The sequence below is a fragment of the Hakea prostrata genome, chromosome 7 (assembly GCF_041222555.1).
Source record: "Hakea prostrata isolate BN-2017 chromosome 7, UWA_Hpros_2, whole genome shotgun sequence".
NCBI lineage: Eukaryota > Viridiplantae > Streptophyta > Magnoliopsida > Proteales > Proteaceae > Hakea > Hakea prostrata.
In genome coordinates this window covers 56,730,957-56,803,045 of record NC_142606.1, presented here as the reverse complement: position 1 = coordinate 56,803,045, position 72,089 = coordinate 56,730,957, and the positions used below count along the sequence as shown (strand labels likewise).

At 39.7% G+C, this 72,089-nt stretch overlaps 2 protein-coding genes and 1 pseudogene across 5 annotated transcripts; 2 read left to right on the top strand and 1 right to left on the bottom strand.

Moving 5' to 3' along the window:
• Positions 1–37,456: 37,456 nt before the first annotated feature.
• Positions 37,457–45,413, top strand: LOC149011450 (inactive leucine-rich repeat receptor-like serine/threonine-protein kinase At5g24100 pseudogene; annotated as a pseudogene). Its single transcript, XR_016174656.1, has 3 exons — positions 37,457–39,021; positions 40,795–43,247; positions 44,636–45,413. The product of XR_016174656.1 is annotated as an inactive leucine-rich repeat receptor-like serine/threonine-protein kinase At5g24100 pseudogene (transcript).
• A 1,545-nt stretch (positions 45,414–46,958) lies between these two features.
• Positions 46,959–51,357, bottom strand: LOC149011449 (uncharacterized). Of its 3 annotated transcripts, XR_016174802.1 has the most exons (6): positions 49,810–50,000; positions 48,247–48,291; positions 48,021–48,135; positions 47,668–47,888; positions 47,453–47,519; positions 47,331–47,348 (listed from the first exon to the last, which is right to left on the bottom strand). XR_016174802.1 is itself a non-coding variant. In XM_089164424.1 (5 exons), exons 1-5 carry the CDS (start codon positions 49,909–49,911, stop codon positions 47,336–47,338), a joined length of 711 nt encoding a protein of 236 aa, XP_089020550.1. In that variant the 5' UTR covers positions 49,912–50,000; the 3' UTR covers positions 46,959–47,335. The 3 variants fall into 3 exon arrangements, 1 of the variants encoding a protein (XP_089020550.1); XM_089164424.1 differs by having other exon boundaries at positions 46,959–47,348; positions 47,453–47,888; XR_016174801.1 differs by lacking the exons at positions 47,331–47,348; positions 47,453–47,519; positions 47,668–47,888 and having other exon boundaries at positions 48,060–48,291; positions 49,810–51,357.
• A 3,973-nt stretch (positions 51,358–55,330) lies between these two features.
• LOC149011448 (copper transport protein ATX1-like) lies at positions 55,331–61,737 on the top strand. The gene is made up of 3 exons (XM_089162821.1): positions 55,331–55,433; positions 60,571–60,646; positions 61,313–61,737. The coding sequence occupies exons 1-3, from the start codon at positions 55,425–55,427 to the stop codon at positions 61,483–61,485; spliced, it is 258 nt and encodes an 85-aa protein (XP_089018947.1). The 5' UTR covers positions 55,331–55,424; the 3' UTR covers positions 61,486–61,737.
• The last annotated feature ends 10,352 nt before the right edge of the window (positions 61,738–72,089 follow it).

Sequence of the window (72,089 nt, the reverse complement as noted above, 5' to 3'; positions counted from 1 at the left end):
TTTTTTTTGTAAAGATTGATCCTCCTCATTAATGAATAGATACTTCTTCCATGTTTGCCTTAATATTTCCTCGTCTCCTATCGAAAGCATGTCTTGAAAATCAAAATATAAATGATAAAACTTATCACTTAACTTCGTATACCTTGACGAATGATAATCTTGTAAAGATATCATGAAGAGATGTTTTGGAAAGATGCCTTAGCCTTTATTCTTCCTTACTCCTTCATTTATTGAAAAGTCCACATGTTTCCCTTCATTTGCTGTGAAGTCCAAACGTTTTCCTGCCTTGGTACACCATTCACTATTTTCAATGAATTGGTAATACAACCATTATTTAAATGGTGGTGCGACGGTTGAAGGTATTCTCGTATCAGGTGCCTATTTCCACGTGGCCTTCTTTTGACCGTTGATCTTGCTTGTTGGGGATTTCGAAGCGTTTTTTCGTTCTAGGCCATTGGTTGCCTTTGGCTCTCAACCGTCGTCTTAATACCTGAGGCTATTTAAATCCTTCGAGGGTACTCTCCATCTATCCTGCTATCTGCAAGTTAGATTTGCAAAAACGACATTTCGTCCTCTGCATCCATATTCCTCGTACTCCAACAATAGTTCCTATCAGCCTCTGAACAGCTGAGCTTTTTGCTATCACCAATCTCTTCTCCTTCCCCCTGAGTAAACTCCACAGTAGTAGTACTTGGGGTTTACTTAATGGGTATTCTGAGTAGTTCATATCTGACAGAGAACTAGGGTTTTCCTTTGTTTCTTGTGTTGTTGGTTTTTTGTACTGATACGGCTTTTTCTGTGTACACAGCGGCTCCCAGAATCGATCCGAACTTTATTAGGGTGAAATCCTGTAAGAAAATCGTTCCAGTATCGGCGGCGGTTGGGGCCAGCGAGGTGGTTTCATCTGGTGAATCCTCTAAGTGTAAGGCGACTGCTGTTGGTGAATCTTCAAGTCAGATTCCCACAGTTTCTATTGATGCCACTCCTACGCTTCCTATGCCTGAAGAGATCGCTCGTTCTTCCCAGGAAGATCTTGATCACTCCATTGTTGATGGCGCTGCTGATGCCCCTGCCGAAGAGATTATTCGGGGATCGCCGAAGGAGAATCTTCGGACATCAGAGGCAACTATGTTGGCATCTAAAGGAGGTGTAGCTCTAGCAGGTGCTGCTTCTATTTCCAACTCTAGAGCTTGTTTGGCATCCTCTACCTCTCCTTCTTTGGAGCCGTAGGATTTTGCCACTAAGAAGCGTCGTCGGTTGGTGGAGGATGCAACTCACCCTTCTCTTGATGTAGCTCATCCTTCTCATCCTTCGAGGAGGTCTGAATTAGTGTCAAACAAGTTTGACAAAGCATTGGAGTGGTGTACTGCTGCTCAAATGTCTAGCCAGAGCAGAGTTCTTTCCAAACTTCCAGACGATGACTTTATGAAGTCACAGGTGATGTAAGTTTTTCTTCAGTTTTCTTTTGATGATGAAAATTATTCTTTTGCTCCCGACTAACTCGAAAGTTGTGTGCAGGAGTCTTACTGGGAACTTCCACCACCAAGTGGAAGCAGCCTCTAGACTCAGTAAGCTGAGTAATGAAGTTTCCAGGCTTCGGGAAGACTCCGAAGCCAAAGATGCTGAGATTGCTCGTCTTAGGAAATTGGCTTGGGAGGTTGCAGGAGAAAAGAATTCGGTGATCGAGCGTCTTCGTTTAGACTTGGATGATGCCAGGGAGAAGATCCGGCAACTGAAGCGAGAAGTTGGAAAGTCAGGAGCCAAAGGATCTGAAGCGTTACCTCAAAGGTAAGCTGTCATTCCTTTGCCCGAATCCCTTCCAACTAACGTTCGCAGAGCCTGCATCTTCAAGTATTTACACAGTAAGCCCTTTGTTGACATGCTGAATGCTTATAACTTGCAGGCATACCGGGATGGTGAGAACGAAGTATGGGAATCAATACTAAGGAAAAATCCTCATTTTGATACGACTCCCTACAGCGCTGTTTGCCATCCTGAAGTGTTTACCAACCTGGGTCTTCCTTCTCCTGACTGGACCAAAAATAAGACTGATCCTCCGCCTTCTGATCCGGATATTATGCATTATCTTGAGGATTCTCCTGTTTATTCTCCCCTGGAAGGATTCAATTATGAAGAGCTCGCCTTGAATGCAAGTTTGGTCGAGGACCATACTTCTTCTGGACAAGCTGGACAAAGAGTATGAAATTGAAAAGGATTTTGTACATACTGAAATGCCTTTGTAATCCCCGTTTCTCCTCTTCTTTTTATTGAATCCATGCTGCTGCTTGACTCTTGTGTTTGTTCTGGCAAAGCTGTGCTGATCTTGTATGATTTCTTAATGATCACCGGTGATGACTTTCTTTTTTGACCGAAGATTGTATCCCAACTCTTGTAATCTCATGTGTATGTTTGATATAAAGGTTGGCCTCTTTCGGTCTTTTGAAGAAATAAGAAATTAACTTCATCTTGAATTTTGCTAGTCACAATGCCTTTACTTAAAGATTTCCGGAGAAATACAATAAGTCTGAGAAGAAACTCACTTGGGTTTTAAACCGATGCCTTTACTTAAGGATTTCCGGAGAAATACAATAAGTCTGAGAAGGAACTCACTCGGGTTTTAAACCGATGCCTTTTGTGAAACCTAGCCCTAACCCTGACCCGGAAACCCTGTTGTTTGTAGGTCCAGCAACTCGAAGTAAGGCAAGAAGTCAACTTTGGGCCATTTCAGTTGAAGACTTGATGGCTGGAGTGGAATCCTTGAGTGTGGATGTCAGTGTCCCTTCTATGGAAACTGCACCCTGATGAAGATTGGATTAGTTGATGGACTTGGAGTGCTCTCTGTATTGGTTCGAAGGCATTTCTACCTACTAGGTATGTCCATTTAGGTGTGTGCAAAACCCCTTGATGTTTGGACTTGATCTGAGCCTTCAATTCCTTATTTTGAAGTTGTTGTTCTGATTGGTCGACTGGATCAGTCGACCAATCAATCAACCAATTGATTCTGTTTTTTAAATTTAAATCGTGGCTACTCTATTTAAGTCTAATCTCGGGAACACTCCGCCTCATCTGCCTCCTAAGCCTCTAGAACAAGTTAGAACCCTATTCTAATCATTTCCCTTGCATCCTTGGTTGATATCTCGCAAGAAATCTTCATCCTCCTGCATCAAAGGTATGTGTATGATCTCTTTCCTCTCTACCTCTCAATTTCTTTTCTTGAATCTGTTCTTGATTGAGATCAGGAAGATGATGCTGCGTTCTTGCAACCATCTACTCCATGATCTCATCATGTTCCTTGAGATCTATGATCATCATCATGATCTCAACCCTTGCCAGTTGAATCCTGAAACCCTAACCCTTGAAACCCTAACCTTGTGTGGTCATCAGGAGAACCTTTTGATAAAACCCCCCATGTGAGGGAAACCTCATGGGTAATGTGGAGGTTGATCTAAATTCAATATTCTTTAATTCTTCTTGTTGTAATTGGCCTATCATCAATTCCCTCCCTCCTATGATCTCAACCTTTCCATGGGAGCCAAAAAGGGTGAAACCCTAATTTCTTGGGTAAAATCAAGAACCCCTATTTTGATCATGTTAGATGACTCTCACTTTATTTTCTTTACTAGAATTGTAACTTATTAATCTTTAATTCCTTACCCTTGATCATATTATATTTTTCCTTCATAATCTATGTTTAACCTAATTAGGTTAACTTTCTAGTTCTTGAGTTGTGACCTGGAAACTTGATTTGATTAATGGTTTGTTGTCCTCTATAGACTTAGATATTTCCATTAAAGTTTCCCCCTTATTTTGTACCCTTTTGAACCACCAAATTCGGATTCATATTCTAAAAATTCTGATTTTTGAAGGCTACTGTCTCTGTTGGTCGACTCATTGGTCGACTGGGGCAGTAGACCAATCAGTCAACCAATGGGTACAGCAACCCCATTCTTGGTCTGTTTTGATTGAATTGTGATATTTCCTTCTATGTATCTTTCCTAACTCATAGTATACACTTGTTTAAGACTCTTTTCTCAGGTTTAGTCAAGGTCTTACTTGATTCTCTAAGTTCCTTTACGAATTAGAAGGTAAGGACAGTTATCTCCTTAACTACATAGATTGCGTAATCTCTGGTTTCTACTTTACGAAACTATGAGTTGTTTACTGTTTGTACGCTTTATATTCTGATGTACTACTGTGAGAACAATAGCTCTTTATCATGTTTCTTTTATTACTTAGACTTATGTGAGATTGCTTATTTCTATATTGTTTTATGATTTGATCATGACTTTACATTCTCTTTTATATAATGAGTTGCTGATTGTATATGTCATGACTGATCTGAGACTGTGTTTGATTAAGTTTGGTTTGGGATTGGGAGGTGTCCTTTTGACACTTCTGTACTAGGACATTATCGGAAATAGTATGGGATGTTTCCGGGGTTGCCCATCAACACTTTCCTGAATCATTGGTTGTCATACCTAGGGCTGTCTAGCAGTGTTTGGTTAGGTTGTACCCCTGTTATATCAGACCCGATTCGAAAGGGTATTGAGACCGAACGACCCGTGGTAGCAATGGGGATTCGTGGGCGCTCAAGACCGGTAACCAATCCGTGAGAGGACATGGATCACATTGTGGATACTCGAAAGAGGCCATTTATCGGTAGGGTTGCATATGGTTAGACTTCGGCTCACGGGCGCTCAAGACCGGTAACCAACCCGTGAGAGGATGTGAGAGCTTCTCGTTTACCATATGTGGATGACCTATAGGGTTGATGAATCCGTAGACAGGGACTACTAGGACTCTAGTGGAAAGGATACTAGAAAGGATCGCCAGGGGCGAGGAATGGAAGTATCTGGACCTGAGTTGATGTAACTGAGTAGATGACTTGCATTGGGCTAGGGTTTTCCCTGACATGCGCCGGTACTTATGCCAAATGGTTGTGAGAGAGTGTGTTGACTTAACCCCTGCCATGGTTTGTCCTAAGGGATGCCGGACCCACTACCAAATGGCGTTGTGTGATTGACCTACCCAAAGAAGTACGGTGCTATGACTTAATGCATGTCTGCCATAGAGACCAGCATACATAGAGTTTAGATGCATACATACATTACTTGTTCATATTGCATTGCATCTTGTTATGGTTTGCTTCCATGTTATTTATGTTGTTATAGATTAACTACCTTACTGAGTTTCTTCAAAACTCATCCTTTTGTACATTGTTTTGTTAGACTATTCTACAGGTATTGATTACTATGGCGAACAGTACGATGAAGCGCAAGCCGATGAAGCGTACTACACGCAAGGTGTTGGCAACAATCAAGATTACTCTGATGATCCCTCAGTTGATCAAGCTGTGTACTACGATTAAAGACAACGTATACGTGGAACGTCTCAAATGGATTGATGAAGTCCACTTATAGAATAGAAAACCTTGATGTTAGATATTTCTCTTAGTTCCTTTGATTTAGTTGTTATTTCTTTTAGACTTACATTCTCGTTCTGCTGTATTTTGTGGAGTGAGTTTTCGCCTCACTCTACTTCTTTTGATGTGATTACATCTGGTATCATTTTTGCACTCTGATTATATTGATTATTCATTTCTTGACTTTAATCTTTTGTTTATAATATTTTAAACCTTGATTATTTCCTGTTTATGATTATGTTATTGTATATGTGGGAGGATGATTTCCTCAATACTTGATCTTCGGGGCTGTGGATCACACTCTCGGGTATGCCAGTTAGGGTACCGGCTGGGAGGATGTGACACCTTTGCTTAAGGATTTCTGGAGAAATACAATAAATCTGAGAAGGAACTCACTCGGGTTTTAAACCGATGCCTTTACTTAAGGATTTCTGGAGAAATACAATAAGTCTGAGAAGGAACTCACTTGGGTTTTCATCCGATGCCTTATAGTTGGATCTTGTTCTTGAATGTGGTGTATGATGCCCCCCAATCAAAAGATAATTTGTTGAAAACCAATAATTGCATTGATTGAGTTGAAATCGGTTACATCACGAACAAATTGAAATCATCATCAAGGATAAAAAATTTTGAGATGCCTAGCATTCCATGAACGATCCAACTCTTTCTAGGTGTTGACGTTCTTCAACTTGTAAGCTCCTGAACTGACTTGTTTTACAACCATATAAGGTCCTTCCCAGGAAGGGTCCAGTTTTCTTTGGTGGCGTGGATCTGAAGCTAAGGTATTTCTCAACACCAAATCTCCTGCTAAGTACCGACGATTCTTTACTCGGGTATTATAATGTGACGCTATCCTTCTTTGATAATGTTGAGTTCGTGCTATTGCCTTTGCCCAAACTTCGTCCAACAAATCAAGACTATCAAGCAGTCCTTGCTCGTTCTCTTTTTCTTCGAACTCTCTGTCCCGTAATGTTCCCGCCATTATCTCCACAGGTGCCAAAGCGATATATGATTGACTCAAGCACAAATTTCTCCACTTTTTTCTCAGTGATTGTTGCCAGGGCACTGGCTTCAACCCATTTCGTGAAGTAATCAACTGCTACTATCAGATATTCTCGTCCGCCTAATGCCTTGGTGAATTTGCCCATGATATCAATTCCCCACATTGCGAAGGGGATGGGATCTAGAATCGAGATCATGGTTTCCGCTGGGCGCTTTGATACTGTAGCATGAATTTGACAATTGCTACATCGACGAACATACTCCATAGCGGCCTCTTGGATCTTAGGCCAATATAACCCAAGTCTTAGAATCTTGTGTGCCAGGGCTTGTCCACCCATGTGAGCTCCACAAGTTCCTTCATGGACCTCGGCCAAGGTCGAGTCCACTCCTTCGGGACCTAGACATCTCATAAGGGGTCCAGAATAAGATCTTTTGTATAACCTTCCATTCAGCATGATAAATCTCGCTGATCGTATCTTGATCAGTCTTGCCTCTTTCGGATCTTCTGGTAGTTTATCATCTCTTAGATATTCAACTATTGGATCCATACAGCAACGCTCTGATTCAATATAAGAAATTTCTCTCATGATAACTTGAAATGTTATCTCTTCAATGTAGACCGAAGGGTCTAGATTTCTTTCTTTGGCATTGGCTAATCGGGATAGCTCATCTGCCACTGTGTTTTCTGTCCTCAGAATTTGACATACCTTCAAACTCCTGAATTCTTTTTGAAATGCCTGCACAATCTCTTGATACTTCTGCAAGCGAGGCTCTTTAATACCATACTCCCCCTCGACTTGGTTGACAATAAGTTGAGAGTCACTATAAATAGTAACATCTGCAATTGCCAATGTCTTTGACAACCTAAGTCCAGCTATCAGGGCTTCATATTCTGCCTCGTTATTACTAGCTTCGAATGCAAATCTCAATGCTTATCGAATGATAAATCGTACTGGACTTTTCAATAGAATTCCAGCTCCTGCTCCATCCTTATTACTCGAGCCATCCACATATACTTCCCAAATGGTTGGTATAATGGGATCTTCAATAGTGGTCTCCACTAGTGCAGTAGTTTCTACTACAAAATCAGCTAACGCCTGAGCTTTGATTGTCGTTCTGGGCTTAAAGCTCACTTGGAACTCACTGAGTTCGACCGACCATGTAATATCCAGCCCTATTCTAACCTTGACCCTGACCCGGATCCACTGTTGTATTCAGGTCCGAAGACCCGAAGTGGTGGAAGAAGAGATTTATGGACCATTCTGATTGATGATCATGATTCGGAGACTAAGCCCATGGACATTGACAATGGTACCCCTTGCTTAAATGCATTGTCAGTGTTTAAGGAAAGTCTGCGCATCGGAGAAGATTAATATAGTTGATGTACCAAATGACCTCCTGTGCACAATCTGAAGGTATTCCCCGAAACTAGACTTCTTGATTGAATTGTGGAAGAAAACCTCACTCAATTTGACCTTGTATAGCCTTTCAAATCCCTACTTGAAGTTGCTGTTCTAAACCTTAGTTTTCTGCTGGAAATATTTTGGTCGATCCTTTTGGTCGATACCATCGACCAAGGACCATCGACCCAAATATCCCAGTCTGCCAACTTAATGATTCCATGGAATATTCCTTTTCTATTTATTATAACCTTGAGCCTTGAGCCCTATTGCAATCATTTTCTCACCTGGAAACGTGGGGAGAGCTTCCCAAAGCAACTCCTTGGCTAGTGTGAAGGGCACCTCATCAAAAACTCTTTGTTTATCATTGATTCTTGTCTTCATCTTCCACACTAAGGTATGAATCATCATTCCACTCTCTACCCTACCATTTTCTACTCTTTTCTATTGCCACCTTGCTGATGAGACATTGGGAATGGTGCTGCAACCTTGCAACCACCACTCCAAGTGTCTACTCATGTTCAATCTATGATTTCCTTAACTATTCATTGATGCTATGCTTCTATCTCATGCCTAGCATATGTATTCTATGATTTATCTATTAGCATCATGCCATTTGGTACCAAACTGAGTTATAGGATGTATTATGTTCATGTTTAACATTGTCATATGATTCCAATCGAATTTCTATTAGCTCCTCTAACTATTACATGCCATTCCTCATCAATGCAATCAATTCCAACTCATGCCATGATGTTTATCACTTTAACTTGATAGCTCAAATTGGGGCTTTTTGTTTAGACCATTGGATTGGGTAAATTTCTTGATTTATAGTGTCCTACTACTATTGTTAAGTATGCCTCCAAGTTTCAGATTGATCCGAACACCGGAAAACTCATTTCGGATGAAAACCCCCAAAATCCACATTTCTGTCTCGAAGGAAATTTTGGTCGATCCTTTTGGTCGATACTATCGACCAAAGACCATCGACCAAAATGTTGGCAGACAGCAACCTTGGCCAATTTTGATCCAATTAACATCCAATCATCTCGACTTCTTTTCTAACTTATTATTGATGTTTGTTTAGGGCCTTAACAATTCTATTTGGACTATTCTTGGTATTCTCAATTCATCATCAATTCATCCAAGGTAAGGATGGTTATCTCCATAAACATATAAGTCATCAAATATTGAATTGTGTTTTATTTAAAGAATGAAATCTCTTGATTTTCTTTCAATCATTATAAGACTGTTACATATGTGTTAGAATAGTAGCATTTAAATCTTTATACTCTTGTTGTGTTACTTTATCATTTTGATTTGCTTATGTTTATAATGATTCGTTTCAATATCATGATTTGATTACTATTATGGATATGCATTGGATGCATGAGAAATGATGAGATTGGATATGTGATTGCTTACGTATGACTTGGGATTGGGGGGTGTCCCATCGACACTTGCGTCCTTGGTCATCAGAGGGAATAGTATGGGATGTTCTCTGATGGTGCCTATCGACACTCTCCCGGGTTATTGGATGGCATACATAGGACTGTCTAGTTGGGTGGCTAGGTTTATCCTTGTCGTGTCAGACCCGAATCGAAAGGGCATTGAGACCGAACAATCCGTGGTAGTGTATGGTTGGATGGGCGCTCTAGGCTGGTAACCAATCCGATAGGGGACATAAACCATGCTACGGATACCTGAAAGGGGCCATTTATTGGTAGAGTTGCATATGGATAGACTTGGGCTCACGGGCGCTCAAGATCGGTAACCAATCCGTGAGAGGACGTGAGAGCTTCCCGTTTACTATATGTGGATGACCAATAGGGTTGATGAGTCCGAAATCCGGGATTTCGTTGACTCTAGTGTGAAGGATACCGGAAAGGATCGCCGGGGGCGAGGAATGGACGTATCTGAATCTGACTTGACCGACTGAGTAAATGACTTGCATTGGCGTAGGCTTTACTGTGACATGCGCCAGTACTTGACCAAATGGTGATGTGAGAGAGCGGTGACCGATCCCCTTACCACGGTTTTTTTGATGACTTTACCGATCTTCCCCGGGCATTCCCAAGATATGGAAATGGGAGAGTGACTGACGACCCAGAGAAGTACGGTGCTATGACTTAAAGCATGTCTACCCTAGAGATTAGCATTCATAGAGTTAGACTCATATTTGCATCATATGTTCCATATCGCATTACATTATAATATGTTCTGAATGTGTATGATTTCTAATTATGGAATAACTTCCTTGCTGAGTTCTTCGAACTCATTCCTTTTTGTGCAAATGTTTTAAATTATATTCCAGGTACCGAAGACTACGATGGCACCTCCTTTGAGGCGGACTATGATTCCACATACTACCCTCCGGGTAGTGGCGTCGGTGAGGATCCGTATATTGGAGCCGAGGAGGATTACTATCCGCACCAGGGTTAGCCCCACAGTTGTGCGGGAGCGGCAACGTTGGGTTTACTTCATCCGTACTGTTGAGGAGACTACCATTAGTATAGAAGAAACCCTAGCTTAGTGCCCCATTCCCGTGGTGTATTTATGGAACCTTTGGTCTTGTAACTAACTTATCTTTGGGATTATCTTTTGACACTTGGACATGTAATTAACGTTATCACACTTCTTTTCCGCTGCTCTGAGAGAGTGGTTATCATACTTCTCTCACCCTTATGATTATGCTTATACTTTACTGTTATTGTCTTCCGCACTTTGATTTATTTATCTTATCTTATTCATGATACTTAGTATTAATTGTTTTTACCATTGATTATTATTGTTCATGATTATGTTACCGTGTATGTGGGAGGCATGGACCTCAGATCATTGATCCTTAGACTGTGGATCACATCCCAGGTATTCCAAATGGGGTACCGGCTAGGTGGATGTGACAGACCAGGCCACCATCCTTCCAGACAAATCAGGTTTATTAAGAACTTTACTAAGAGGGAAAGTCGTAAATACCTATATTGGATGAGCCTGAAAGTATGGCCGTAGCTTCCTGGCTGCTGTCATGAGAGCTAAAGCTTGCTTCTCGATCTGCGAATATCGTGTCTCCGCATCAAGTAACACGTGACTCACATAATAAATTGGCCACTGTTTCTTATCTTTCTCACGAACAAGTACTGCACTGACCGCTGAAAGGGACGCCGCTAGATATAGCTGTAAGATTTCCCCCTTCTCTGGTCGGGACAAAAGTGGTGGATGTCCCAGTGTTTCCTTCAATTCCTCAAAAGCCTTCTAACACTCTTCAGTCCACTTCGCTTCCTTGCTGCCCCTCAGATCTTTAAGTGCCTTGAAAAATGGTAGACACTTTTCTCCAAATTTTGAGATGAAACGATTCAAAGCAGCAACTCTCCCCATTAAGCATTGTACATCTCGAACAGTTTTTGGAGCTTCCATGTCAATTAGAGCCTGTATTTTGGTTGGATTAGCCTCAATACCCCTTTGTGACACCATGAAGCCCAAAAATTTGCTTGACGAGACTCTGAAGGCATATTTCTCCGGATTCAGCTTCATTTGGTATTTTCGTAATATTGAAAATACCTCAGTTAAATCTGCAATGTGATTTGCTCTTGTAAAGCTCTTTACTAGCATGTCGTCAACATAAGCTTCAACATTCTTCCCGATTAAATCCTTGAAAATCTTGTTGACGGCCCTCTGATATGTAGCTCCTGCATTTTTCAGGCCAAATGGCATGACTTTGTAATAAAAGCTTTCACAATCAATCATGAAAGCCGTAAACTTTTCATCATCCTTATTCATAAGGATCTGATTATACCCTGAGTAGGCATCCATGAAACTCAAAGTTTCATATCCTGCAATCACATCTATCAAGAGATCAATCCTGGGCAACGGATAGCAATCTTTAGGGCAAGCCTTGTTGAGGTCTGTGTAGTCTGTACACATCCTCCACTTCCCATTCGCCTTCTTGAACATTACCAGGTTGGCTAACCAAGTTGGGCATTCAATTGGTTCTATGAAACCAAAATTCTTCAGTTTTTCGACTTCGCCCCGAACGGCCTCGTATTTTTCAATGGAGAAATTTCTCCTTTTCTGGATAACTGGTTTCACCTTTGAATCTATCCAGAGTTTATGCTCTGCGATAGTCCGATCAATTCCTGGCATGTCTTCGGCAGACCATGCGAATACATCACTATTTTGTTGAAGAAAAAACTTCAACTCCTCCTTGAACTCCTCCAGCTGCTCAGACCCGATATAAGTAATCTTTTTCTCATCCTCGGTATCAGGCTGGATTTGCTCCAGCTTTTCTACTGGCTTGGGCCTTTGCATTTCTGCTTCTTCCCGATCATCTCGAACTTCTATAGGTAGGGCCGTCACCTTCTTCGGGCCCTCCTTGTCCTTTAAGTAGGCAACATAACATTGCCGAGAGATCCTCTGATCAGAGGAAACTTGACCAATTCCCATGTTAATCGGGAATTTTATCTTCAGGTGTTTCGTCGAAACAATAGCACCTATCTTGGACAAAGATGGCCGTCCGAGGATAACATTATAAGCTGGAAGTTCCCGAACCACCAAAAAATTGATTCGGACGATAGTCTCCTTAGGAAAACTTCCAATAGATAAATCCAATTGGACAGATCCTTCCGCTATTGTAGAAGATCCTGCAAAGCCATATAAATGCGTGGATGACGGTTCCATCAAATCCTCATCCACCTTCAGCTTTTGATACACTTCATAAGAAATTAGGTCAGCTACAGACCCTGTATCAATTAAAACTCTATGTACCTCTCGACGCGCAATCTCTACCTTGATGACTATGGCATCATCATGAGGTAGACAAACGCCTCTTTTATCCTCCTCGCCAAAGGTGATGGAATCTTCACCATTTGGCCTCTTCTGCTTCTGCGTCTCTCCAGTTCCAACAAATTTAGATTTTGTCTTTAACCTCCGGAGTGATTTGGGTTCTGGGCCTCCGAAAGTTGTAAGGATCAGTGATCGAGTAGCATCAATCACCTCCTTACATTTTTTAGACTTTAGAGCCTCCTTCGGTCGTTCTGAACTAACCGAACGATCCCTTTTAGGGGCAGCCTCACGTGACTCCTCCCTTCTTTTGCTAACAAAATTGGACAAATGTCCCTGAGATATTAATCTCTCAATATCTGCCTTTAAATGTCGACAGTTATTAATATAATGACCATAATCCTTGTGGAAACGACAATATTTTTCTCGATCCTGCTGCTCTCCAGGCTTTAAAGGAATTTTGGGTGGCCACTTCAAAATATTCTGCTTCTTAACGATATTCAAAATATCAGCCCGAGGAGCATTCAATGGAGTATACTCACTTTTACCGGGAGATCTCTGCCGCCAAGCCTGAGGCTTTCCAACCCGATCTCGAACATTCTACTTTGGCTTCTGCTTTTGCTCAGGAGCCTTCAGTTCTTTAGTGGAGGCTTTGTTGTCTCCTTGGCAAGCATCTAAGATCTCCATGACTTCAGCCTGCTTTTGGCATCTCTATACCAACTCAGCATAAGTTGTAGGCATATCCTGTAGTAATAGCTCCAGGAGTCTTCGGTTAGTGAGTCCAGTGAATAGAGCAGTTTTAGCTACTTGCTCATCCAAATTCTCTATCTCCATTGTTACTCTATTGAATCTTTTCAGATACTCTCTGATCGATTCGCTCTTTCCTTGTCTGATGGTAAACAAGGTTTCTTCTGTCTTCTTGACTTGGATTCCACTCTGGAATTGCCCTATGAATTTGCGTGCCAACTCATCAAAGTTTACAATCCTTCCAGATGGGAGGTTCGAAAACCACTTTTGTGTTGCTCCGGTTAAAGATGAACCAAAAACCCTGCAGAGAATTTCATCAGAATTACCTGCAACTGCCATAGTCTGCTGATAATAGCCGATGTGGGCCATGGGATCTCCAGAGCCATCGAATGTAGAAAAGGTAGGCAAACGGAAGTTGTGGGGAAACTGATATCCCGCAATTGGCTCGGCAAAGGGGTTTTCCGAATAACTGAATAAATATCCTCAGTTATCCTTCCTCTAGCCAATTGTCCTAGTTCTTGATTGATATTGGCCAATTCCTGACAAATATGAGTCGAGTGATCTTCTGCATTACAATCACGACCTCGAACAACACGATCATCACGAGCTATTCGATCATCACGAACGGCCCGTCCGTCACAAACATTCCGCTCATTGCGAACTGCTCGATCATCACGAATGGTTCGTCTAACAGTCGGTGAGTGAGTCCTCACTCCTGTATCCAACCTTGTATTTGAATCTGTCGTACTTTCATGTGGTTTGTCAAACTGATCGTCCCGCCTAGGTTGATCGTCGATTCTCCTAGGCCCTCAGTCACCTTCGCGAAAGTTCTAACCAATATTCCGATCTTCAGTCAATCTTTGATCGCGTGGCAATACACGCCTCCCTGAATCGTGATGATCAGCTTCTTGTGATAATACCACTTGTCTGGTTAGCAAGCGGTGTCACATCCACCCAGCCGGTATCCTATCTGGCATTCCAGAGATGTGATTCACAGCTCGAAGATCCAGATCGAGCCACCATGCCTCCCACATACGCGATAACATAATCATGAACAATATAATCAATGTATAACACAAGCCATAAATAGATCAATTGAATAAGAGAAGATAATAAATCAGAGTGCGGAAATATATTAAGTATCAAATTCTAAATAACAGAGTCTCAAAGAGAAAGAGTGATCAGAAGTCCCTCTTTCACCAACAGCGGAACAGTGATAAATCAAGTTAAGTTACACCCAGTGTTATGAACAAATCCATAGGAACTAGAGAGAGAATATCCAAATGATTACAGTCATCCAAAGAAATGGGGCCTACACATAGGTTTCCTCTATCCTAATGATGTCCTCTTCAAAAGTATGGATAAAGTAACCCAACGTGGCCGCTCCCTCACTAATGTGGGGCTAACCCTGGTACGCACTATAATCCTCCTCGGTATAGCAATCTTGACTCTCCGTGTAGCCATCACCCGAAGGGTAGTATGCGGGATCATAGCTCGAGTCATAGGACGTGCCATCAAGGTCTTCTCTACCTGCAGTGTAATCTAACAAGTTGCACAAAGGAATGAGTTCAAAAAGAACTCAGCAAGGCAAGTCATTTCATAATCCACAATTCAATCAACACAAGTCAAAATAGGATGCAATATGATATGAGACAATGATGAATGATGATTCTAAACTTAAGTATGCTAGTCTCTAGGGTAGACATGCTTTAAGTCATGGCACCATACTTCTTTGGGTCGTCAGTCACTCCCCCTCAATCATAAGATATCTTGGGTCTGCCTGGGGAAGTTCGGTAAAGTCATCTCAAAACCATGGTTGGGGATTTAGTCACCACTCTCTCACATCACCGTTTGGCATAAGTACTAGCGCATGTCACAGTAAAGCCTAGCCCAATGCAAGTCATCTACTTAGTCATATCATGTCAGATCCAGATACGTCCACTCCTGCCCCCCGGCGATCCTTTCCGGTATCCTTCACACTAGAGTCAGCATAATCCTAGATTACGGACTCATCAACCCTATTGGTCATCCACATATAGTAAACGGGAAGCTCTAACATCCTCTCACGGGTTGGTTACTGGTCTTGAGCGCCCATGAGCCCAAGTCTATCCATATGCAACCCTACCAATAAATGGCCCCTTTCGGGTATCCGCAATATAGTTCAAGTCCTCTCACGGAGTGGGTACCGGTCTTGAGCGCCCTTCAACCATATTCTACCACGGGTCGTTCGGTCTCAATACCCTTCCGATTCGGGTTTGATACAACAAGGGAAATCCTAACCATACACCTAGACAATCCTATACATGTCATCCAATAACCCGGGAAAGCGTCGATGGACACCTTCGGGGAATATCCCATACTACTCCCTCCAATGTCCAAGGACAGAAGTGTCGAAAGGACACCTCTCAATCCCAAGTCATACGTAGTCAATCACACTCTCAGTCTCATCATATTATAGTAAATCAATGATTCGTCATATAAACAAATACATATCATAACATGATTGATCATACATGAATCATAAAGTAAGACTGAACATGATATTCTAAATGATATATACATTCTATTACTGATAAGGAAATACACAACAATCATGTATAGTAAAGGATTTCTCATATGATCATAACCAATAAGTTCCCATAATGTAAGCATGTTGATATAATTAACATACTTAAGTTAACGACTGTCCTTACCTTAATCAAGTTGTAAATAGATTCAATGATTACCAAGTATGGTTCCAAAATCAGTGTTGATACCCTAGATAATCATACAATTAATGTCAGAGAAGAAAACAATTGAATTGGGGTTCAAACGGATCAAATTGGCTAAGTACAGGGCTTTAACAACTCTTGGTTGACTGGCTTGGTCGACTGTCAGTCGACCAAGACTTGTTATCTTCAGGACAGCAATGGAAACTTGATCCGAAACTGCCCTTCCGGTGCTCCGATCGTCATGAAATTTGGAGGGCATGTTTATAACAGTAAGAGGATATTACACACTAATTTTCATGATGATCCAACGGTTCAATTAAAAATACCCAAATCGAATTTTAGGTTCTATATGATGCTTAGCAAGAAATAAATAGGAACTTATAGAAATTGAAAGGGATGATAAGAATCAATCAAATGAGTGCTAAGAATCAAGCTAGGAACTAAATTTCATTACAGCTTAAGCTTATCATGCATCTACATATCAGATTAGAATCAAATAGGTTAGATTGAATAAAATCAAAGTGATGGAGTGCAATTAATCTCATTTGAATCATAACATAGCAAGAGTGGGGGAGGATTAAGGAATTGAAGGGGGGAAACCAATGGTTAAGTGTTTGCAAGGTTGCAGCACTTCAGCCATGGTTTCAAAGACCATTAATTGGTAGAAACATGAATAGATTAGGAGAGGAATAGAAGAAATCATACCTTGAGTTGATGATCAGTGTATACAATAAAGAATGGAGTCAAAGATCTTCCCAAACTTCAAGGAATAGCCCAAGAGAGTGTCCAACCTCGAGCTCTGGAGTGCAAATGATTAGTTTAGGTCCTCATTCACGAGTTCCAAAAAGGTAGGGGCAAAATGGGAAGAGATCTAGTGCAAACTCGGATTTCATTACTCTTGGTCGACTGTCAGTCGACCAAGCACTCGACCAAGCTATGACAGCAACTTCAGGAGTGGATTTGGAAGGCTATACAGGGTCAAATTGAGCGGGGTTTTCTCCTACAAGTCAATCAACAACTCTAGTTTCAGAAAATACCTTCGGGTTGATCACGGAGTTCCGGGAAGTGATTCAACTAATTCGATCTTCATCGATGCGCAGATTTTTACTCAACACTGACAAGGTGCACAAGTGAGGGGCATCATTGTCAATGTCCATAGGCTCAGTATCAAGCATCGAATCATCCACTAAGAGGGCCCACAGGTCTCTTCTACCACCACTTCGGGTCTTCGGACCTGCAACAATATAGAATCCGGGCCGGGTCAGGGTAAGGATAAGGCTGGATTTTACACGCGGAGTGCTTGACTCACCTCTAAAAGTTGAATCTTTACCTGATTCAATTGATCTTGGAATGTCCCCGGAGGATCATGTCCTCCTTGACCACCATCTACCTCAAGAGGTGGTAGACTTCCCTGGGGAATATCTGGATTATTCTCTCCAGGAATTTGAACACCAGTATCACGTTGTGCAGCGGCTACTGCCGATCTAGTCACCATAGCTTTATAAGTCTTTCCCACAGACAGCGCCAAATGATGCGTCCAAAATCTGCTCAGCCCTTAGATCTCCTTGTGATGACTTGCAAAATGAAAGCGTCAGATGTGGCCCGACCGCTGGGGTCGGGAGTCCACCTCCGAAGGCTAAGTCAGTTGATGAACTTAATCACAAACGGCTCTGTTAAACGCACAGAGCTAAGGAATGAAAAACTGGGAAAGTGATCTAGATCGTAAGCCTCTGATAGTTTACGTCTACCAGTGTCTATATGGATCTGAGTCCTTCTCACCTCGTAGGTAAGTAAGGTTTATATAGAGTGTACCTTCGAATCTTCTTCATTGGATGCATTTGAGCCTTCTTCGTTGGATGCATTTGAGCCTTCTTCGGATAGTCGTTGGATCCTAACAGTTAGATCCGTTGAGCGATAGACTTCTACTAGTTTGAACTAGTAGAGAACTCCTGAGATAACCTCACGGTTATTCAATGATTATCCCTTCAATAATGATAAGTGACAGCCGCCAAGTTGTGTCTGCCATCATTAGGGTAATTAACCTAATCCATAAGTCGGATTAGGGCGTGCCTGTTGCCGATTTAGTTTTCTTCCTCAGCAAGCTATCTTCTGGACCCGGCTCGCTCAAAAGCGAGTCGATTCCCTCCGTCTCGACCGGGGTCGAGGGTCAAACCAAGTACGAACCAGGTTCGATTATATTTCCTTCGTATCACATACCTACCTACGGCTTAAGTTCTTGACTTTGAAGATAAAATTTTCATTTATCAGATTCCTTTTGAATTCTGAATCTCTGATGTTTCTAAGTTTACAAAAAGAGTTTCTGTGACATTCTCTATAGTTGACTTGACTTTCAAATATGTCTAAATTGAATTACAATTCTTCTCTCTATTTTTTTTATTTTATATATTTTTTTTTTTATAAAAAAAAAACACAAAAAAAAAAACAAAAAAAAAAAGAGAGAGGGAGAGGGAGAGAGAGAGAGAGACAGGGAGAGAAAAAAAAGATATTTTGAAATGTTGTTTGATCCTTGTTTTTAGCCCCCCCCCCCCCCCCCCCCCCCCCCCCCCCTTTTTTTTTGTGCCCCCCCCCCCCCCAAAAAAGTAAAGCCGCCTTTGGCCCCCCCCCGAGAGGACTTGGTGTCTGGCTTTGAATCCATGAAGGTTGATGATGAGGTTCTATTTATGGAAACAGAATCCTGATGAAGATCTAATTAGTTGATGGACTTGGAGTGCTCTCTATCTTGGTTTGAAGGCATTTCTACCTACTAGGTAAGTCACTTGACTTGTGTACAAAACCCCTTTAGGTTTGGATTTGATCTGGGCCTTCAATTCCCTGTTTTGGCCTTCTTGATCTGCATTGGTCGACTGATTGGTCGGCTGGGCCAGTCGACCAATCCACTCGACCAATGGGTCTTGTCTTTGGCAATTAGGTTGATTCTTGCTCTATTTAAGTCTAACCTCGAGTCCACTTCGTATTTGCTGCCTCCAAACCCTCGCGAGCAGACCAAAGACCTCTGCAAGTCATCTCTCTTGCATCCTTGGAGTTTTCTTGGCGGATCTTCGTCGGAACTCTTCTTTTTGCATCAAAAGGTATGTCTACTCTCTCTTCTTCTCCTACATCTTTGTTTTTCTTTCCTTTTTGAGTTGAGACAGTAGAAAAGATGCTGCATCCTCTGTTGCAAACATCTCTGAACATGTTCTCATGATCATCCTAAGGATTTAAGGCTAGAACAATGATCTTAACCATGATCATTGCAAGCTTTTGAAGGATTCATGATCAAACCATGATTTAATCTCTGTTAATTTCCTAATCTGAATTCTGATCTCTTTGGATCTTCTTTCATTGATCATGTTAGTGGTTAATGGTTGTGTTTTCTTTCTATGATCCATAATCCATAGAATTCTAGTTGTTCTCTTCTACCTTACTATGTGTTCTTCATGATGCATGATAGTACATATATGGTAGGTTTTATTTCCTTATTTAGATTTATGCTTCTAAGCTTTATTCCATGAAGACCTATGCATGTTTTCATGTTTTCATTACCAAAAGCAATGATCCATCCTCCTATAGTTCTTGTCTTTGTTTTCTATTTCAAAATTCATCAAGATCCATGTTTGATTTATTTATGGTAACTTTTTGTTTCCTAATTTGGATCTTGATACCTTGATTTGATTAGTGTTTTGAGGTCCCCTATATGTTAGAATACTACTGATGTAGTCTACCCCTTGATTAGTACCCTTTTGAACCACCAAATTCGGATTTCATATCTCAAAACTCGATTTTCTAAGCTCTTTATCTCGCATTGGTCGACTGATTGGTCGTCTGGACCACTCGACCAATCCACTCGACCAATGAGTACAGCAACTCCAGAATTGGTCTGTTTCGGATGTTTTGGTATCTTTTCTGTTAGGGATCTTTCCTAATATGTTGTATATACTTGTTTAGGACCTTCTTCTCAAGTTTGCCAAGATCTTACTTGATTTCTTTGGATTCTTTGCGAGTTATAAAAGGTAAGGATGGTTAATTCCTTAATTACATAGATAGCATGAATCTAGTTTCTATATTTGAATATCATTAATATGTTTCCTAAATTAGATTCTTACAATGATATTCTACTTGTTGCATAACTTTGATTACGGTAGCATTACTTATTCATATTGAATTGATTCATGTATGATTTACTTACCAATGTTATACAAGTGATTGTTATACTTGATTTCTTTCCATATATGGAGTTACCATATATGTGATGATATGAATTGATGCATGTGTATGCTTACGTATGGTTTGGAAAGGAGAGGTGTCCTTTTGACACTTCTGTCCTTGGACTACTACGGGAATATTATGGGATATTTCCGGAGATGCCCTCTGGACACCTTCCTAAACTGTTGGATGACATATATAGGATTGTCTAGTAGTGTTTGGCTAGGATGTCCTGTTATGTCAGACCCTAATCGGAGGGGTATTGAGACCGAACGACCCGTGGTAGCAATGGGGATTCGTGGGCGCTCAAGACCGGTAACCAACCCGTGAGAGGACAGGAATCACATTGTGGGGGCCATTTGTTGGTAGGGTTGCATATGGTTAGACTTGGGCTCACGGGCGCTTAAGACCGGTAACCAACCCGTGAGAGGACGTGAGAGCTTCCCGTTTACCATATGTGGATAACCAATAGGGTTGATGAGTCCGTAGTCCGAGTTGGTCGGTGCCATAGGATACGCCGACTCTAGTGTGAAGGATACCGGAAAGGATCGTCGAGGGACGAGGAATGGAAGTATCTCGGATCCGACTTGATGTAACCAAGTAGAAGACTTGCATTTGGCTAGGTATTACCCCGACATGCGCCAAGATTTATACCAAATGGTTGTGAGAGAGTGTGTTGACTTAACCCCCTGCCAAGGTTTGTCCCGAGGGATGAAGGACCCATTACCAATCGGCTGCTCAAGACCGGTGAAATGATCCGTGAGAGAATCCAAGATATCTTAAATGGTTGAGGATGTGAGTGGACTTTCCTAAAGAAGTACGGTGCTATGACTTAAAGCATGTCTGCCAATAGAGACCAGCATACTTAGAGTTAGATTCATTCATTCATTGTTTGTCTCATATCATATTGCATTTATGATTGTTCGGAATCCTACCATTTATGTTATTATGGATTTTAATCGCTTTACCGAGTTTCTTTGAAACTCATTCCTTTATTGTACAATGTTGTTAGACTATCCTGCAGGTACGGAATACTATGACGGTCCCTATGAGGAAGCGCAAGGCGAAGAGACATATCTCCAGGAAGGTGATTGCGGTTACCACAATTACTCTGAAGATCCCACGGGTGGTTATGCTCCGTACGATGCTTAGTCCGACCATTGAGTGGAAGCGTCCTTGTGCTATCTATGAGATCTACACCTACAAGGATGTCGTCTACAAAGTGGAGAATAATTTAGTTACCCAATGTACTTGCTACTGGGATTAGCTTTTATCTAGTTTATTCTTTAGAGCTACTTTTCCGCTGGATGTAAAGTGGGATTTTTGCTTCACTTTACTTATCTGTTTGACACTCTGATTATATCTATTATTCCGTTTCGTTTATGATTCATTCTTTCATTATTGGATCTATGATTTATCTTCCGCACTCTTGTTATGGTTGTTCATGATTATGTTATTGTTTATGTGGGAGGTTGATCACTCGATACCTGATCTTCGGGCTGTGGATCACACTCTCGGGTATGCCAGATAGGGTACCGGCTGGGAGGGCGTGACAGTCTTAGAAGTTAGAAATTAATTGAGAATTGAGATAAATATTTTTCTTTTTCCCTTCGAGCTTACATATAATAACCATAATTTTCATCGACTAGCAAATTAAAAAACCCTAGAAATTTGGATTTCTCTATTTCTCTAAAATCTAAATGGGATTAAATAGTTAGGTTTAAATAGTTAAATACATATTGAATATAAGTTGTGGATTATTTGTTGACATCTTTACTATTTTATTTTCCAGATCTGAGTTTGGAATTTAAGAATTTAATTACTTTAATATGTATTTTAATTACTACCTGTCTTACATTTGATATTTACGACCAAAGATATGGCCAATTAAAGCTAGGGACAAGGCCAATTAGGGCCTGGGCCAATCAGGGCCAGGGACAGGGCCAATCAGGGTCAGGGCTAAGGACGGGCCAATTAGGGTCAGGGACAGGGCCAATCAGGGTCAAGGCCAAGGCCAATTAGGGCCAGGGACTGGGCCAATCAGGGACAGGGACAATCAGGGCTAATCAGGGCCAATTAGGGCGGGAATGGGCTTGGCTTGGCCCTGTAGAGCTTAGGGCCAAGGACAATAATCATTGGCCCTGAAATAGGGCCAGGGCGGGAATGGGCTCAAATAATACCATATAGGGCTATGCTTGGGATTGCAAAAGCCCGGCCTAGCCCGGCCCAGTTGCAGCCCTAGTGTAGATTGCATATGATTTCCTTAGATAATTTTGTCTTTTGAATGTGGGTTCTATTAGTTAGTTCAATTTCAGTTGTTGCTATTCTAGTTAGGTTTCTATTTTTGGTACAAAGCTTATTGTCTATATATTGTGTAACCGCATGAGGATTCTCAAAGTTCGATTATGAAATTGAATATTGCAGTTTAGGAGAGAAATCCAGCTTAAGTGTGTACGTGATTATCCCCTTCTCCTTCTCCCTCCTGTTCTCCTAGCTCTCTCTCTCTCTCAGAGCAGCCCAACGCAGCAGACCTTCTCAGGCTCTGCATTAGTAAGTACGTGTGACTATATAGATTGGGTTGGTTAATTGGAAAATTGGGTTAGAGAAGTAACTGACAACAGAAAGACTTCAATTCAAATGTCTATCCCAAAACCTATGAACATTTTTTTCGTGTGGTTCATAATCAGTAATCCTATTCCAATTTCTAAGTAGTCGTAATTATTCTGGCTAGTTTCGTTCTTTGACGTATAGTCTAGCCCATTAAAGGCCTTTTGTTAGAGTTAGAAAAGTTGTAGAATATCTACAATTGACTTAGAGAACATGATAAATCATTTCAAGTGCCTTTGCTCATCTGAATCGGCTCTATTGTATGAGTTCAGCTAGGAATCACTTCATATTAGGATTGATAACAGGTTATAGCAGAACATCAACATAGAACCAAAACTCAGAATCAGTAACTTGTCCATGACATCCATCAGCCAACAGAGCAAGTGAACAACTGGGCTAGTGCACTTGGTAGCTTGTCATAGGTAAAAGACCCATCACTACCAGGTATTCGGTTGAAACCTCCTGGTTCACACATTCCCTTTCCTTTGAAATAGGACGGATTAGGACCTATTCCTCCATCCACAAGCCTACCCTCTGCAGCAACAGGAAGTCAGGAACAACGAAAGAGAGGGGAAAAAAGAAAAGTCAACCAACTGGCAGAGTTAGGATTAAGTGAAGACTGAAGAGGATTGGGATTTGTGCTCAAAATTATGGGCTATTACGATGGCCAATTGCAGAATTATTGAAGTAAAGTGCCGCAAAATTTGGACAGGAAACTTGGTTCACGGGTTTGTAGTAGCTTTCCTGTTGATAGTGTGCTGCAACAGCAGGCTTGGGTGTTTATTGAGGTTCTATCAGGCCTCCAGAATGTAGTGTTGCAAAGTTTGGTTTTAGCTTCACAGCAACAGCAGCAGTGGAGGGTTTTATTTTTTAATTTTATTTCAAAATTTATCAAAGAGTAGCAGTGGAGGTTGAGCGAAGGAAAGAAGATAGAAAGATAGATAAAGGGATAGGAGCCACCTAAGTCTCTCATCAGGACATTCAATTGTACAAAAGCAAGTTTTCATTCATCAATAATTGTCGGGGGAGACCTCTATGGACATTACAGTAGAGTCAGATAGTTTGCTGCCAGATAAGCTTTAAAAAAAAAAAAAAACCTTCTAAAAATTAGCGGCCACAAAAAAAAAAAAAAAACCCCCCATAAAAAAAAAAAAAAAAAAAAAAAAAAAGGGAGAAAACACCAGATTTTTTTTTTTTAAATAAAATTTACTTCCTAAAACAGAAAAAAAATACTAGACTATGGTAGCATTATGGTAGGATCTTCCTCCATAATAAAATTTACAAGTGTTGTAACTAATATATCCATTGCCGGTTTGTACCGGTCAAACCAATCTCAATCGGGTTCAATTGAGATATAAAGCTAAGATGATCGAAGGCGTCCAAAGAGGAGCAATGATCTGATGGCCATGATTTAAAGAGTATTATAAGCGGGAAAGCCAGTATAAAAGCGAGGGAAGATCCGTGAGAAGGTAAGTCTCTGGAATCAACCAAAACTCTAAACTCACTCTGATTGAACTCCATTACTAGCATTCCAAAAGCTCCAGAGAGAGCTCTGTGAACACCATTGACTCTATACTGACTAGATCGTCGGAGACGAGACGCCGATCAAGACGATCGGCTCCGTTTCTTACTGTGATTCTGTTTTCTTTCAGGAGTGAGAGGTTGATTGATCAAGGAGCAAACCAGATCGAATCAGATCTGAGGAGTTCAGTGCGAGAAACTTCGGTTCAAGGCGATCGACAAAAGTAGCACTAACATTTGGCGCCGTCTGTGGGAATTCAAGTCAGAACAGAAGCTATGGCTCAATCACCTGAGCGAGAGGGGGAATTACCGATAGAAATGGCGGAAACAAGCCAGAGGGAGCCAAGGAGAGTAAATCCAAAAAGAAGAGCGAGAGAAGTGGTTCCGATGCCGCAAATTCCAGTGATGCAAACTCGGCAAAGGCAGAGAATGCTGGAAGATCATTCTCCATCTCGTCCAACTGATCAGTTTGAAAGGCAAGAGAAACAATTAGCAGATACATTGGCGACATCTCGTCCAGAGTTAGATCCAAATCTAATTGCTGAGCGGTTTGAGAGCATACAAAGATCAAATACTGGAGACACAAAATCTAATGAGAACCTTCATCAAGCAGATCGGAGTACATCCTGAGGAGAGAGTTCCGGTTTTGTCAGTTGGAAGATCTCGAACTCTTTCCCGAGCAAAAGCGACTTCTGTCCCAAACTCTCAGGTTCAAAAATCAGGAGGAAGTCGAAGGAGATCATTTCTGAAGGAAGGATCAGGAGAAAGTGCAGATCCAAACTATATTCCACTAGAGACTGAAGATCGAGAATCGTCCAGAGATGATCAATTGAGTCATATCTGGAGCAAAAAAAGCAGGAGCGTTGGGAATTGGAGAGATAAGAGAGAAGCAGGAAGATCAGGAGATTGCAGATCTGAAGTTTATGGATCGGAAATCAGCAAAAGATTTCGCGTCCTCGATGATCAGATCCAACGATTGGTGAATAAAGATGGCGGAGAAAATACTGAGGAAATAATGAACCAGAATCTATTTGCTAAAGATATTATGTCAGCACCATTACCGCGCAATTTTAAACTTCCGACATTCACGATGTACGATGGAAGTACAGATCCAATGGAGCACCTGGCTCAGTTCAACTCTGTTATGATGCTAGCAGGTAACTCTGATATTTTAAAGTGTCGCTCATTTCCATCTTCCCTGAAAGGATCTGCAACAACCTGGTTCTTCAGCTTATTGCCAGACTCCATTAAGGATTTTAAGGATTTGACGAAAGTATTCTTGTCAAGATTCCAAAGTAGCATGAAAAGCAGCAAAACTGTTGATAACTTGGCTGCAATCCGCCAAAAATCGGGAGAATCAGTTCGAAATTATATGAAGAGATTCAATCAGGAGTCGATTCAAATTAAAAATTTGAATGAGGCGGTGGCATATGACGCTATGTTCAGAGGCCTAACAGATGAACATCTTCCGGAATTCCCGATTATGAATAAACCAAACAAACATAGCGGAATTGACGACTCATTTGAATCGGTATGCAAATATGAAAGACATTCTCCAAGCAAGAAAAGAAACTGATAGCAGTGGAGTTAAAAGAAAAGATGATGGAGTTGTGAAATCTGATCAGAGAGATCAGAGAGAACGAAGGAACAGCAGGAGCTTTTCAAGAAATATTCCTGATCGTCAATACAGAAGGGATATTCCCAAACTATTCCAAGAAAACTACACTCCTCTCAACGTAAGAAGATCGGAAATTCTTATGCAAATTCAGCACCAGGGATTTATGAAATGGCCATTACCTATGATAGCAAAGGCGAATGAAAGGAATCCGAATAAATTCTGTAGATATCACAAAGATCATGGTCATGATACTGATGACTGCAGAATTCTAAAATATGAAATTGAACGACTGATCAACCAAGGAAGATTAGATCAGTATGTTCAAAAAAGAAATGGGGGAAACAGAAGAAATGTTGCTGATCAGCCGAGAAGGTGGAACAATCGAACACCAGCAAGAGAAGAACAAGCCAAGGGAGATTTTCAGTATAACTCTCCAGAGGAAAATACTAAACAGCAGGAAAATCGGCAGATTCAACAGAAGCAGTCCCCCGTCATGACCATCCTGGGAAGTTTGGACTTAAATTCAATTTCAAAATCTAAGGCTCATGCCAGGTATGTGAATTCTGTTGAATCTCATGTTATTCCTAGAAGAATCAAAATGATGAAGGAAATAGTCTTCACGGAGGAAGAAATGGAAGGAATTCAAGAACCACACGATGACGCGAGTTGTGATAGTCATTGAGGTGGCGAACAGAGATATTCATAGAGTTCTGGTAGACACAGGATCATCTGTAGACATCATGTCTTACGAAGCTTTTCAACGATTGAAGTTGGATACGGTCAAGATAAAACCTTGCAGTACAAGACTATTTGGATTTTCTGGAGAGTCTACTTCGGTAGAGGGAACTGTGGAACTAACGATAACACTTGGAACACATCCACAAACGGTAACTACAGTTACCAAATTTTTGTTAATAAAAAGTCTATCAGCATACAATATAATTCCCGGGGAGACCAACGTTGAATACTATTGGTGCAATAATTTCGACAAGACATTTGAAAGTCAAATTTCCAACAGAAAGTGGCATTGGAGAATGCAAATCAGATCAGAAAACTTCAAGGCAAAGCTACACAACTTTTTTGAAGGATTCGAAAGCATGAGGTAAGGCACTTGCCTTTACTGTTGAAGTTACAGATAATAGAGATGAGGAAAAAATTCAAAGAGGTGAACCAGTAGAAGAGCTAGAAAAAATTTGTTTGGATTTGGAGAATCCAGAAAAAGGGACCATGATAGGAGCTTATCGAACGATCGGGATAAGGAACAATTGAAAGAATTTCTCCAGCAAAACGCAGATGTCTTTGCACAGTCGGCACAAGACATGCCGAGGTTTAAGCGGGGAGGTAGCGAGCATTGTTTATGGATAGATAAATCTATCAAACCGATAAAGCAGAGACGAAGGAATTTCTCATCAGAAAAGCATGATGCAATTAAGGTTGAAGTGGACAAACTTAAGAAATCTGAGTTCATTGAGCAAATCGAGTGCCCAAGGTGGTTAGCAAATGTGGTAATGGTGAAAAAACATAATGGAAAATGGCGAATGTGTGTAGATTACACTGATTTGAACAAGGCATGTCCCAAGGATTGCTATCCTTTGCCACGAATCGATCAGCTAATCGATGCCACATCGAGTCGTGAGATGTTGAGTTTTATGGATGCTTATTCGGGTTATAATCAAATTCTTATGAAAAAGGAGGATCAACCTCACACGGCATTCATGACCAATCGGGAAAGCTATTGTTATAAAGTTATGCCTTTTGGGTTAAAAAATGCTGGTGCAACATACCAAAGGGCAATGAACAAGGCTGTTCGCTGATCAAATTGGAAGAAATATGGAGGTTTATGTAGATGATCTTCTTGTAAAAAGTCAATTTAAATCTGATCATCTCGTCGATCGAGAGAATGCTTTGATGTATTGAGGAGAAATGGAATGAGACTCAATCCTGAGAAGTGTGCATTTGGAGTTTCATCTGGTAAATTCCTAGGTTTCATGGTCACACGAGAGGGGCATTGAAGCAAATCCGAGAAAAAATCGGGGCTATCTTAAATATGACGGCTCCCGGCGATATGAAGGAAATTCAAAGCTTAACGGGAAGAGTTGCAGCATTAAGTAGATTTATATCCAGATCGGGAGATAAGTGTGCACCATTCTTCAAGGCTTTGAAGAATCTAAATGCACTCAACGAATTCAAATGGTCGGAGAATTTGTCAAAATTCATTTGAAGAGCTGAAGAGGAGGTTGACCGATCCACCGGTTTTATCTCGACCAAAGCCCGGAGAAAGCTTGCGGATATATCTATTTTCTTCAAAGGCGGCGGTAAGCGCGGTGTTAATCCGGGAGGAAGGTCTTGTCCAAAATCCTATCTACTTTGTAAGCCATACATTGTTAGATGCGAGAATCTAGATATCTGGAATTTGAGAAACAGGGCTTTCGCCTTAATAATAGCGACCGAGGAAGCTCCGGCCCTATTTTCAAGCTCATCCAATTATCGTTCTTACTAACGGCCTTTAAAGAAAATACTGCATAAACCCGATCGGCGGGAAGAATGGTATCATGGGCGGTAGAGTTAACGAGAACATGATATAGATTATAGACCTAGAAGCGCAATAAAGGCACAAGTTTTGGCTGATTTTATTGCTTTGAAAGTATTTCATCACGAGAGGAGGAAAAAGATTCTAGTAAGGTATCTTCTATATGGACCTTGCATGTAGATGGGTCAAGTCATTCGCGAGGATCGGGAGCGGGAGTGATTTTACAAAGTCCGTTCGGATTTGTAATTCAAAATGCACTTCGGTTTAATTTTCATGCTTCAAACAATGAAGCGAGAATATGAAGCTCTTATTGCGGGATTACGACTAGCTAGATCTCTCCGTGTTCAAAGCATCGAAGTAAAAAGTGATTCAGAAGCTGGTGGTCGGTCAAGTCACGGGAGCGTATGGTGCGAAAGATGATCGAATGGTCAGCTATCTTAAAAAAGTATCACAATGTAAGGAGTGGTTCACACAGTTCTCGATCACAAGGATATCTCGAAATCAAAACAATGAAGCGATTCTCACGGCAAAATTGGCATCCGCAAAATCTGTTTCTATTCCACAAAGCTATATATTATGAGGAGCTAGATATTCCGGCATATTCGAGCGAGAGATAATGGAAATTGATGCGAGAGATATCTTGGATGGATCCTATTATGCAATATCTAAAAGATGGTATTCTTCTCGAAGATAGAGAAAAGGCAGGCTGTAAAAAGAAGAGCTGCCAGGGTTTATTCTAAAAAATGAGTTATTATATAAAAGAAACAGTTTACGGCCCCTTTGTTGAAATGTTTGGGACCCTACGATGCTCTTTATGCTCTATCTGAAGTTCATGAAGGAATTTGTGGAAACCACTTAGGTGGGAAAGCTTTGGCATATAAAATTTTAAGACAAGGATTTTATTGGCCACGAATGCAATCTGAGGCAATTGAGTATGTAAAAAGGTGTCATCAATGCCGATTCATGCACCAATTCGAGCCAGCCAGTGAGCAACTAACATCAATTCTTAATCCTCTCCCATTTGCTATGTGGGGTATGGATTTGTTGGGACCTTTTCTGTTGCAGTTGGAGGGAAAAAGTTTGTGGTGGCTGCAATCGATTATTTTACTGAAATGGGTAGAAGCGAAGCCTTGGCAACAACTACCACGAGTCAAATTGAAAAGTTCTTGAGAAATCATGTCATATTCAGATATGGCCTACCAAAGATTCTCTTGGCGATCACGGACCACAATTTGACAATGAGAGATTCAAGGAATTGCATGCAGATTATCATATTGAGTGCAAACACTCATCCGTAGCGTATCCTCAATGCAATGGCCAAATTGAGGTAACAAACAGAACACTTTTGCGGGGGGGATAAAAAGAGGCGGATGAAGCGCATAGTACGTGGATTGATGAACTACCTCATGTATTATGGGCATATGGGACTACGGTCGAGAACTCCAACAGGTGAAACACCTTTCGGTGGCGTATGGATCGAAAGCATTGGCTCCGGTGGAAGTTATGGTGGGATCAAATAGATATGAAGGATTTGATCCAATAACTAATGAAGAGGGACTACGGGCAAACCTCGAATTTTTAGATGAAGTCGAGAGAAAAGGCCTTATACCGTAATATGGAATATCAAAGGAGAACACGAGCGTATTATAATGCTCGAATCAAACATAAATCTTTCGAGTAGGAGATTTGGTTTTGAGGAAAAAATCAGCGTCGGATCCAAGGAATTGTGGAAAGCTTTACGCAAGGCGGGAGGGACCATATGTGGTAACAAAAGCGTGAGCAAAAACACATCTTGGCTGAAGGACTCTCATGGAAGTTGTTTGAAACGACCGTGGAATGTAGTTCACCTTAAGAAATATTATCGGTAGAAAGAATTTTCTTGTATTCTTGGAGAATGCATTTTATAAAGCGGGGTCATCCAAAGTTTCTTTCTCGTTATTAAACCAAGGAACATCAATGCGAACCGGTTTCTTGATCAAGCCATTTCAACGCTGATCCGGGGTCATTCCTTCCGAGGATGATCCCGACTTTCAAGGTCGAGCCCAAGTGGCCAGCCTTCCGAGGCCTGGTCATGCTTTCCGAAGGCGATCACGGATCATTCCGTGCCGAGGATGATCCCGACTCTTCGTGAGTTAGGCTCAAGTAGCCAGCCTTCCGAGGCGTGATTATGCTAGCTGATCCGGATCATTCCGTGCAGAGGATGATCCCGACTCTTCGTGAGTTAGGCTCAAGTAGCCAGACCTTCGAGGCCTAGTCATGCTTTCGAAGCTGATCACGGATCATTCCGTGCCGAGGATGATCCCGACTCTTCGTGAGTTAGGCTCAAGTAGCCAGACCTTCCGAGGCCTAGTCATGCTTTCCGAGCGATCACGGATCATTCCGTGCCGAGGATGATCCCGACTCTTCGTGAGTTAGGCTCGGGTAGCCAGGTCGCGCTAAGCTAATCACGGATCATTCCTTTCGCGAGGGTGATCCCGGATTGTTTCCTTCCGAGGAATGATCCCGACTTTCGAAGTCGGACCCAAGTGGTCGACCTTCCGAGGCCGGATTATGCTTTCGAAGCCGATCATGGATCATTCCGTGCACGAGGGTGATCCCGACTTTCAGTCGGACTCCGGTAGCCATCTTTCTAAGGCATCATTTGGATCGAGTACGACGGAATTAATCGATAAAATAACTCAAGGATCAGGTTACATTGAAGTACTGTTAATTAAAGCTCAAAGGTCGGATCAGGTATTAAATCAACATCTCAAGCTATCGATCGGGTATTAAAAATCATTTTAAATACTTTTTCATCGAGGTATTTTCAGCGGTATATATATAATATAAATATAAAAATAATCACAATAGAAGGAGGGAAGAAAATTTCATTCACATAAAAGTTGGACAAGTAAAAAAAAAAAGAAAAAACCCTCATATGCAAAAGAGGTAGGCAAGAAAGAAAAAGGTAAGTCCATAAAGCAAAAAGAGTGTTTTCTTCATATGTGTGATTTTGTAGATGGATCAACATCTGCAGCATTATCAGACGGATCAACATCAACGGCATCATTAGCGGCAATATCTTCATCTCCTTGAGCGGGTAAATTATCATCATCATTATCATCGAACCACTTGGCGAGAATGATCCGGGCCGAGCTGGAGGAGTCACTCATATCATCATCAGAATCATCTTCTGATGAACAATCAGAACTGGGATGCTTCAAATTCCTAAGATCAAAAAAGGTTCTAGAAGGGAGAAACTCTGGAGGTAACAACTTGAAATCTAAACCAGGGTGAGTCTTAAGGATCTACTGAAAAAATTTGGTCAAAGCAGTCCTTTACCATATTTTTGCAAAACCCTAGGAAAGTCGGATTATCTCCAACTTCCTTTATAGAGGAGGTAACCGAGTTTAAAACTATCGGCTCTCATTTTGTATTCTTCTCTTTTCAATTTCAAAGCTGTTTCCTCTCTGCCTCTAAGTCTTCATGCGGCAAAGTTTTGAATTTTAAAGTTTCATCCGAGGAGTGCATGAAGGTTTTCTTTCTCCTTAGAAACCAAATTAAAGGAAGCATTGAGATTATCCTTTTCCACTTTGTCATCTCATTTAGCCTTGACTCCAAACCATTATTCTTATCTTCCAAAGTAGACTTCTCCAGCGAGAATTGAGCTGAAGGCTTTCACATGATATTCTTGTGCCAACTCTAAAGCGATATTCAACTTCTCAATCTCATCAAACTTCTCCTGGAGTTCATTCTTTTCCTTCTCAATGCTTTGTGACCAGACCAAGGCTCTGGTCAGCTTTCCTTTAAAATCTTCTCTTTCACCTGTGGCAATTTTGGCCCTGTCAAGGGCATCATCCTTTAACATTTTAAGTTGAAAAAGCTCATTCCTATGATTCAAAACGGCTTCTCTCAACATAGAAACTTCTTCTGCAATTCAGCACAATGGTCGAGCAAATTTCATAATCATTATGCAAACTATCAAGATCATTCATCAAATCTATTTCTCTGAACTCAATTTCTTTGTTAATTTTCTTTACGAAGATCCCAATTTTCTTCGAAGATCCTGTACCTCATTAACCAATTCGAAGTTCTTCTTGATCAGTTCAACATTTTCTGAGACAAAGTTTTCTCTCTCTCCAACACTTCAGAAAATGCATTGAAGGCAGCTCCAAAACATCTGTTTATCAATCAATATATATGTATACATTAAAGACAATATAAATAATCAGATCAAAAGTGAATTAGTTTTAAATAAATAAAAAGAAGGAGAGGTCTAATTCTTACCCCCACCCATGAGAATAAAGATCAGAATCAGACATTCGTGCAGTATTCTTCTTGTCGCGAGGAATTCTGCCTTTTGTACCCCATTCTCTGGCAGCCTCCCAATTACGGCTGGCTGTGTGATTTTCTTTTAAAAACCACTCAGGGTGGAAAGGATTCCCAGAATCAGCATTGCTCATGGTATCATCAACTTTGATCGGGGGCTGGTTGGAGATCGGCTACCTCAAGAATATTCTCGGGATTAACATTCAACTGCGACATCATTTGAACCGATCTGCATGATGATATTTTCTTGATCTTCATGAGGGACAATTACCACGAGGGCTTCAGGAGGGACAGGATTATTCTCTGGGAGAACTACTTCATGAATTCCATGGGAAACATTTTGGTTATTATCCTCCAAGGGAGGAACATCTTCATTACTTTTCTCAGGAGGAGGAACATCTTCATCATTTTTCTCAGGAGGGGGAACATTAGTATCTGGGGGAGCAAGAACATTGGTATCCGGAGGAGCAAGAACATCAGTATCTGGGACAGCAACATCCAACACGGGGATGGACAAAGGTAAAACGGACGCGGAAATTTCATTTACACGGTCTTCGGCAACAACATCCAAGGGAGAGGCAGGGAACATCAATATTTTCATCACATAGTTGATCGGCTATTTCTTCAATAATACCACCTGCAGCATATGTTAGTATGTCTTCAGCAATTTTCTTCGGATGGTCGGAAGAATAGTCAAATAAATCCTTACCTTGACCTTCGTCCTCAACCATTTTTTACGGGAAGACGAAGTATCATGAGGAATTTCTTCACATGGATTATCTTCAACAACGGGAACTTTTATGGGGGCGGTATGAATTTCTTTTCTTCTTTTCTTCTTCTTCTTTGAGCCGAGATGGGCCACAGTCGGAGAGCTGGACACAGTAGACCTAAGTCTACATCTCGGTGTATTGGAGGTTACGGAGGTCCTCATCTTGGGACCAGGGATTTCACTTGCAAGCTGTTTTCACAATTTGCACATCAGCATCTTCTCTGATGGCACTTTACGGAGCCGGGGTAGTTTTCTCTTGATCGGGGGAATCTCTCTTAGCAGTTTTCTCTTCGAAAGATGACGGGCAGTATGTTTTCTTTTCTTGGAGGGTTTAATAACCCTAGAATCGACTTCTTTTCCTCCGAAACACTTCTCCGTAAGTCAACAACATTAAGGATGGGACGAGCAATTACTTCGATGGCAAAAATATATGATAATGAGTAAGGATTACAAAAGGATAGAAAGGTATACAACGAGTTATTATCTTTACCTGGAAAGAGGCCATGACTAATGAGACCTCGCATCCGTCTTCAACTTGGCCGCATCTATGGGAGTTCCGATCGGAATCATTCTCCGAGTTATTCGGTCATATTCGGTAAGCACGGGACGTACTTTTAGAGGAGATAAGGATTCCAAGGAATGAAGACACCATCGAGACCGGAAGTTTGGATTTGGAATAGCGCGAGAAGAAGTATTTTCCCGCCATTGCTTATTGTCATGGGGAATGGAGGAATCAATGAAAATTTTGGATTCTCTTCCCGAGTTCACCCAAAATGCGGGTTCTTCGGCAAAATGAAGATATCCGCGTTCGCGGGATACTTTCAAGGTGTAATAATTTCTGAAGAGATCAACGAGACGGGACACGATTCATCTCGGAGAATAAACGCAAAAAAACGATAAACTAGCCTCCAACTATTTGGAGTAAGCTGAGAAGGACAGAGACATGATAATAGTCCAACAAAGATTGAACTACGGGAATCGGCGGGATTCTAAAACCTGAATCAAGGTGATCAAGGTAGATGGTGATAACACCGGGATCAAGCTGAGTAAGGACGGTCGGAGGAGTCGGGAACCCATACTCTAGCATCGAAAGGAAAATGGTAACTTTCCAAGTAAGAATCCGGGTGGGATTTCTTTATTTTAGTGGGATACCATTCGGGACCGGCATGCTTTGGGTCCATTTTTCTCTGGACATGTTGACGGGGAGTATAAGGAAGGATGGCTTCGTCATGAGCATACGGGACCGGTTTCCAATCGAAGGATCATGTTGAGAAGAGGAAGAAGCACCGGACACATTTTTCATTTGCTCTCTGTTTGAAGGTATATCGGGTTGGGAAGAGATCTTGAGTCTTGAAGGATTGGAAGCGGGATCCATGGCGGAGATAAGCAAGGAAGAAGAAGGAAATTGAAAAGGTAAAATCCGAAAAGGAGTAATAAAGAAGTTAGCGAGATAGGTATGTTGGTGTTCGCGAAGAAGAACAGCAGTACGGAAAGGAAAAGCGCGACAGTTGACTGAGATATATATAAAGAATGAGAGAGGATTTCTTGAAAGGAGGGGGACATACACGATGGTCCAAAATCAATGGTCATTACCTTTCGTAACCGACGCGTGGGATTAATCAGCTAACGCATGAAAAACAACGATTGAAAAAATGAAGATGATGTGTGAAAAGACAAGGGAACAATATGATGGCAATACATGGGAAAAAGATGAAGTCGGTGATCAGGCGCGGTAACGCTAAGGAAGTTAAAAAGTTATATTTGAAAATTCAGAAAAGATCGACAAGGCGGTGATTTCAGCCGGTTTTAAGATAATTTGGGGGCTGAATACGGTAATATAATGTCAACCAATACGAAGGACATGATCTCATGAGAGATATAATTATAAGCGATTTTCAAGATAATGATGATATGATGCGGTAACTCGTCATCAAGGTTTTGAAGAAACCAGAGAATTACACAGGGAAAAGGCATAATAATTTGGACAAGAGATCTTTGTGTGTTTTTTATGAAAAGGATAAAACCTCTGACCCGAGTCTCATACAAGCTCGACCTGATCAGCAGGCTTGGGGGCTTATGTTGTAACTAATATATCCATTGCCGGTTTGTACCGGTCAAACCAATCTCAATCGGGTTCAATTGAGATATAAAGCTAAGATGATTGAAGGCGTCCAAAGAGGAGCAATGATCTGATGGCCATGATTTAAAGAGTATTATAAGCGGGAAAGCCGGTATAAAAGCGAGGAAGATCCGTGAGAAGGTAAGTCTCTGGAATCAACCAAAACTCTAAACTCACTCGATTGAACTCCATTACTAGCATTCCAAAAGCTCCGAGAGAGCTCTGTGAACACCATTGACTCTATCTTGACTAGATCGTCGGAGGCGAGACGCCCGATCAAGACGATCGGCTCCGTTTCTTCTTGTGATTCTGTTTTCTTTCGGGAGTGAGAGGTTGATTGATCAAGGAGCAAACCGGATCGAATCGGATTCTGAGGAGTTCGGTGCGAGAAACTTCGGTTCAAGGCGATCGACAAAAGTAGCACTAACAACAAAAAAAAAAATTTTTTTTTTTAAAAATTTTTTTTACATCTTTTTTTTAACTTCAAAATTTTATTAAAAAAACCAACAAAAACACAAACCCACCCCCCCCCCCCACCCCACCCCAAAAAAAAAAAAAAAAAAAAAAAAAAAAAAAAAAAAAAATAAAAACAAAAAAAAAAAAGAAAAAAAAAAAAAACCACCAAAACCAAATAAAAAAAAAATTATAGAATAGAAGAACAAAAAACATATTTTCATAAACATAAAATTAAAAAACAATTATCAAAAAAACACAAAAACCAAAAAGCAAAAAGAGAGAAAAAAAAATTTTTAAAAAAAAGAGAAAAAAAAAAAAAAAAAACAAAAAAACAACCACCCAAAGAAACTACCCCCCTCCCCCCAAAAAAATTCCAAAAAAAAGACCAGAGAAGAATAATGGAGTAAGAACTGCGAGGAAAGAATGCTGGAACCTAATCTCAAACTAGGGCTGCTGGAACCTTAAAACCGTGAGGAAAGAACGCTGGAACCTTTCTTCTTCTTCAAAACCTTAAGACCATAAAGCTGGAACCTTATCTCAAACTAGGACTTATTTCTTCTGCTTCAAGATTGTTCTTCTCCTTCGATCAAAAACAGGGAAATGATCTACGACTCAAGCTACTTCTTCTGCTTCTGCTTCCTGCTTCAAGCTATAAAATCTTCTTCTTCTACTTGCTGCTTCAAGGTACTAGGGCTTCGTCTGCTCCTCTGCGACCAAAGATTTTGAAATGAACTGGGAGTAACAACGGAATGCCCGCTTTTGATTGATTTGGAAAATGTAAAAGAAGTGGAATATGAATTGAACCACGTAACTTGAACCGCCTTAAGGATTTGGACCGAACTGGTAGGCCAACCACTGCTTTACCACTTTGATTGAGTTTTTTAATAATATAATCAATCCAGCCGTCCGATCAAGCGTCAGACCAATTTTGCTGAGGTCCTGCGTAATTAATGCGCAGGACCGTCAAGCGAGCCGTCCGATTAAATCGGACGGCTAGACTCATCCTCTCATTAAAATATTCAAAACCCACCTCTATTCTTTGTTTTTTGCTGATAGTTCGGTCCAATGACAAACCAGCGGTTCGAGTTGAACGGTTCGAGTGGTTTATGTAATTGAAGTATTGGTATTTCATACAAGTTTGGTTAATACGTTTTAAAAATATAAAATACAAAATACGTATATACGAATTCAAAACCAAAATCAGCGGTTCAATTTTGCTTTTCAAAATGTTTTGAAAACACCCAAAACCCATGGCTTTCACCTCGCACAACTCATTTTACGATTTGGAGCTCTGAAAATCTGGAGAAGAACAGCAAGCCCTCTTGAGAACAACGAACTCGCTTCCGTTGATCGAAATCAGTTGCTCATCTTGAGAATGAACTCGCTTCGTTGATTGCATCTTGGCATCTTGGAGAAGCTTGTTTCATTTCAAAATCAAAAGCCTAACAACTCTAAAGGTTTGATTGTTTCTGCATTTTCTTCTTTTTCGTCTGAGACTACTTACTTGTGCGGGGAAGTCACTTGAATCTTGGCCAAGTTTCAAAGAACCAGCTCGTTCTTTGACGGGGCTCTTTGCTTAGGTTACTCAATCCTTAACTCCGACAAAGGAAATGGACGCCGTGTTCATTTTCTCTGTAATTTTCTTGTTTGTGTCGCTTCTTTCTAACGCAGCACCCAGTCTGGATGAGGATAAACGAGCTTTGCTGGATTTCATCCACAACTGTCCGCACTCTCGGAGCCTCAACTGGAATGTTAACTTACCTGTTTGCCGCGATTGGATCGGAGTGACTTGCAGTCCTGATAACTCTCGAGTTATAGCTCTTCGATTGCCTGGAGTTGGATTTCAAGGTCGGATTCCGCCTAACACTCTCAGTCGCCTTACGGCGCTTCAAACCTTAAGCCTCAGATCCAACGCGTTCTCTGGCCCCTTCTCTCCAGATTTCTACAACCTCACAAAGCTATCATTCCTGTATCTTCAGTTCAACCACTTCTCGGGTCCTTTGCCCTCAGATTTCTCAGCTTGGAAAAATCTTACTATCCTTAATCTCTCCCACAACGCCTTCAACGGCATTATACCTTATTCTATTTCGAATTTGACTCAGTTCACTGCTCTAGATCTCGCAAATAACTCGCTTTCTGGTGAAATCCCTGCTCTAAATCTCCCCTATCTGCAACAATTAGACCTTGCGAACAATAGTCTGACTGGAAATGTCCCAATGTCTCTTCGGAGGTTTCCCAATTCGGTTTTTCTGGGTAACAATATCTCTTTCACAAATACTCCCCTTCTCCCTGTTGGTGCACCTCCTTCTCCTCAATCTTCTCCAAGTAGTTCTAAGCTAAGTGAATCCGCATTACTTGGTATCATAGTAGGTGGATGCGTTTTGGGGTTTCTGATTTTTGCTTTTGTACTAATTGTTTGCTGCTCGCAAAGGAAAAGGGAGAATAGTTTTGCTGGGAAGGTACAGAAGGGCACAAGTTCACCAGAAAAAATGGCTCCAGGTAGCCATGATGGAAATAACAGATTGGTTTTCTTCGAGGGTTGTAATTATGCATTTGACCTGGAGGATTTGTTGAGGGCTTCTGCTGAGGTGCTTGGGAAAGGAACGTTCGGTACAGCATAAAAGGCGACTCTGGAAGATGCAACCACAGTGGTCGTGAAGAGGTTGAAGGAGGCTACTGTAGGGAAGCGGGAGTTTGAGCAGCAGATGGACTTGGTTGGGAGTATTAAGCATGAGAATGTGGTTGACATCAGGGCCTAGTACTATTCCAAGGAAGAGAAACTCATGGTCTATGACTACTACCATCAGGGGAGCGTCTCTGCCATGTTACACGGTATGCTGCTTTGCTAATTATCCTCATGGCTTTCAATTTTTTCTTTCAATTCCTCAAGTAAATAGGTAAAGAAGAACAAAATGCATCTCACTATTGAGAACTTTCACCCTAATCTCAAAGCGCAGATGTGCATTTCTAAAAGGCATTTCTTAATGCCTATAATTAGTTACTCAACCTTTTACAATTAACCTCATAATTTTTGAAAGATGGCTATTTACTTGTGTCAATCTGCTTCTTTCAGTGGATCAAGGGTCCCTAGAACTTTGTGCTCGTTTTTTAGTTCAAATCTAGATAGCATTTTTTTTAGATTAATTTATGTTCAATTATTGATGAGACTCAATGTATTTTATGACAGGTTCCAGCTTTGCCTATCCATTTACTTTTCAAACATCAGAAATATCTTCTTCTTCTTTTTTATTTTATTTTTTAATATTAAAATCTTGATGTTATTGTTTTTGAGATTTTCTTTGGGTAGGATATGATGATCTAGAACTGCATCGTTCTGCTTGATTTTGGTCTTTTTTTGATTTTCTAAGTAACGGAGCCAAAATCTTGTAAATTCAAGTTAATTTTATAATTGACTAGATATCTACTATGTATAGAAATGTGACAGGATTTCAATTTTGGGATTCTAGCTTAATATCATGTCAAGTGTCTCTATATACTTCTATGTTCTTTACCCATGATGATAAATGAGATGTCTAATTGGATGAGCTCCATAAAAAATGTTTTGGCCCTGACCATATTTTACTATTGTTTTGGAGAATTATTCTCAATTTTGGTTTTTTCCTCTTCTTTCAGAATTGGTGGTGAAGATGAGATTCTATTCCAGATCTTGAATATGACAACCCATAGACCTCATTGATTCTAGAAACCCTAGGTGTGATAAGTTCTGTCACTACATCCTCTTCTTTTTGTTTGTAATTTTATGCAATTACATTGCAATTCCCTTGATTGAAGTTCTAGCTTGAGCTTTGAATCAGGTTTTCTCTCGTCAAAATCCAAGCAATTTTCTAAAACCCTAGCTTCCTTACATCAAAACACTTCAGGTTTTCCTGCTGAAATTCAGATCAGTAACTCATATTCTAATTTCATCAAATATGCAGCCTCTGAAGCTTTTTGCTTGTCTCATTTAAACTCATTTTCTTTAATTTTGAAGTCAAGTTTCCATCAAGAACCACATCCTAGGTTTTGAGAGCCTAGCTCAAATCAATTTATTTTTATAGTGTTTCCTTGGAACCATAGTGTCATACCATAAAATGTAATGTTGCATTTTCTTTTCCTGTGCTATGCATTCTGATTCTACATGAGTTTGGCACGCCTACAAATTATTTCTTTTCCTGTGCCATACATTCTGATTCTACATGAGTTTGGCACACGTACAAATTATAACTAGCCATGCATGTGGTGATCATTACATTGACTACTAAAAGATAGTGCTAAATTTAGAGCTACTTAATAGTCAACCTCGACGTTAGTGTTTAACTGTTAGAATTGGATTATTTTGATACAGTTTCTCATCAAGCTCATTCTTGGATTGTTTTGATTAATGGCTTTGTGCTTAATTTCTGTTTACTTAGCTTGACTAGCTTTTAATTTCTGATTCATCCAGTTAATGATTCTAGTTGATGATGCTGGTGGAGCATTTCCATCCATTAATCACTTCCCATGGTTCGGTGTTACCCTTGCAGTGCCATTTTTCCTTTTCAATGTTGGTGTTTCAATTAGTTTGGTATTCAAGGTAAATTCTAGAAGTCTAACTTGAATTTACAGGTACATATATTTGATTCAATTTCATGAAGATTGGTGAAGAACCTTAACGAGACATGATGCACTGGGGTAATCCCATTTACAATCCTCTTTATTTGTTCTTACATTTAAATTGAAGTATCATTCAGTGATATTTTTCTGTTGTATTATTTTATAAGATTCATCTGATTTTGATTTCTTGACACCAATGGAAGTTTACTTTGTGCGGGATATTGGAAAAGAGTAAGCTCATCCTCTGCTTCCATAGGAAAAAGAAATTCTATGCAATGCACTTTTTTGTTGATTCTTCATACATATATATTATTCACAGAAAGCAAGGCTTCATACTTTAGATAATAGTATGTTACCTTTTTTTTTTTTTTAGTTCTTTGGGTCTTTTGTCAATTATTCAGTTTCCTTTATAATATTATATTCAACTTGATCTTTTATTGTGTGTGAATTTCTTTTTACATCTCTTGTATTCAATCATCCATCAGAAATGTGATGTTCCTTTTTCACTTGGTTTTATTTTTTAGTTTTTTATGGCCAAAATTAGTTGAAACTAGAGTTTGTTTTGGTAGGAGTCTTCACACAAATTCCATTGTCCCTCTGTTGGGGACCATATAGAGTTAGCAGAAATGTTAATGGACATACCCTAAATTGGATACTCAATATTTCTCATTTTCTTGTGATAGAAAAAAGGGATCAAATCTCATATATTTATCCATGTAATATGTGTTGCCACTGTTATGTATGTGCGTGATTATGTGCATGTTGTACTGTCGAGCTTTACAGTGCCCATGTGTTGAAAAAAATTTGATATTTTTTTGTGTGAATAAAAAATAGAGCAAATTGCACTGGCAACCCAAAATTCCATCTGCAAAGGTTCCGCTCCAACCAAATGTGGGAAACTCAAGCGCCATCTCAAAGGGCTGGGGATGTCTACAGCCAAAAGAAGAGGTGAGCCTATAGCACTCCATCTCAAAGGGCTGGGGATGTCTACACCAGGGCCAAATGGAAGCAAGGGGCTGATTCCAAATGTGTTTGGGGAAGGGGCAGGTGATGAAAAGGTCAATTGGGTCTCTTCAATATTGACCTCCCACTACTTGTAGTTTTGGATCTCTTTTTGCCGCTAACTTGTCGACTTTTTCTTAATCATGTGTCAGTTACTAGTTTTTGGCTAGGATACCTTTTTCTAGATTTCTTACTCTGCCTGCAACATGAGTGTCTAATTCTGCACCATATCAACCCACAAAAGCTTTAGAGTAATATTAATTGTAGCATTTTTGTGAAATCAGTACCTCAATCTTTATTATGAATTTGACGAGCCTTCTTTTCGACCATTTTATTAATAATCATATTTTTATATTCTTATTTAGGTCATTCATGGTTTTAAAATTTCCCTTACATTATTTTGATAATTTTCTCTTCACTTTACCAGAATGGAAAGAAGCATAATATGTGTAAACAATGTTTTGAATTCTTGATGTTTATTCTATTTTTAGAATTTTACTCCGTTTACTCATTGTTCTTGGTATATCTATTTCATTAGCTACCATCTTGATTTATAATACTAAGTAGAAACACAATAATTAATCAACTGCAACGAAGAAAGTTATACAGAAAGTTATACTGAGCTCGGCGAAGCTCTTTGTCTTGGGTGTGCTGCTGCAAGGTTTGTCTATTCCCACCTCTAAATTCTTCTGCAGAAATATCTTAATTCTTGCACACTGCACATTATAGGTACAGAGAACAATGACTGAAAAGACCTTTATTATCTAATCAGGTGATTTCTCTTGGTCTAATTTTTCTGTTCATTGCAGTGTTCTGCCTTACTGAAGTTCTGGCCCGCCAAGGCAAATGCCTAGTTTGAGTCTTCAGGGCGCCACTTTGTATAAAAATACCAAAAGTTAGGTCTGATCTCAAAATCATGCCCCAGGACCCCACATAGGTGGGACCAGCACTCAATAATGGCCTTTATTCATGATAATATTTCAATTTTCAACAAGTCCAAATTACTTACATGTGCTCCATAAAGCAAATATTACCACGCTGTTGAACATGCTTAGCAGTATGAAGGCAAGTCATGGCGGTGGTCAGGTGCCTTGACAACTAGGTGACACCAAGTTGAGCATCATATTTGGAGAACGTCATGATCAGTCCAGCTATACACACGAGTTCATTGGTTCATTTTCTTCTGGTTGGCCCATAAATGTTGTATGTTGGTGCTTCAACGAAGACTTGCTTTCCTGATTTGTTTGATATTTCTGATTCAAAATGTCACCTATGATGACTCATTACTAAATGAGAATGGTAGTGCTTCATTTCAAGTTTTCAGTTGCCTGGTAACCATGAGCTTGGCATTGTTACTGCTACTAATGAGTTGTGTACTTCTAGGTGGGTACTTCCACGGGCGTAATCATTTAGATTATGGAGTTGACATAGATCATATACGGTGGTGGTTAGGTGTACTGCAGGTAATAGTTTTGAATAGAACATCGCTTTGAATATTTTCCTCTCTTCCTCTGTTATTATGTGGTTTCGTGGACAGAATACTCTTCCTCAGTTCATTTGAATGGTTTTCTGAGTTGTTGGCCTTTTATTTATTTTTTTTTTTCCGGGGGGGGGGGGGGGGGGGTTATCATGATCTTATTGTCGTGATGTTGAAACATTGTGATATTGATCTAATCAATGGTACAATGTTCATCCATTTTGCAATTCATTTCATAGGTTCAGACATTAGTGTTGTCATTCATCTGGCTGTAAATATGATTTTATTGGTATGAGGCTGTAAGTATGATAACTGCTAATAAAAACTTCCTTGGATAATCTATTTATAGTAATAGCTTAAATAGATCTCACATTGTCCATAACTTTGAAATGGAATCTGTTGGAGACTTTAGATGAGTCTAAGCTTATATTAGCACACAAACTCGATACAATGTATGGGCTACAGTTCTAAGTGAAATGTTTTGCACTCATGGTAAACATCTATAATGCTACACAATCTAGTATGTCCAATACAGCACATTAAAGTGCGAATCTACAGTTCCTTTATGCATGACTTCATAAACGATATCATCGATCTTATCTTAAATAGTTAGCATTACATCCCATTACAGGGAAGTTAAGACCGATAGAAAATGGAGTGGTGTTCACAGATGATGCAGGAGTGAGACACAGAGCATACTTAAAGAAGGGAGCCATGAATGAGATAATCTTATCAGCAGGAGCCCTTGGCAGTCCACAACTGTTGATGCTGAGTGGGGTTGGTCCTGCCCAACACCTTAAATCCCACAACATCAAGGTGACATTGGACCAGCCCCTAGTGGGGCAAGGACACCAACGGTACAAGTAACCAAATGATAAATCAATTATACTTCTTTCATGCTTAAACATTGATCTATGTAACTCTGCTGTTACCTATTTGTTGAGTCTGATTACTTATTTGTTGTTTTCCATATGTGCCCTTTGATGAATTTGCGAACTTCCAGAAGAGACCTGATGAATAAGTTGTTAAACTCATTTATTTTGGAACATAAACCTTTAAGTTCTTGGAATAGAATTTGTTAATTTTTTTGGCTATATGAACCTGTGAAAAGCATCTTCTTTCTAAGCTTTCAAGTTAAATACTAAATCACGGTGAATGAATCAGATGCAATGTTTCCTTTGAATACCAGTTGAAGTCCTCTTGCAATTGTGATGTTACCTTTATTTATTTATTATCTGGACTTCAATGTCTTCTTTTGAATATTGGGGATGCCCCAGTTGAGTTAAATCTATCTTATATAGATGGGAAATCATGTTTTAGGTTTCTAGTTGCTTGCAATATTAAAAAACAATGTCTTTTGCATGATTGTTCCAGTTACCTACTGGAGTTTAAAGATGATGAAGAAAATGGATCTCTACCCCAGAGGAAAGTACCCTTCCACAAGGTTGTTGAGCTGCCTGAGGGACATCGCCAGTGACAACGTCTGTTGTGTTTGCATTGCCACCATTCGTGTTCTTTTCCAGCCAGATATACTTACTGTGTATCTCATGTTCCGTCGCATTATAGCAGTTCGAGTTTGTGGGCAATTACTTGTGCTATTCCTTGTCTAGAACTGTATAGGTCTTGTGATAATTTATTCTTATCAATGGGTTTGGTAATTTTCCCATTGATTTTTTCAGTTCTTGCAGTTGCTAGTCATTCCCCCTTTTTTTAAGGTCCAATATGGAGTAGAGATATGTTTCTTTACATTGTGAGTGATCTTGAGGTAATTTTCCCATTGGTTCATGAGGTGAAAAAGCTAGCAGTGTCTGGTGAGATTACATGTTAATTTTTTTACCCCATGGTTGGTTGCTCAATTATGGGATAGTTTTTTTTGGGTTCCAATACAAATGTACTTCACATAAATAGTTGGTATGTACAGTGGTTATTCTAATTTACCAAAAATATGTGATGATATGAAGATTTGGTATGTGACCATGCGCTAACGTTTATGCAAAGTGGGTAAAACATAATGGTTTCGTTCTGAAGCTACTTGAAACGAAATGATTCCATTTCATCAGACTGATCACAGGGAGGAAACAGAATGATTCCATTCTAAAGCTACATGAAACAGAATGATTCTGTTCAAAAAGGAACCATTCCGTTTCATAAGACTGATCATAGTGTTGAAACATAATGGTTTCGTTCATCAGACTAATCATAGTGTTGAAACGGACTGATCAAAAGGAACCATTCCGTTTCACTAGACTGATCACGTGTTGAAACGGACTGATCAAAAGGAACCATTCCGTTTCACTAGACTGATCATAGTGTTGAAACGGAATGGTTTCGTTCATCAGACTGATCATAGTGTTGAAACGGACTGATCAAAAGGAACCATTCCGTTTCATAAGACTGATCACAGTGTTGAAACGGAATGGTTTCGTTCATCAGACTGATCATAGTGTTGAAACGGACTGATCAAAAGGAACCATTCCGTTTCACAAGACTGATCACAGTGTTGAAACGGACTGATCAAAAGGAACCATTCCGTTTCACTAGACTGATCACAGTGTTGAAACGGAATGGTTCCGTTCATCAGACTGATCACAGTGTTGAAACAGACTGATCAAAAGGAACCATTCCGTTTCACTAGACTGATCACAGTGTTGAAACGGAATGGTTCCGTTCATCAGACTGATCACAGTGTTGAAACGGCCGATCAAAGGAACCATTCCGTTTCACTAGACTGATCACAGTGTTGAAACGAAATGGTTCCGTTTAAAAAGGAACCATTTCGTTTCATCAGACTGATCACAGTGTTGTAACCCGAATGGTGTTTGTTCATCGATCGATCACGATTGTTGCAACCGAATGGTTCTGTTCCCCAACAGTGTGGAACCATGTTCATCGATCGATCACGGTTGTATCTGGTTCGTTCATCGATCGATCACGATGTTGAAACCGAATGGTTTTCCATCCGACCGATCATCGATGTTGAAACAGTATCGATCAAAAGGAACCATTCCGTTTCACCAGATCGATCACGGTGTTGAAACGGAATGGTTACGTTTAAAAAGGAACCATTTCGTTTCATCGATCGATCACAAGTGTTGAAATGGAATGGTTCCGTTTAAAAAGGAACCATTCCGTTTTAGCATATTCATGACCCATTTGAACGGAATGGTTCCGTTTCATCAGACTGATTACAGTGTTAAAACGGAATGGTTCCGTTTAAAAAGGAACCATTCCGTTTTATCTAGTTTCAAATTATTTCCATTTCCTCCAAAGTGCTTTTGAAACAAAAGACATCGCATTCGTGAACTCCCTCTTGTACGCCCATCGACGGCTTTACTAACTTGGTTAAAAGACAAGTTAAATTTAAACTGTATTTCAAACCAAGTATTTAAAATGTTCAAATATTTGCGTATGATTCACGACTTTCACTGCCACCATATCTTTCAATAGCTACACATGACTTCAGAATACGCTGCGGGTGAAAACGAAATGGCATAATATTGCCAGTGTTTCCGAGAAACGCCGATAAAAGGAATTTATTGCGACACCTAAGAAACGCCGCCGTAGACTATAACATTCATTTTTTTCCTAGCGTTTTTATAAATGCCGTTATTAGAGTTTTTTTTTGCGGCGTTTTGGAAATGCCGTAGTAGACATAGGAGTTTAACTTTATTACCATCATTTTTAATAAATGCCATCATATGCTACTTATCCTGGTGTTTTTAATAAACGCCGTCATATGTTACCTATGTCGGCGTTTGAAAAACGCCGGGATAATTTTTTTAATTAAAAAAAAAATTGGTTCCAAAAAGCCAAATTCAATTTTACAAATGAAGATCCAATTCCATCAATCCAAATTCAATTTTACAAATGAAGTACACTATTCAACAGGAAAGCTCTACTTTATCCCTACTTAACAATTTTCATTTTTATACTTGCTCTCCAGTGAGCTTCTTCACCATAGATAATATCAACTCCATATCATCACTTCTCCTCCAACTTGCTCCAAGTGAAGGCACTTTCTTTTCCCTCTCAACAAGACTCTGAGCACTCAAAACAAACTTGATGCCTCTTCAGCTATGCTGATGATCTGACAAATTAACAAGAACACAAAGCATCAGTAAAATTGGCTGCTAATTAAGGAAGTAATGAAAAGAAAGATTATTGTATTAACTATTGGCCATAATTAGTTACCTGCTTGTTACTTTGTAGCAGTGCATAGCAATCCAAGAAGGTTGTGTGCTTGTGCTGAAATTCTTTACTGTGATAGCAAAACCACAAAGGTTGTAGTGATACCGATCATCAATCTTGTTGTAGCATTTCTCACAAGAGTAGAACATATCCTTTATAAAGAGCCCACAGTGTTCACATTCTTTCCTTGTTGCTAATATGTAGTAGAGTACAGTTACCTCATTCATATGAAGATATCCATCGCCTTCTTCGTCCAACTCTACGAAATGTTCAGGCTTGGGGCCTTTGTTCTCCATATTAGGAAGACTATAATTCCATAATTCTGGAAGCAACTTAACCACCAAGGTTAGAATCACCTCTGACTCACAAGGAGCAAAAAAGTTTCTTGGGACTGCAGTTTCAACAAATGACAGAATATGGTTGCATTCTTGATCAGCTTCTGCAAAAACCAATTGAAAAGAAAGATTGGTCACGCAAAATCTGTAAAATCTAGGAAATTTATGAATATCAAAGCCTAATTTGTAAACCACAAAATCTGTAAAATCTATGAATATCAAAGCGTAATTTGTACCTAAGGCCTTTGCATTTAAAATGCTAGGACAAGCAGCTGGTGGTGGGGAGTTCTCATTAAGAAATGGTTCTACTCGGTTCGGATCTGACCAAACTGGGTATCCTTTAATTTTTCCCTGTAATAAACAAAAAATGTGCTTTTGTACATTAACAACACAACTCATAAAATTACAGTTTAGTTTCATCAAACTTGAGTAGAGTATTCAATTGCTATTCTTGTGAAATACCAGAACATTCAGAGCAGCCGGTGTTGCCATCCCTTCACGAGTCCACTACAGGAACCAAAAAAAGGAGATAAGTTATATTCAAATTGAGCAGCACATAAAGGATTTCACATATAAATCATGTATATCAGTAACGTGATTGTAGAACTATCCTGTCCAAAGTTGAGACGTCATTTGATAATTATATGGCTCGGTTATACAAAAGGAAAGTCTAAGGATGTTCCTAATCTGCTAGGTTTAATGGAAGAACTTTGCCAAAAAAAAAAAAAAATCTTAGTTTGTAACAAATATGCTCGATATTTGCTAATAAGAGTTGCAGGAGGGGAAAATGCTTGCCCTTCTGCCAAAGGTAGGACTATGACAAAAATAAATTGCTTGAGCTTTGGTCAGACCCAATAAAAGTGTTTTACACATTAGATTAGTACACTTTCTCGACTTTGATGAAGACAAACCTTAAAGTATCTTCTATGCTTAAAAGGGATTGAGGACATTGTAGAAACCATGATTTTGGTTCCAAATCTTACTTGAGGTCTTGCTTTAAGTTCTTTCTGCAATTTTACTGGCCTAGCTAATATAAATTTTTTCTTTTCTTTTCTCTTTTTTTAGGTGTATGCTTAGATGACACTAGTAACCTAAATTCCCAGATGTTTTCATTTCTTTCTAGTAGAGAGGAAAGGTCAGGAGAGTGATTCACCTGTCAATAGCATTTCTATAGCAAATTGAGTAGTGTCTGGTGCAGGACAACCTTAAGCAGGGAAGAAGCAGAAAGAAATAGAGTAAGATCGACAGTATATCATTTCACCTCTGTTCAAGTTTCACCTACTTTGACTGAGAACAACCAAAGGTTGGTCATGTAAACATTTGGATCAAAAGTCTAGAAGACTGGACATGACAATCATCCATGTAAGATATCTCCTATTCATCCACCTACAAGCACAATCGATAATAATCACGCAAATTTTCTATTACCGTACAGTCTATGACAACCACTAACACCTAGAAGGCACCTATCAGCTTGGGTTTCAGCAAATGCTGGAGGGTACTCATCATGTTAAGTATGGATCAGGCATATCCAAATTATTCACCTTGAAGAGACTCTCTGCACAATTTGTCTAAATGTCAACAGCAAACTTGGGGAATATTCTGATGTCAACTACATGCTTGAATAACCAACTTAGGGATTCTATAAAGAGGAAAAACCATATATTTATCATGAAAAATGAAAACGAACTAAACAATTATTAGGATTTCACGTTACAGATTGGAGCTAAACCTCAACACAAGCATTTTAGATAAAGATAACTCTATAAAAGATAATATACTAGTTCAAATCAATCCTCATTTCAGCCATCTGCTACAAATGTCGACAAACAAAAGAATTTCTTCTATCAATACCTATAAAAGTTGAACCTCAATAACCGGAAAACTAAAGTTAGGACACCATGAAAATAAAGGTGAAGATAGAACTCAATGTCCAATACCAGTGCATGCAGCCAGATATCTATTTACTTGAGGAATTGAAAGAAAAAATTGAAAGCCATGAGGATAATTAGCAAAGCAGCATACCGTGTAACATGGCAGAGACGCTCCCCTAATGGTAGTAGTCATAGACCATGAGTTTCTCTTCCTTGGAATAGTACTAGGCCCTGATGTCAACCACATTCTCATGCTTAATACTCCCAACCAAGTCCATCTGCTGCTCAAACTCCCGCTTCCCTACAGTAACCTCCTTCAACCTCTTCACGACCACTGTGGTTGCATCTTCCAGAGTCGCCTTATATGCTGTACCGAACGTTCCTTTCCCAAGCACCTCAGTAGAAGCCCTCAACAAATCCTCCAGGTCAAATGCATAATTACAACCCTCGAAGAAAACCAATCTGTTATTTCCATCATGGCTACCTGGAGCCATTTTTTCTGGTGAACTTGTGCCCTTCTGTACCTTCCCAGCAAAACTATTCTCCCTTTTCCTTTGCGAGCAGCAAACAATTAGTACAAAAGCAAAAATCAGAAACCCCAAAACGCATCCACCTACTATGATACCAAGTAATGCGGATTCACTTAGCTTAGAACTACTTGGAGAAGATTGAGGAGAAGGAGGTGCACCAACAGGGAGAAGGGGAGTATTTGTGAAAGAGATATTGTTACCCAGAAAAACCGAATTGGGAAACCTCCGAAGAGACATTGGGACATTTCCAGTCAGACTATTGTTCGCAAGGTCTAATTGTTGCAGACAAGGGAGATTTAGAGCAGGGATTTCACCAGAAAGCGAGTTATTTGCGAGATCTAGAGCAGTGAACTGAGTCAAATTCGAAATAGAATAAGGTATAATGCCGTTGAAGGCGTTGTGGGAGAGATTAAGGATAGTAAGATTTTTCCAAGCTGAGAAATCTGAGGGCAAAGGACCCGAGAAGTGGTTGAACTGAAGATACAGGAATGATAGCTTTGTGAGGTTGTAGAAATCTGGAGAGAAGGGGCCAGAGAACGCGTTGGATCTGAGGCTTAAGGTTTGAAGCGCCGTAAGGCGACTGAGAGTGTTAGGCGGAATCCGACCTTGAAATCCAACTCCAGGCAATCGAAGAGCTATAACTCGAGAGTTATCAGGACTGCAAGTCACTCCGATCCAATCGCGGCAAACAGGTAAGTTAACATTCCAGTTGAGGCTCCGAGAGTGCGGACAGTTGTGGATGAAATCCAGCAAAGCTCGTTTATCCTCATCCAGACTGGGTGTTGCGTTAGAATGAAGCGACACAAACAAGAAAATTACAGAGAAAATGAACACGGCGTCCATTTCCTTTGTCGGAGTTAAGGATTGAGTAACCTAAGCAAAGAGCCCCGTCAAAGAACGAGCTGGTTCTTTGAAACTTGGCCAAGATTCAAGTGACTTCCCCGCACAAGTAAGTAGTCTCAGACGAAAAAGAAGAAAATGCAGAAACAATCAAACCTTTAGAGTTGTTAGGCTTTTGATTTTGAAATGAAACAAGCTTCTCCAAGATGCCAAGATGCGATCAACGAAGCGAGTTCATTCTCAAGATGAGCAACTGATTTCGATCAACGGAAGCGAGTTTGTTCTCAAGAGGGCTTGCTGTTCTTCTCCAGATTTTCAGAGCTCCAAATCGTAAAATGAGTTGTGCGAGGTGAAAGCCATGGGTTTTGAGTGTTTTCAAAACATTTTGAAAAGCAAAATTGAACCGCTGATTTTGGTTTTGAATTCGTATATACGTATTTTGTATTTTGTATTTTTAAAACGTATTAACTAAACTTGTATGAAATACCAATACTTCAGTTACATAAACCACTCGAACCGTTCAACTCGAACCGCTGGTTTGTCATTGGACCGAACTGTCAGCAAAAAACAAGGAATAGAGGTGGGTTTTGAATATTTTAATGAGAGGATGAGTCTAGCCGTCCGATTTAATCGGACGGCTCGCTTGACGGTCCTGCGCATTAATTACGCAGGACCTCAGCAAAATTGGGGCGGGGGCCGCCCCACGATTATTTACCTTAACAAGATGGGAAGGGCGGCCCACAAACCCCCTTTACGCCCCTTAAACCCCCCCCCCCCCCCTCCTCATTGGGTATATAACTCCATAAGTGTTTATATAGTCACTTAATATATAAGTTTTACCAAAAATTAAATCTGATTTTTTATAACAATCTAAGAATTTGCGTGAAAAAATTTTTTTAGGGCAGTAGTTAAATATAATCTCATCCCAAGGGATGACACAATTGGAAAAAAATTAACATTTTCAAGTAGGAGGTTAGAGTTGGAATCCTCTTGAATCTCACCTTCAAGTAGGAGGTTAAACTTGGAATTCCCTTGGGACTAGGAGCAAAGTCTTGCCATAATATTTAAATTATATGTAATAGCTATCCTTGATGGTGCATCTAAGGCTCTTTTTGGTATCAATTCTCATTCTGTATTATACCTATTTAAAAGAAATGAGTACAAGAATTCATTATTGGTAAAGAATGAAAAATGGTTTGGTGACACTTGTCGAGAATTAATAATGGAATGAAAAATAAATTTGGTATGTCAAAATAAAAATTTGTTAAAATTTAATAATAAAAATTAATTAAAAACAAAAAAAAACTTGTGGATAGGATTTGGGCGAACACTCTATTAATACGCATATCACTCTCTCAATATTTCCACTATCTCTCCAAACCCTAAAAACTATCATCCAATCATAATTCAACACATGGGAATATCCCTCTAATAATCTCTAAAACTCCAACCCACCTAAAACTTCTACCAAAAAAAAACCCACCTACAACAAGCTGAAACTGCGAAGGCCTTAACTCTTCCACTTCTTCAGAACCCAAACGCCTCTCTCTCTCTCTCTCTCTCTCTCTCTCTCTCTCTCTCTCTCTCTCTCTCTCTCTCTCTCCTGTAAATATCATCTGGTTCAGAAAATTTAGTGAATCTCTGTGCTTGCGGGCAACGACAAGATTGGTTGTGATTATCGGAGAAGTATTTCTTCTTGTGCAAGGGCTGCTTGATCATCATTCGAAGAGGTCAGGCCTTCACCCACAGGAAAGGAGGAAACACATCATTAGGGAATAAATTGCAGTTCATGGTTCCTTCACAGGTAACTATTTTCTGCTTCTGGGTCTTATTTCCACTGATGGGTAACTGTTGAGGACCTGAGGTGTAAGAATATCATTAAGAAAGAAGTTGCAAACAAGACTAGACATTGGATTCTCAGATGATGCCTGGATTGAAGAAGAAAACACAAGAGAGTTAGGTTGAAGCAGCAGAGAGAACTTGGGCAGGAAGAGGAGACTTCGAATTCTCAATAGACTTTGACTTGGAATTTGGTTCTATAATTTAGCCCTGCCCTGCTTTTTTGTTGTGCTCTGTTAATTTTTCTCTGATTAGTTCTTGTTTAACTTGTTTTCTGGGTTTGGGTAGGTGTTGGCTCCATTGCCTATTGGGTTCGCAGTCTTCATGGTGCACTTGGCTACCATTCCAATCATAGGAACAGGCATCAACCCAGCTAGGAGTCTTGGTGCTGCTGTCATCTACAACCAAGACAACATCTGGGATGAACACAAGTTTTTTTCTTCCTCCTCTTTTTGAATTGAACATTTGGGTTTGATTAATAATTATAAATTAACTTGAGGATGAAATGGTCTACAATGGATCTTCTGGGTTGGATCATTCATGGACCACTGACTGCAACAGCTTACCACCAGTACATATTGAGAGCGGCAGCCATTAAAGCTTTGGGATCATTCAGAAGCAACCCTAAGAACTGAAAGAAGAAACACACAAAAAGATAGAACGTTGAACGGAACCTTGGAGCGTATGATTTCTCGACGAATCTGTTGCAGAGTTAGAAGTCCACCGAGCGAGAAGTGAGAAATGAGGGATTGCAGAGTTGAGAAGAGCTTTTCGTTCCTTTGAGAGAGGATTCAGAGTGGTTTTTATAAAATAATGTATATTTACTATTGTACCCTGTCTTTAACTTTAAAATTTCAAGTATACCCCCGCATAAATGAGGAGAATGAATTCTCATCCTTAATTCATAATGGACAAAAAATCCATTGTGGATTTTGGAGGTTTTTTTATTATTTTAAATAAAAACAAAAATGATAATAGATGCCAAACAATTTAAAATAATGAAGAAACCTCATAAATGATAATGAGAATTGATACCAAAAAGAGCCTAAGTTAGTTCAGCGAGGAAAAAAAAACAACTACATACAATTTGCTCTTTATTTTATGTGGCTTTATTGTGAAGAAGTACGTTGGATAAATGTCTTTTTCTATGTATTTGGTGTGATCAAACACTAGAAAAATATCTAACCATAGGTAAGGAGATAAACTAACTATCTCCCACCCTTTTCATATTTTGGCAATTATGATATCAATCACATCCAAGCTAGAAGTTTGTAATTTAAAATATGATACAACTAAAGACTGGTTACTTAGTTTGACAACAAGACATATAGGGTCCACCTGTAATGAGGTTATGTCTCATACTGATTGTAGTTACTACAACCAATATCTATCCAAATTTTTTTTTTTATCATAAAAATGGGTAATTTTCATCTGGACCCCCTGAGGTTTGGTTTATGTTATTTTTAGTCTAAAAAAACTGAGACTTTACATTTGCCTCCCATGTACTATAGAAAAAGTCAATTTAAGGACAAATTATCACTTTTATGACCAATTTATCTTTATTCTTTTTCTTTTTTAATTTAAATTTTTTACATACATACCCCCACCTGCCATGAAAATTGTGACTCCCCTTTTAGTTCAAGAATTATAGAAAAGTCATTTCAAATAAATTTTAAAATATGACCAAAATACATTTATATGTTAAAATGATTCAATTACCCCTTAGCTTAAACTTTATTTGCAAAGATTAACCTTAAATGGAGATGGGTGTTTGTTTCTTGGTTGATTTGAGCAAATGGGAAATGAAGAAGATGGGTGAAGGGAGAATCTCTTCATTTATTTCGGCTAAGATTTTACTTTGTAAATAGGGTTTAAGCTAAGGGGTACTTGAGTCATTTTAACATATAAGTGTATTTTGATCATTTTTTAAAATTTATTTAAATTTTAGGACTTTTCTATAATTTTTTGACTGAAGGGGAATTACAAGTTTAATGGTAGGTGGGGGTGAGTACGAAAAAAAAATACAATAAAAAAAAGGGCAAATTGGTTATAAAAGAGATAATTTGTCCTTAGATTGGTTTTTTATAGCACAGGGGAAGGCAAATGCAAAGTCCTAGTTTTTTTTGACTAAAAATGAGATAAACCTAACCAAGGTTTAAAGTATCGGTAAGGTGATTTTAAGAGACGTATCGTTCTGTATCGAATGTTGTATTGCTCTGACTAATGTATTTTAGTGTAATTTAATGGAGAGACGTATCAAGATTTATCGTATCGGTTGAATCAAATAAAGATACGTATCGTATCGTATGGTATCGTGGGATACTTTAAACCTTGAACCTAACCACTGGCGTCAATGAAAATTACCCATAAAAAAATATAGTTTCTGTACGTTTTCCACGCCAGCCGGTGCCTGATGCCAGGATAGCGCCAGCTAGCTGCTGCTTTATATATCCCTTAAAATGAATCACAAGGGACTGGAGGTGATCGGTGATTCCAACTCGGTCAGAGACACGGCAATTGCTTGCGTTGCATCTTTGGTGTCTTTCACTTCGCGATAATGTCTCAGGTATTCCTCCTGGCTTTCTCCCCTTTTTCTCTCTGCCACTCTTTGTAGGGTTCTTAGTTTTCTTGCAATTTTTCTGCAATAAAAGAGGAAAAGAGAATACTTTCTATAGACTCATTTCGGCTTTCTCTAGACGTGTGTCTATAATCACTGTTGCTTTCTTTTTAGCTTAAATCAGTACTTATTTTACGCAGTTAATCAGTTCACCGTGTACCAATAATTTGGACTCGTGCTTTGGATCACTCTGAACAATCTGGTTTTCTGGTTTTGTTTGGTGCCCCGAGGCCCTAAAATCATTTCTAAAATCATTTTCAACGCATTTCCTGTGGTGACATGATTATGACATTTTTTTTCTTTCGCTGTTTGATCTGTTTTGTTTACTAGTGTGTTGGTCCAAATCCAATTCCTCTGGTTGTCTATCTTAATTTCATTAATTTATTAGAGAATCTGGAAACAATCTGGGAACGTTCTTGTTAGAAATCTGGTATTGTTTGTTCCCGTTCTTGCCGTGTTTCAGTAAAATCATATGATGAATTATATGGAACCGGATTCTCGTCTCTCGGAAGCTTATCGATCAATTAGTGATATGTTTTCAGAGGAATTGAATCTAGGTTGATTACTTTGTTTTCTGTAATACCACACCTCACAATTTTAATAAAACTTAAAACTTCATAATGATACTTGTAGAGGGGTCCTAGGGATAACTCTCACTTTCTGAAGGGATCCTAAGTCAGTCGAAGCTAAAGATTAGTATCCCAAGTTGAAACCAGAATCACAGAGCAATGTTGAACCAGACTTAAGAGATTTTCTGTATTGCTCTGCAGGTCTACCAAATGTTGACAGAACATAGACAAGTGTCCCAGTTAAGGTGGGAAGAAACCATTAGAATTTAGTAAAGATCTAATAAATGGATGTGAATTTAGTAACGGTGATAAGAAAATAGAGAGTTTTTGAAGAAAAGACTTAGGAAGCAGTTGAAAGTAGCAATGGAACTTAGAAATCTGAAACTAATGCAGAAATTATAAGCTAAAGTCTGATAGAAAATAGCAACTGGTGAAATTAGAAAGCATGTTTGTTAAGGCAGCAAAACAACCAAAGCGGTTGGGGCTCCGTCTAGGCAATTCGGCGACAAAGCATCGCTTAGACGGCAATAAGGCGACCAAAGCAGTTGGGTCAAATTTTTTCAATGCAATTATTTTTAAAGTAATAAATTTTTATTATAAGCTAAACAAGCATTCAAGAATCACATTCATCCAAAAAAAAAAAAAAAATTCAAGAATCATAATTATGAAAGATTATCCAAAAAAGAACACAAACATAAGTTCATTTCATCAAGGATCACAACAAATGATTACGAACTATATCAAATTATGAGTATGAAAATGAAAGTAGTAATTTTACATTTTTACTTTACATTTATAATAGTGTGAGGCCAAATATAAGTGCCTTATCCATTTAATGATTCACTGATTTCTGATTCCCGATTCCCAAATGACTAACTATTAAGTTCATATACGACTTTGTAGAATAAAATTTGATTTAAAAAAAGAAAAAGAAAAAATATTATTATGTACAAATTGTCAAAAAAAGGTCGTTGTGGTGTCTAGGCAGCAATAAAGCGCACAAAGTGACAAAGCAGTAGCAAATTGATGGAAAAACAACTGAAAAATTGCATGTAAACAAAGCGGTGGCAAATTAGATGGTTGAAAAACCCCTTACTGCCTTGGTGGACACTTTGAAAACCATGTTAGGAAGTAAACTGAAAATAAAGTGATCGAATTAAAAACAATACTGAAAATGGAAACTATACTAATGCACAGGCAGATTAGAGCAGAACATCAATAACGTCCTGAAATCGTTGGTTGAGTTGAAAAAAGAGCTTACTGATCCTGGAGCTATGGAAACAGGTTCAATGTTATGTGTGATTTGTAACTGATTGGAAACAGAAACAATATTAGTGCCTCAACCAAGGAGAAAGGAAGAAGAAAAGGATAGAAGAAAGGATATGCTAGGCATCATACCTAACTATGAAGTGGAAATCCCACAGGCTACAGCCTTGGCATTCTACTGAGATTTCCCTAGTGCTTCCGTGCAGTAAGGCAATTTTGAATCCACAAAACCATACTGTTGTCTTTCACAAAACTCATAGGCTCAAGGCTTAATTATTTCTCAAAGCAATGGTAGTGGGTACACTTTCCTCTGTAACTTGAGTGAAATTAACAACATAAGAAACCCCTTATATGGTGAGGAGAGTTCCTTTCTAGGCACCATGACCAGAACCAGGGGAGTGCTGCGTGGGCCCGGGGGGGAAGGTTTGTTCCTTGGATTACGCATGCCACTCATGCTCCTAATGGTTTTTGTCTTTGAGGGGAATTGAATCATGCTTCTACATTGATTGGAGTTGCCATCTAAGATTAGGGCCTAGAACCCATCATCGTAGCACAACCTATGGCTTCAGTTACTTGATTCCATTTTAGTCTTGGTTAGATTTGTGGTAAGCATTGAAGTTGCAATAGTAGGAATGTATTTTCTCCATTCTCACCCAGCTGGACCAGTTTTTTGCCTAGATGCATTAAAGTCGAACATTCTCATCATTTGTCCTCAAAGCATATGTACGGCTACAATATGATGGTTCAGGCACGAACAAATGCTTTAATGATCTTTGTTATGACAAATATGACGGAGTAAAACGTATACCTATATCCTAATGACATCAAAATGTAATACCAGAAATCTCCCGATTCAGGGGAAGCAAATGATTGGACCAGCATCCTGGGATCACAATTGGTTTTGTATTCTGGTGATATAACAACTCTACGCTTTCCATACATGGATGAAGCAATGATTCACCAATGGACTTTGGTACTTCTTGACTCAAATGGGACAAAGGTATTTTAGGCAGAGTAATGGCTGAAGTGAGTGTTCTCCATACACAGACAGAGTAAGAGCTTCACTGACTTTGGTCCTCCACTTAAACGGGACAGATGTTTTTGGGGCTTTGAATAGGGTATAGGCCTACAAGAATGTCAAACGGTTCATGTATTCGGCTAACATGGCTATGCTTGAAAGAGAGAGTGGGCTTTCAAATCAAGGCTATAGAGAGGCCAAAATGGCCTTGAACACAAAATGGGATGCTGAAATGCATGTAGGGTCTCTCCGACTTATAAGCTGGGCCTATGTTAGATAGGGGTCACTTCTATTTATAGAGGTGCCAGTCTTTTCTGTGACACCATGAAAACTTCTGCCGGGTTGTAGAAAAACTCATAGTGTTGCATGACTGTACGTGCGAATAAGCGACAAGGGGAAACATATTTGTGCTGCTGTAGAGTTGCTGTTGCGTTGCAGAAACTATTCCTCAATAGATGCAACTTGTGAAAATCAGGTAAAATGGGCCAACTTCTGGCAGGAGAGGAGGTACTCTGCGATCATCTGGGTCCTGCTGCCATCATCATCAGGGGGGTGACAGCTGGAAATCTTCTTAGAAGTAGAAGCTATTTTATAATTTTATAAAATAGAAACTGGGGGCCTGGAATGTAGCTCATCCATTCATGGCTTATAGCAGCACTAATAAAATAAAGAATAAAACTTATTATCATCGAAAGTAACACCAATCCCTTATGGTATTAAAGTCCTTGTATTTGGTCTTTTGGAATTGGTCCATTACAGAAGTAAAGCCAAATTAAGCCCGTAGCCTGTATAAGCCATTGGACACTCAAAATTAAGCCTGGTCCAGATTGACAAATGGCTTGTTGGTGACCTTGTTATTCTGAACTGCATCACTTCTATGGAGAAGTTCAATAACTGTTAATGTTATTATGCAATTAGTAATTGCCATAAGCAATAGAATAATGTTTTATGCATGGGTATATTCAAACACATAACACTTCCTGCAGCATCCTGTTCACCTCATCTTTGATCCATGGAAAGGAGTTGAATAACATGGATGATAGTCATCCACTAGTTCGACTGATTTGGAATCTAGAATGTACCCAGCTATGGGCCTCATGGTAAACCCTTGGTCTTACCACATGAATGAACCCAAGACTAGTAGCTGGGTTAGAATACTCCGTAGTTTTTCCCTGAATTATTAAGAAATTAAAACTTGGCGCATTACAGTTTGACTATTTGGTAAGTCATCAGAAAATCTTCAATACTATATCCAAATTTGTTGTTTTTGTTTCTTTTGTGTTGAATCTTTTGGATTAAGATCTTCTTATCATCAAACAGGTAGTTCATGGTTTTTATACATATTTCTTTGAGTCTAGATGCTTTACCCCTCAATCAGATTATGACACATGGGGTTGGGGCCACATGTCAGGTATGGAGCCCATGCCCTGACATGTGAGGCGTGCCCCTTGTTTGTAGGGTACCACATAGGTTAGCATATCCGAACTCTATTTTGTTAATTTTCGAGCAACTCAATAGCATTATAATTTTCAATTTTACTTGAACCTTTTTTTTTAATGGTCAATGATTCTTCTGTCTGAAGAGTTGCATCATAATCATTTTACGCGGTTAAGTCTATTTCTATGATTAGTCAATCACAATTGATTGTCTTTTCCCATTTCATCTTTTAAATTTACATCAAATACAGAGCTGAAACTTTTCGACTGGCTCGTTTGATTTATCTAATTATTTATTTATTTATTTATTTTGGTGTTCCTCTAAAACCTGTTTCTCTAATCCGTGCATGTACTCACAAACCAAAGAGATACTTCCACTAATATAAGCTAATGCATTTGCTAATTTTCTATTTATATCCCAAATGTGATTCTAAGCTTGTTTCTACACTACCAATACATTAACTCGTGCAGTCTATTCACTAATGATCTTCTTTTGCCATTACCCTTTCGATAGTATGCATAAAACTATTTCCCAACTACTTGTTTTTATACCTTTTTCATGGCAAACAAAAGGACTATGAGCTTATAATCAATTCAAATGTGTAGAATCAAATACCTGTGCCTCATTTCTTTCGAGGTTTTTTAATTATTATAAATTTTAAGACATTGGTGCTCTGGGATATCGTGGATTTCTAGCTCCACAGAAACACTAAATTGATCAATTGAGTAATATTCTTGATTTTGTTTTTCTGGTAATAACGTTTCTAACCTGAAAATTCTTTTGATTCCAAGTGCAGACAATTGTCCTCAATGTTGCCATGACTTGTGAGGGTTGTGTTGGGGCTGTAAAGAGGGTGCTTGGGAGAATGCAAGGTCAGCATAGCCTTCACTTCTAGCTGGCTTTATTTTACCTTTTGTTGCTTTTTCCGAGATATTACTTGAATGACATCAGATTGCTTTCTACAATCAAGACTTTATTTTAACCACAATATATGTTGTTTAATGAATACAAATCACCAAAAGCACTAGACAAAACCCAAAAAATTTCATGAGTTCTGCACTTGGCAAACTACAATTATTTTTTGCACCCTCTCAGACAGATGGTAAGAAGTCCTACCTTTGAGGTTCTGGTATATTAGATGGTTGTGTTAACTGATACATTCCGAGTGATGCCTCTATTTGTGTATTTGTGTCCACGAACACCCATGCCTATTCTGAATGTGAATGCTGTTGCATGCATCAGCTATCATATTTTGATCCATCAGTTAGCCACATGGTTGTCTGGTGATAAATGACCAAATCCCATATGGCGACTGAGTGGCTCAATACAGTAGCCTTTCAACTCTAGACTGCAGCGTTGACTAGTTAAAATGGTGCACAGTTAATTTGCCGTATCAACTTGTGCTGATGGAAGATGGTTACCCTGTCTTATTGATTTATTTTTCATTTATGTGTCTTTCTAATTAATCTGCAAAGAAAACCTTTGGCAAGCACCTGGTTGATCTAATCTTGATATGGTTCCTTTATGACCGTGGTCAGGTGTGGAATCATTTGACATTGATTTGAAGGAGCAGAAGGTGACTGTCAAAGGCAATGTACAACCTGAAGCAGTTTTGCAGACTGTATCCAAGACTGGAAAGAAGACTACCTTCTGGGAAGCAGCAGCGCCAGGTGAAGATCAAACAAAACCTGCTGCTGCAGCTGTTGCTTGATGAGTAAGAGTGGCTATCTACTGTGGCTTTAGTAGAAGAAAAACTGTGGTAATAGGCTGATTGAATGACTTACTGCGTGTACTGTAGACTGTTCAAATGGCCACTATTTTTGGTACTTGATTGTTAGCTTTTCGGATGACATACCATTTGCTTTCCCGAAAATGTGAAAGATATAAAGGGGAAAACAATGTTCTACGATCTTATGGATGTTTTTGTGTGTACGGTAATGCTCTGACACATTTGGTTGCAAATAATGCATGTTTATAATATGTATTGAATTTTTATTCGAAATTTGACATGTAATTAAATATGAGAGGCTGCCATTCTATTGTGTATTTTGTGGAAGAATCGGCCATGAGGAGGATCGTTGTATCAAGAAATTTGAAGAGTTTAAAGCTCATCGCATCAGCCATGGCTGCAGTGAACTAAGTATTTGCAGGGACAGGCCGAAACCAAAATGCGAAACGGAGATTAGAGGCATGACTACTGACTCTAGACTTATCAAATCGACCAAGAATTTTTTCACAAAGCAATACTCAGTGGAGAACGATGGTACCAATTCTGAGATTCCAACTGAAAGAGGAGGTCCGGTTGCCGGAGATGGCAGTGGTGCACGTTTCTCTAGGGTCAACTGTGAAGAGGTAGACAGAGAAGAGGAAGGTACAACTAGCAGCAGGCCCATATTTGCCTCGACCAATGATACCTTGCAGCTTGCTGTTGATGCAGTCCCCAGGTCGTCTTCTCAGGCCCCTTTCTCTTTTGATGATAGAGCTGAAAAGGTATCCTCTGAAAGTTTACCCTATCTCTTACTTAATCCAGGAAATTCTGATTTGCAACACCCTCTCCATGATCCAAAAGCTGCTTTTATGCTGGCGGATAACCAGGCCCAACTTCCCATACCTATCCAAAACTATCTCCGTTGCTGCCCAGATCAATCTCCAGCTGTTTTATCTCTTCTTAACCACCTGGCCAGATGTAACCTAAACCAACAAAAAGATCCTAAGTCACAATTACCGACTTTACCCTCAAATGTTTTGGTTCAACAGCATCTTGACCCACCTCAAACTACACTTGCTACTACCCAGCTCCTTTCTACACCCCAAGTACCTGTTAAGTTACATGATGGGCCTTTTTCTAAACAATTGAGTTCAAGCCCATCTGTCCATAAAAGTATTGAAAATAAACCATCTAAGCCCAGTTGCCCAGTTTCTTTGGACTTCCCTACGCCCACATCAAGCATAATTAGCATGCCTTCTCAACCCATGCCCAGGTGTTCTAAAGCTATTCCCATCTCAAAAAAAAGGAATCAGTTGCACATTGCTGAACCCTCCAGGGGTGTTTCTAAAGGTAGAAGAGGCCGCCCAAGGAAGAAATTAGGGGAATCTTCTGAAATGGCCATCAATCAGTTGGAGGAAAACTTGCATTTTTTAGAGTCTGGACCCGTGGAGACTGGGGTTTATCAGTCCCACGGGCCCAGATGAGGATCATCAGCTGGAATTGCCAAGGTCTGGGGAGTACCAGGGCAATTCGGGCTCTTTCAAATCTCTCCAATGCTGAGCATCCAGATATCCTTTTCTTGGCTGAAACTAAAAGCCAACAGCATAGAGTTATGTATGTTAAAAGGAAGCTCAAATATGATGACTATTTTTGTGTTAATGCTATGGGCTCAGCAGGTGGGCTTGCTGTCTTTTGGAGAAATGGTATTCAAATGAAATTAATTTCAGCAAATTATCATATTGTGGACATGGAAGTGGTGGCTGAAGGTAAATCTTTTTTTCTCTCTTGTGTGTATGGAAATCCGCTTAAGCATCGTAGGCAAGAAGTGTGGGACCAATTGATAAGCATTAGTACTCAAAGAATCGGTGCTTGGTTGTGTTTGGGGGACTTTAATAGCTACTTGAGCTGGCAAGAGAAATCAGGGGGCAATATCAGAGGTGGTAGGGACCCACAACAATTTCAAGATATGGTGTCTCGTTGTGGTTTTTTGGATTTGGGTTCAAATGGGCCTTGTTTTACCTGGAACAATAGGCGAAGAGGAGATGAGAACATTCGAATTAAACTAGATCGGGTTTTGGCTAATGTTAGTTGGAATTTGTTGTTTGAAGATGCGGCAGTTATCGTCAATCCAGCTTTTTGTTCCGACCATAACCCAATTTTGTTAGACTCGGAGGGGGGTAAAACTAGAGGATCCAGACCTTTTCGTTTTGAATCAATGTGGTTGAGACACCCTCGGTGTAGGGATGTGGCTGTAAAGGGTTGGAATCTTATTGAAGGATGGAGTTCATCACATCCCCTTGTTCAAAGAGCTGAAAACTGCAAGAGGGAATTTAAAAGTTGGAACAGGAAGGACTTCGGGTTGGTTCAAGAGAAGATTAAGAACTTGAAATTCCAAATTGGTTTGATTCAAAAGAGAGTGGATTATGTGGACCACATGGATGAGGAGAATAAACTAAAGGAACTTCTAGATGAGGAACTGGCTAGAGAAGAGACACTTTGGCATCAGAAGTCGAGGATTGATTGGATTCAATTGGGAGATAAGAACTCTGGCTTTTTTCATGCATCTACTATACATAGGAGAAAGAAGAATAGAATTTTGAAACTTAAAAAAGTAGATGGGTCATGGACTTCGAATGAGGGGCAGCTGGATGATCTGTTGATGGACCATTTTAGAGATGCGGTTTCATCGGAGGGCTTTTCTCAGAATGCTCTTAACCAAGCTTTAAATGGTGTGTCTTCGGTGGTTGGAGAAGAGGTGAATATGGAACTATGTAGAATCCCAACTGATGATGAGATTCTTGCTACATTAAAATCAATGGGGCCTCTGAAATCCCCTGGACCGGATGGGTTTCCTCCTATTTTTTACCAGAGATTTTGGGACATTACCAAAGAAGAGGTGTGTAAATGTGTGAAGGAGTTTTTTATTTCTGGTGTTATGCCAAAAGAACTCAACCGTACTTTCATTTGTCTCATCCCCAAATGCCCTAATCCGGAGCTACCCGAACAATTCAGGCCGATCAGTCTCTGTGGAGTGATAGTCAAGCTCATTTCCAAGATCTTTGCAGATAGGCTCAAAGATTCCTTATCAGGTATCATTTCTCCCTCCCAATCGGCTTTTGTTCCTGATAGGCTCATTTCAGATAATATTTTTATGGCCCATGAGTTATTTCATTATGTGAAACATCGGAAAAAAGGAAAGAAGAAATTTCTCGCTATGAAATTGGATATGCGGAAAGCCTATGATAGACTTGAATGGCCGTTTATCAAAGCATCCCTTTTGAAAATGGGCTTTTCTCTGAGATGGGTGGATATGGTCATGGAATGTACTGCTACAGTTTCTTATACGCTCTTGGTTAATGGGGTGGAGAAAGGATCATTTTGTCCCTCTCGTGGCATCCGTCAAGGTGACCCTCTCTCCCCCTTCATTTTTATCCTTGGATCTCAGGTTTTGAGTTCTATCTTGAACGAAGCAGAAGGTCAAGGTTTAATCAAGGGCATCAGTGTTAAGAACAGGGGCTCCCGCATTTCTCATCTCTTGTTTGCTGATGATTGTCTAATGTTTTCAGAAGTGAATCTTCATCAGGTCAGTTATCTCAAAGCCTGCATGGATCTATATTGTCAAGCCAGTGGCCAAGCAATAAATGATAGCAAGTCATCCTTTACTTTCAGCCCAAATACCCCCATTCGGTTCCGCAGATGGTTCGCCAGGGTGCTTAAAATTAAATATGGTGAAGGTCCATCAAAGTACCTGGGTTTGCCTTCAGACTTTGGGGTCAAAAAGTCTGCCATCTTTAAAGATGTGGGTGAAAAAGTTGATAAGAGAACTCAAGGTTGGAAAGCTAAGTTGCTCTCCCAGGCTGGGCGGGAAGTTCTTATCAAATCAGTTGCATCTGCCATTCCCTCATATGCAGGGTCTCATTTTCTCTTACCAGCGGAGGTTCATAATGATATTAGGAAATCAATATCAAACTTTTATTGGGGGCAGAAGGAGGATGAACAGAGAGTTCATTGGATGTCATGGTCCAGGTTATGTAGATCGAAGGACAGAGGGGGACTTGGGTTCCGCGATCCTATTCTACACAATAGGGCTTTACTTGCCAAGGTGGCATGGCGTCTTTGGTCATCGCCTGAATCTAACTGGGCGAAATATATGAAAGCTATCTATTTCCCTGATTGCAGCTTTATGGAAGCAAAAAAAGGATCTTGTTCCTCTTGGGCGTGGCAAAGCATAATTAAAGGTAGAGAGGTACTCGAGATGGGGTTGATCTCTTCGATTGGTAATGGGGCTAAAACCCCGATCTGGAATTCGAATTGGATCCCAGACCTTCCTTGCTTAAGAATTTCTTCGGTTAAACCTCATGGATGCGCACTTCAATGGGTCTCCGATCTTGTTGAGCCCATTTCAAGATCTTGGAATCGAAGTTTATTACAGCAATTATTTACAAATCAGGAGATAAATGCTATTTTAAAGATTCAACTTGGCCGAATTGCAGGTGAAGATACTGTAATATGGGGAGGAGCTGTTAATGGAGTTTTTATCGTGAAAAGCGCTTACCATTTACAGTGTAATCGCAGAGATGCTTTAGCTATGCTGGTCCCTTCAACCTCTCACGGCCACAGATGGGAAGAAGTGTCTGTTAATTCATGGAAAAAGATATGGAAAGCTCAGTGTTACCCAAAAGTTCAAACCTTTTTGTGGAAAGCTGCGAATCAAGCCCTAGCTACGGGGGAGAACCTTCAGATCAGGCAATTGAGAAATGACCCTACCTGTGGGAGGTGCGGGAGAGAAGTGGAATCTATCGATCACATCCTTTTCAACTGTGATTTTTCCCGGGCGATCTGGTTCGGCCTAGGTTTGTCCAGCATGGTGGAGATGCAAAGTCAAAAATCGTTAAGCAGCATCATCAACAATTGGGGCAAGATCCGGTTTCCAGATTCCAAATCGAGCTCTGAAATTTTCAGTCTCTTTGCTTTTACCTGCTGGTTCACTTGGCTGGCAAGGAACGATCTCTGTTTCAATGGGGTGAAATGGAATCCTGATCGTGTTGTGGAGAAGGCAAGGTTTGCTTATCGGGAGTTCTGGGAAAGATCTGATTTTTTTCACAGTTCTGCAATCGGTGTTGTGAGGGTTTGGAAGCCGCCGAATGATGGTGAATCGAAGATTAATTCGGATTTTTCTTTATCTGAAGAGAACGGCACTGCAGGATTGGGATTTATTCACAGAAATTCCAGCGGAGCCCCACTATTTGCAGCGTCCTTCCCTTGCGTGGCCGTCTCTGTTTTCACCGGTGAAGCCATCGCCCTGCGTGAAGCGTTTCTTTGGGCTTCGGCTGAAGGATTGAAAAATGTGACCTTTGAGAGTGATTCCTTTAATCTTATCCATTGTTTTGAAGACCCTTTTCTCCCTATTGATTCGGGTGCTTTGCGGGTGGTGGAGGATATTCGGCATCTGCTCGTGTGTGAACCGTCGTGGTCGGTTCGTTATGTCTCTAGGTGGGCTAATTGTGTAGCCGATCACCTAGCTAGGAAGGCCCAGTCCGTGGCAAGTCGGACTGTTTGGTCTATTTCCATTCCTTGGCTTCTTGAATTATGTAATCAGGATGTCTTGGGCTTTTCTTGCCCGTCTTCTAATTGAATATCTGTTTACCAAAAAAAAAAATCTATGCTATGTCGTTTACTGCTGTGGCTGCCATAAAGCAAGACCGTCTTAGTAACCATAAAACCGTTCTTTTCTTATTTGATGAGAAAGGTTTCTGTAAATCTTCAGATGGTTTTCCTCGTTAAACTCTTTGGTATATATATATATTTTTTGGTAATATTAAACTCTTTGATATCTAGTCCTGGGTCATCTGTTTAAAAAATATCGTGAATTCACTAGATTAATATCTGAGACTTACAATTTCTTTTAGCACCACGCCTTTCAAAAGCAGCCCAGTTGATCTTCCCAGATGTGAAAATTAAAATAGAGAAAAATTGCACAGAACGAGAGAGAAAAGTTCGGCTACGTTCCCGTGAGAGGGTTAGGAGGGAGAGGGAGAAGAGAAATGTGAATTGATTCTAGTAGGTGGAGAAAGAGAGACAGGGTAGTGCAACAATTCTAGAGATGATTTAATTTAGGTGTCGTTTGTTTGCTGAATTAAGAGCATGATGGGAAAAAATAGGTGGTAAAAGATAAATTTTTTCATAGAATTTTTTTTTTTTTGGTATGGAATTTTTTCATAGAATTTTCAAGTATCACTTGTTTGGTTCAATGTTGAATCTGTTAATGTGGCATGTTAATTTTTGACCCTATTAATTTTTAAAGTCCTACGTATTTAATGAGATTATGTGGAAAAATGTAGAATACAATAAAAGCCGGATTAATATTTGAAATTTTTTTTTATAAAATTCTTTCATTTTCTTTCTTATTTATCTATTCCATTACATATGAGTTTTACATGTCTATTTTTTCCACTTCACTCCTACAAACAACGGTGCATTACAAAACTTAATTTGAAGATTATTTAAGACTAAAATAAATCATGTCAGATGTCATGTTGAGACTAGAAGTCGAGAAAAATTAGAGAATTAGAAATTGAGAGGATAACTTTTTGTAATTCCTATTATTCAGGGACACGTGTCCTTTCATTAAAGGGCCACAATGTTTGAACTTAGGAAACATATTTAAGTTGTCTAGACAGAAACTACCAATGTTTCTTGCCCGGCAAAAACTCAATTTATAATATGTTTTTGGGTAACTAATTTAAAATATATTAATGTATGTGGCAACATTGATTTACCTGAACAGTCTGACAAATGACCGGATCCCGTAAGATAAATGCAGACTTTTAGGGCCTGTTTGGTTACATGAATCTGAGAATTATACCCATTTGGTTGTAAAAATCTCTAAATTCATGAAATCTAGAGATTCACCTTTTTACACTAAAAACGTGAATCTGTAGATTTATGGGTAAAGGTGAAATCCCAGAGATTTCAAAAAAACTATACATTTGATCATTCACAAAAATCACGTCGATCAAATAGTTTTTTAGGATGAATCCATAGATTTCATTCCACAACCAAACATCTAATTTTATAAATTATAACTCCATAAATTTGAAATCTATAGATTTGAAATCTCTAGATATTTGAAATCTCCAGACTCACGTAACCAAACAGGCCCTTATGTTATCCATTTCATCATTCATGATTTGCTGTTAGTTAATTTATCTAAAAAAAAATAAAAAATTAGCTATAGTTACACATGTCCAAGTAAAATTCTTAACGATTAACCTAAAGTTTTTTATTCTTAGACGATTCTCCTCCCTCTTTCCCTTCTGCCTTTTACCTTCTCTACTCTGGAAATTCTTGAATCTCACTAGAGAACCTCAAAGTCAAAAATGGTTCCACCCTGAACAATTCTCTTTCCTTGAAAAAAATGGTTTTTGCTTCTCATCTCTGCAAATCTCACCACATCACCTTGAGCCAGTTGCAGAGCGTTAACCGAAGCAAGTCTGAAATCCTTCCTCCTCGACTGCCGCTCCATGAATGGCATCTTCCTCCCAACAAACACCTCAACTCCCTCCAAGGCTGATCACTCCAGACCACAGACAGCCCATAGCCAAACCCAAAACCAAAACAATACCCTAATCTTAATACCTCATCCAAACTCTAAGACTGCGTTTGTTTGCAAAGGTGGGGGTGGGAAAAAACATGTGGATCCCATGTGTAATGGGGTGAGGGAGAAGGAAAGGAAATGAAAGGGTTTTGTGGAAAAGTGATAGGGGTGGGTCCCACTTTTACTTTTCTCAACTTTCCCACAAAGTCCCACCAAATATGTGGGGTTTTAAAATAGCATGGGGTGGGAAAGTTGGGCTGCCACATCAGCAGACAAGTTTCCTTGAATCAAGGAAACTTGTCTCCCACTTTCCCACACCAAGCAACCAAACAATCTACCATTTTGGGATTTAAAAGAAAAGTAAGAAATCTACACTTTTTTCAAGAATTTTCCCACCCCACCTTTATTTCAGCAAACAAACGCAGCCTAATAGAAAAAATAATAACAAACCTCAGAAGCACGAAATTTGCAAGGAATTGAATGGATGAACAACAACACCAGATCACAACTCTTCGATCAAGATCAATGGTGATCAGAGTTTCTAAGTCCTTAATGCTTCTTGATAAAGAGGAAATTAATTGGCTTAAACCAGTTTGGATAAACCTAGGTTGAATGCATTGGACCAAGCCAGACCGACCAAGTCAAGGTCACTCAAATGAGCATAAAGGCGGGATATCAAGATGAATCCTATAAGACCTGTAGTCAAAGAAAAGGCATTTAAGTGGGATTCAATAACCCGTATTTGAGTAAGACTCAATCATTAAAATCCTTGTTGAAGTCCAAACAATGTTCTAGTTCAAGACGAACTCATACTCTAAGGTATCAGGAATAACCTATAAAAGGGTAAGAAGGCACAAGAGAAAGGTACACTGAATAGAGCTATCTCTACTTTAAACTTTATTGTTCACTGCTTTCTTGTCTTCCTTAATCGGAGAGATTCCTAATTAGATCGTCGGAGGTGACATTCGACCTCCTATTATTGCAGGTACATCCGGCTGAGAGGACGAACAGTTGGCACCGTCTGTGGGAAACTAATCGAAAAGGAGGTCGAGAAGGGCGAAACCTTGCATGGAATTGAAAAAATTCCCGAGCACCAAAGCCAACAAGATCCTTCAATTCTTCCAAATCCTCCAACAAATCAATTCGCAACGATGAATCAAATTCATGAGCTTCAAAAGCAACAATCTGAGCTCCAAAAAGAAATCTCATCCCTGAACGAATTGGTCAAGATGACCATGAGTCATATAATCACCCCGGGAGCAGGTTCTTAGGAATATCGAAAAATCCTGGAGGGGAGCAGACATGACTGAGCAATCATACCCGACCAAACAGCCCGACCATCTCAAAGAGAACTGTAGAAAGCAAAAGAGAAGGAGAGAGAAAAGTCTCGAGCTTCGAAGGAGACAATTCCAAAGAAAAATCCTCCAATCGACAAAGACAAAGGTCAAGGAAGTAGCATTGATCTAATAAAAAATCCGAAGGAAAAAAAGAGCCACAATGGTCCAAGTAAGCAGGATGAAGATATGAATAAGTGCATCACAGAATTGGACGAAAAGTTGAAAAAAATTGAGAGATCTTGGCAAAGACAAGATGCATGCTGTTCTAAAAGAGGATCTTTTAGTCAAAACCATCTCAAAAGTAGAGATGCCAAAAGGCTTCAAGTGCCCTACTTTCACTGCATTTGATGGATCGCGATGCCCAAAACATCATAACACGCACTATAAGTATGTCATGTCGACCTATAGACACAGTGAAGCTGTCACATCCACCCAGCCGGTACCCCATCAGGCATACCCGGGTATGTGATCTACAGCCCCAAGGATCAAGTATCGAGCAACCATGCCTCCTACATACGCGATAACACAATCATGAACAATAATAATCAAGGTAAAAGCATAAAATAAACAAATCATGGATAAGGTAAACAAATAATCAGAGTGCGGAATAAAGATGATACCAAGATATAAATAATCCAAAAAGGAGAGAGAGAGAGAGAGAGAGAGAGAGAGAGAGAGAGAGAGAGAGAGAGAGAGAGAGAGAGAGAGAGAGAGAGAGAGAGTGATCAAAAGTCACTTCCTCAATGGCAGCAGAAAGTAATCAAATCTAGTTAAGTTACAAAACCAACTTCTAAAGAGTATATTAAAGAAAGTTAAATTACAGGTCCAGTTTTAAGAAGAATTCAAATATAACACTAAACAAATGTTTCCTTGGTCAAATAAAGTATGTCCTCATAACTAAAAATATCAGAAGTCCAAGGATAGCTGCTCCCACACCAATGTCGGGCTAATCTTGATGTGGAGCAAAATCCTCTTTGGTACCCTCACCGAGATCTTCGTAGTTGTTGGTGCTAATTTTGCTGATCGCCTTGAACCGTTGCTTCCGCACCGAACTCCTCAGATCTGGCTCGATTTGGCTTGCTCTTCGATCAATCAACCTCTCACTCTTGAGAGAGATAGAATACTAGTAAGAAACGGAGCCGATCGTCTTGATCGGAGTCTCGTCTCCGACGATCTAGTCGGTATTATGAAGATGATGCATCAGAGCTCATTGGAGCTTCTAAAGTGTTCTAATGGAGTTCAATCAGAGTGAGTTTAGAGTTTGGTTGATTTCGTAGACTTACCTCCTTACGTAATCCTCCTTTCCCTTTTATACAAACTTTCCTCGCTTATAACACTTTTTCAATCATGACCGTTTGGATCATCGCTCCTCTTTGGACGTCGCTGATCATCCTTCCTTTATTCTCTCAATCGAACCGGCTAAGATTGGTTTGACCGGTATAAACCGGAAATGGATACTTTAGTCACAACATAAGCCCCCAAGCCTACTGATCAGGTTGAACTTACATGAGACTCTGATCAGTAGGTTTAATCCAGCCTGTCAAAATCATCCAGTATACCCTACTCAGCCATTACGCCTTTTCCCTAGATATTCCTTGATTTCTTCGTAACTTTGATGCCAAGTCATCATATCATCATTAACTTGAAAGTTGATTTATGGCTCATTCCTTATA

What these genes read in the sequence shown, in the direction of transcription:
- LOC149011448 (XM_089162821.1), top strand. An exon ending in GGTGCTTGGGAGAATGCAAG is followed by an intron (nt 60,647 to 61,312) that starts GTCAGCATAGCC and finishes GACCGTGGTCAG; the next exon opens with GTGTGGAATCATTTGACATT.
- LOC149011449 (XM_089164424.1), bottom strand. Translation starts at nt 49,911, where the DNA reads ATGAGAATGTGGTTGACATCAGGGCCTAGTACTATTCCAAGGAAGAGA. An exon ending in CGGCTGCTCTGAATGTTCTG is followed by an intron (nt 48,136 to 48,246) that starts GTATTTCACAAG and finishes TGTTTATTACAG; the next exon opens with GGAAAAATTAAAGGATACCC. An exon ending in TTTAAATGCAAAGGCCTTAG is followed by an intron (nt 47,889 to 48,020) that starts GTACAAATTACG and finishes TGGTTTTTGCAG; the next exon opens with AAGCTGATCAAGAATGCAAC.